Consider the following 55,103-nt stretch of genomic DNA (forward strand, 5'->3'; position numbering starts at 1 on the left):
CCCTTAAAGTCAGTCACTGCTTCTGCACCTCGGTGTCCCCACCTGTAAGGACCCAGTTAGAATTCTGTTAGCAAGAACAAAGGAGAATTTGGAATGATTCCTTTAATATATCATCTATTGCTTTCCCCCATACTCAAGGCCACAGGTCCCATTTCAAAAGCACCACAGTTACTCTATAAACGACAGTGCAGTTCCACTCCCACTCTACTCTTGGTTTCAATCACAGATTATCCCTGTCCACACAACCCATTTTTGCAGTGGGGTCTGGGGTGGGCAGCTTACCTGGGTTTCTCCCAAGAAGCTGCCTCACTCATTACTACGCAGGCATTCAACCTGGGAGCTCCCGGGCAAGTGATGTCCCACCCCGGCTTCTAGGATTGGGTTCCCCACCCTGGCCCTGCTACCCCACAGCCCTTGCTCACGTGGAAGGGAAACCAAACAGCTCTGCACAGGACCTGTGGCTGAGAGGTGGCAGTGGTGCCAGGACCTGAGTTAGTCCCTCATCAGGTGGTCACCAGCTGGTTATCATGCTGATAGAGCTGGGGATGGCAACCCTGGCAGCTGAGCGTGCCTCCTGCCCGCTGTGGCCTGGCAGACATTACCGATCAGTCACGCACTTCCACACTGAGTCAGCCCAAAGCTGCAGACATGATCAGGCAGAGCTGGTACCTGGGTGAAGGGCAGGGCAGGGGCAGGGCGGAGCAGGTGGACCAAGCAGGAAGAAGCTGCTGACGCACACTCGTGCAGGACTCAATGCCCAGGACTCTTGAGGTGGAAATTACTGCCATGTCACAGGTGAGGACTTGGAGGCCAGGGAAGCATTTTCACCTGGTGTCACCAGTGTGACAGCTGCCGTTTTGGTCCACTTGGCGGCCGCACTTCCTCTGAGGTATGGGTGGGTGTCTTGGGAACACAGGTAAGCACAGGACAGGAGATCAGATTCTCTCTCCTGAAAATGTATTCTGGAGCTGAGACCCACTGGGAGGGAGGTAACCATGGTGGTATGTGGTGTGGTGGAAGCTGGGGCCTGGGACCAGGGATGGGGAGTCCTGATTTGCAGTGGTTGCTGATTCCTGGGGGGTGTCCTAACTCAAGCTACCAGCGTGTCACCACTGAAGAGACAGCAGGAGCCAGCTCCAGTTTACATGGCAGCCCCAGAGAGGGGCACTAGGCTGTGGCATCTTGGCCTGGTTGTAGCACCCCCTGCAGTCTGTGGGCCACGCAGGCTCTCCCCTGCCTGAGTGGGAGTTTGTTTCTGTTGCCTGTAAAGGCCTGCAAACCCCCACTCACCCACCAAATCGGTCTCAGGGCCTGTGCTCTAGCTTCCAGCTCCTGGTCTTTCCTCCCCACCTCGCAGCTCCCTCCAGTGACACAGCAGGCACGTGGGAGGAACCCCAAGACCTGAGACAGTCAGGAGCCATGGGGGAGGAGTGAAGATGGGAGGCATTCACCTTCCCAAGACACCTGCCCAGGAGCCCCTTTCCTCCCCGTGGGGGCCCCACAAACAGGGCTGAGTGGTGGCTGCCTCTTGCTGTGGACAGATGATGTTTGCTTTGCAGGAGTGGCCAGGGGCCAGTGGAACTGGGAAGGTCCTCTAGGAACCAGGAGTGTATACAGGGTGCAGGCCACCTGCCTTCGTCCGTCACTAGACCCTCTGCACCTCGTTCTGAGTCACAGCACGGAACCTGGAAGTGACAGCACTCATTTTGCAGATGTGCAGACGTGGCCCCGGGAAGGGCAGAAGCTGCTGGCTATGCAGGAGTCGGGCATGCCCTGTCCAGCCCACCAACACCAGCCCCAGCTGGCCTGTGAACCAGGGACACTGCATGGACGACCTGGCAATGACGCCAGTTTGCCTTGCAGTCCTGTCTGCAAGCCCTCGGAGTGTTCTCGCAGTGACACCCTTGGAGTCCTTAGCTTAGGAAACTGGCCTTTGCCCACCCATGACAACAACGAACAAGGGCTGCCGCCCGGTGTCTCAGCAGCCCAGGACTGGCTTGTTGAGTGGAAACGCCCCAGCCCACAGGAGACTGGGTGGCCTGGCAGGGCTGGGCCTGCCAGGGTAGGGAAAAGGGGGGGTGAATAGGCGGATACACCCTGTTCAAGGGGCAGCAGCCACTTCTCAGCTCCTGGTGGTGGTCTCACATGGCCATCAATTCTCACCATCACCATCAACAACGGCTCGAACAGCACAGATGGTTTTAAAGGGGTCCTTTACACCCCAAATGTAGTCCTGCTGGTTGGTGGATACCCAGGGCAGTCAGGGAATGTCAGGACCTAGCAGGTAACACAGGAGCGCAGATGGAAAGCAAGCCGACCTGGAGCACCCCTGCCCACAGAGGGCAGCGGTGCCCAGAGGCACGTGCAGGCTGCCCTTCCAGTAGCCAGGCTCCCTCCTGCTCAGCCTGGCCTGGAGCTGAACGTCCAGGTCTCAGAGCTCCTTCTCCATTTGTAAATGGGCAGTCACTTCCCCAGGAACTGTGAGGAGTGAGAAATTGTGCAAAGCCGGCACAGCGGATCTGCAGGGCACAGCGCACACAGGCTTTCGAGGAAGCATGCCCACAGTGAGCCCTGGCATTTGTGGATCCCAAGCAGGGACCTCAGCGTCCTGACCACGGACTAACTCAGCACACTGACGCCCCATGTGGACTGGTGTACTCCCCAGAGCAGCCTCCAGAGGGTGCCACCACCACAGCTCTCAGCAGCCAGTCAGTGCCCAACCATGTCCCGCCACCGAGCAGACCTGGCTACCTGGGTGCCAGGCAAGGCTGCTGCTGTGGCTTTGCTGATGAAAGGGACCACAGCTGCCCTATCTCAGGCAGGACCCCACACACACATGGCCTTCACTCCCCTTACCCAGGGGATCTGACTCTGATGACCTGCAGCCCAGCACCCTGGGCACTTGCAGGGAGGGTGGCAGAACACGTCCTCACCCCTCTGTCAACCACTGAGACTTTAGAGGTGGGTAGCACATGGGTGCCTATGGGAGCCGGAGCTCAGGGCTGGAGGCCACACAGCTCCTTGCATCCGCTTGGGTCAGCATCTGGCAGCTCCCAGGAGGGGTAGGGTGGGGAATTGAAAGATACTGCACCCAACCCCCCCCCCCGCCATGAGTGTGACAGTTTCCCAACAGCAGTGACCACCACTCTGATTTCCCCCATCACTGGCCCCAGGTCGGAGGGTAGCTACCTCACATGTGCCTACCTGAGCTCCTCCAGCTGGAGGCTGGAGAGGATGCCCTTCAACCCTGGCAGCCCCACACCCTGGTGCTAGACGTATGTGACCTGGTCTGGGTTCTGTCATCCTCAGAGGTGGCCTTGGGTAAGCAAGATGTCTCTGGCCTCGGCCTGCTCACCTGTTGTTTGTGTGTGTGTTGGGGGGAGGTAACACTAATTGCCCCTTGCATGCCTGAGGTCATGAGCATCCCAGAGGACAGGGTGAGTTCCAGTGGCCCCACACCTGCCACCCAGCATCCACCTGGCCAATTAGTGGCGCTGCCTTTCCAGAAATGTGTGCAGCTCCACAGGTGGCTGTGCCCGGCTTCTGGGAACAGCCAGCCTGGCAGGGGGTGGGGAGTGATGCCTCTGAAAGGCGCCCTGACTCCCTCCCTCTCACTGAGACAGGGGCCCCCACTCCTCCCCCGAGTCCCAGGAAGGGGATTTTAGGCTGCGGGGTATGCAGGAGCCCCTGGGGCACCCAGACCTGGAGCAGCACAGATGCCCAGGCTGATTCTAGCCCCTTTACCCCCTTCCCTCCAGGTGCCCCCCCCCCCAAGCAGGAATCTCCTGGCCAACGAGTTGGCAGGCAAGTGAGGGCGGTTGGGGGGCTCAAGGAGGACTCAGCCACATCACTTCCAGGACAGGCTGATTCAGGCTTCCCACTGGCACCTCAGACCCCAGAGCGCTAACAGCTACCGGCGTATCCCTCTGCCCGGGTCCTGTGGCTTAGCTCCCAGTGCTGCAGTCACCCCTCTGCTCTGCCACTTACCTGCTGGGGAAACCTGGGTGTCACTGGACCTCTCTGAACCTCAGGCCCACAATGAGGAAAAGTAACAGGCAGTTGTCTGAAGACTCCACCTGGAAAATGGACTGAAGGCACAGGACGGACGTCACAACCGCAAGCAGGAGCAAAGGCTGTTCTGCATTGTGTCCCGCTCTTCAGTGGGCGGGGGGAGGGCACCATTCCGGATCCGAGTGGGTGCTGGGCAGTCCCTCTCCTTGACGCCCAGGGCTACCCCACTGGTAGTCCCACCCACAAGCATGTCCACGCCTGGCCGGCCCTCATAGTCACACCATCACACCTCAGGGCTGAGTGGGTTCACACATTTTATTGGGTTTTTCTGTGGACACCTGGATGCCTCAAGCTGCTGTCCAGCTTCTCTCGTCCCTGGCCCCAGTTCAGGGCCCTAGCTGCGAGCCCTGCCCCCTCCCAAGGCCTTCCGACCAGGCCCCCAACCCCCAGGCGCAGGCTGCTACCTTGAGACAAACCCCGTCTTCCCGCAGCCTCCCTGTCAGGCTGCCCGGCAGGGCCCATTCCTGTGTCGGGCACAGCCAAGCTCTCCTGTGGAACGGGCTCAGGCGCAGAGCCCCCTGGCAGTGCCCCCACCTCGGGCCACACGAGACCCTCCAGAACGCAGCACAGCACAGCAGTGCTGTAGGCTCCAACCTACAGCTTGGTGTTGAGGTGGAAAGAGAAGCGGGGTGCTGTATAGGTGGTGGCAGGTGGCACATGCCATGCTGACGAGGCCGGGCAGAGTCTGTGGCGGAGGGCACTGTCGAAGGATGCTGGGGGCAAGTGCATCAGGCCAGCGGCCATGGGCGAGGGGGCTGTGGTGGCCAGGAAGTGAGCCGGGAAGGCTGGGATGATTAGGGGGCTGAAGGGGAGTGAGGCCTGGCCCTTTAAGGGGTCCGGGGTGCCGGCAAAGTTCAGTGGGCAGCGCAGCATGGTGCCCCTGTAGGCGTCCGGGAAGCCAGGCCCCAGGGCCTGGCCCAGCAGGCAGGAGACAGCCAAGCCGGGCCCCACTGATTTGGCCCCACACTCCTTGGTGTCCATCTCCTTGCGAAAGGGAGACACTGCGCGCATTTTTTTGCCACCAGGGGCAAAGCCCTCTTCCTCCCGGCCGCGCTTGCTGAGGCCCGAGCTGCTAGGGAAGGTGGGCAGGGGCATGGGGCTCTCGGCAGGGACCTTGGCCATGGGGGTCACCCAGCAGGCTTTGGGCTTGGGGTAGAGGCTGCCCTTTCTGGAGCCACCTTTGTGGAACGCAGAGGGGCGGTTTACGTCCCCACCCCACACCAGCGGTGGCTCTTTGACTGGCAGCCCCTCCGCTTGGCCAGGGGGCCCCAAGAGCATCCCATCTTTGAGATGAGGGAAGAAGTCCCGGGGGTGCTGGCTGATGGGCTTCAGCACCTTGGTGGGGTAGGCGTGGAAACAGCCCGTGAAGATGGGGGCCGGTGGGTGGGAGCTTGCCTGAGCCTCCTCCCTGAGGCTGCCACCAGGGGCCTGGGATCCCTCCTGAGGGGCCAGCCGGTGCCTGGGGTTCTCGGGCGGCCCTCCTGGGCTGTGAGGACTCTCCAGGAAGCAAGCAGCTGGGGACACCTGGGGCTCCCCATTAGGGCTGCCTGCCCCGTGGCGACAGCCCTCCTCCTGGCATCGCAAGGCCTCTGCCTTGCTCACCTGGGCCAGGAGCTTCTTTTTGGCCAGTGGTGACATGATGCCATGTGTCCCTTTGCAGTAGAAGCTAGACAGGAGCCGCTTGTAGGCCTCAGGACAGCCGCTGGCACCCACGAAGGGCAAAGAGGACCCAGGGGATGGGCCCAGCTGCTCCATGCCGTCGGGGGGGGGATCCTGGCTCGGGGGCCTCGCCAGCTCAACATCTGTCTTCACCTTTCCTGGTATCATCTAGAATGAGAAAAGGCCAGGCCTCAGGTCTGGGCATGAGGCATGCATTCTAACCAGGGGACCTGGTGACAGCAGGGCCAGGTCGGTACCCAGGAGCCTCTGCTAGCCCTTCCAGTGCCTTTGTGCAAAATTTTCAAAAGGTCCTCTGAATGAACGCAGCCTGGTGTCAGGACACAGGGCCTAGAGAATGGGGTGCAGCCTGGCATTCAGACCCCACGTGGGCCCTCAAATAGTAGACAATTTGCGCAATAGGTTCTGAGTGCTCTGGGCAGGGAGCTCTGTGGCCATGCTGCGGTGACAACAGGCGGGGGCAGCTATGAGCGGCAGGGGATGGAGGCCCAGGGTCAGCTGGCGGCCTGGCTGGGCTTGGCACTTACCTGGCCCACCGGCTTCTCCTCCTTGGCCTTCTTTGGCCTCTCAGCAGCCCTGTCATCTCCCCGAGGCTCCTTGGCCATCTTGTATTGCTTCCTAGGCTTGGAGGGGGGCAGCGGCTTGTCATCCTCGCCCTTCAGGTGCCGCACATACGGGAGGACCAGCCTGAGGAGGAGCCGCATGTCCACAGGAGGCCCAGCTGGCAGGCACAGCTGCCCCTCACGCCTCCTCCCTGCAGGCACAGCTGCCCCTCCCGCCTCCTCCCTGCAACCATGGATACCCTGTGGACAGGGCACGACAGTCCACAGCCAGGGCCACGCTCATCTCGTCCAGGAGGCCTGCAGCCTGGCCGCCCCACCAGCGCTCTGGCCACGGTAAGCATCGTGCTCGGCCGCACCCCATCGCTCATCCCGCCCCACCCCTGTACACTCATGTATATTCTCCCACAAACTACTCCCAGCCCCTTTGCAGCTCTGCCCACCCCTGGGAGGTGAGGGTCGAGGTGTCCTGTAACCTGGCCCCTAGCCGCACCTCTCGTAGTGGCGGCGCGTGCACGTGGCCGCACTGGTGCTGCCCGGGCTGCCCCCCAGCTCGTCGTACACGTTCTTCCAGAGGCGGCGGCCGGTCACCTGCAACGGCACCACGTGAGGGCGCACCCCCTAGCGGCAGGGTCCCTGCTCAGCAGGGCTGGCAGTTTTACAGCTGTTTCTCCAGCAGTGGGGCCGGGGAGGTTGGAGGGGGCTCATCTGGCAGTGGGCCAGTTCTCCCTCTCCACGGCCACCGGACTGCTGGCCCAAGCAGCTTTCCCAATCCAGGGCAGGCAGAACAGATGGGGAAGAGAGGAAAACTTGCTTTGAGCAGCAAAGTACCAGCGGGCAAGGCCGGCCCCTCCCCCACCTCCTGTCTGGAGGCCAGGGCAGCCCCATTGGGCTCATTCTCTTCCCCAGCCTCCCTGGGCCCAGTGGGGATGCACAGGGAAACGCAGCACAGTGCAGACTCAGCTGCCTTCCTTACCATCTCATAGGCCCCCAGCTTCTCCACTGCCTTGTAGATCTTCCACAGGTTAACTGCAAAAGAGAGGGCAGGTCCGCTGTCAGTCTGTGGGAGGACGGTGCAGCCAGCAAGCAGCCTGTTTCCATGGTCCTGTCAGGTGCGCTCAGAACCAGGGCCACTGCAATGGATGGCAGGCTGGGCCCCATGCACTGGTGGCCCAGGGACCGGTGAGGATGGAAATCCAGCCCCGCCCGCTGCCAGCCCAGTACCTGGAAGGGGATACCGTTTCTATGTGCAACCCCTGTGGGCTGGTGTCAGGGTCACCCAGAGCATAGGTGCCTGCCCCAGTACCCTGCTTGGTGGGGTCCCCTGCTGGGCCCCCCTCCCTGCCTGCACCCCAGGGACGCACTCTGCTTGAAGCCAAGATGGGGCACCCTCTCGATGGGCGTGTGTCGCTCCTTCATGAACTTGTAGAGGCTGACCAGGAAGGCCTGTTCCTCCTCCCGCTCCCCGCCTGCCTCAGGGGGGTCCTGGGGAAAGAACAGGAGGCATTGGGAGCAGCCCCCAGCTGCTGGGTGGCAGGGGGCAGGCAGTGCCACTGGCTGGGGAGGCATGAGGTGTATGACCCTCCACCCCAGGCTCCCCAGGAGGGAGCAGGTCTCCAGCACCCAGTCTACTGCTCTGGCCTAGAGTGTTGTCCTGGCATCAGAAAGACACAGTTGTCACCTGTTAGTGCCCAGGACCCCAGGTCGGGTCCACAGCGGCCTGGCCCCAGAGACGGCCATAGGAGCAGCCCCGCGCCTTCCCCGGGCCTCTCCAGGCGCAGATCACTTCTTTATCGTGCTCTACATCTGTGACACCTGTGTCTCAACTCCCCCACCAGACTGTGAGTCCTGGTGGCAGGCTCGGTGTACCCTGTGCTCAAAGCTGAAGGAACAAAAGTGCTCGGTGCTTCCTGGCACTGGGGGGCCGCTCGGCCGGGCCTGCGCCCACCGAACCTTTGACATGGCAGCCTGCCTCCCTGACCCGCCCATCTGAGTGCTGAACTCAGGGAGCTGAGCGTGTCCTGGGCTCCTGGTCCACTTGCCGGACACACGGGGCTTCGGTTTCTGCTACCAGACAGGCAGTTTTATGGATGCTGCTCATCTGGCTGGGGGTTCAGGGCAGAGGGGGTGGTCGGGCTGGGGCTGAGGGCTCGGGGGACAGACAGCTCCCAGGCCCTGGCTGGGAGGCCCCAAACACCAGAAGGATGGAACCATCTGGGCCAAGAACAGCTCAGAGAGCCCTGGGTTCCCTAAATAGTCTACTCAAGTGCCGTGTCAGCAATTTTTTGACTTATCCAACCTCTGCTGACAATAAACACGCACGCTCACGTTCCCTACGACACTGTAACATACTGGAGACTGAGGCCCTGGGCTGGGGCCGGCCTCAGAAGTAAGGCGACAACTGCCGCTCTTCACATGAACTTGCACTTTTGTTCCTCTTCTCTGACCTCCACGCAGGCCCTTAAGCACTGTGACCGCCTGCGACTACTTGTCTACATAAAGTGGGATTGTGACTCCAGACTGTGCCACCCAAGCAAACGGCCAAAATGACACTGCTCTGCCGTGTCACCCATGGCTCCTCTTCGGACTGTGCTCAGCCCAGCGGCCTCGTGGGCCTCACAGAGTGACTTTCCTGTCCACAGGCGGCTGGCTGTGTGCAGTTCTGCATCACAGAACGGTGCTTCTATTGGTCTCATCTGATCAGGCTTCCTGGTAATCTTTGTTTGATAAAAGGCTCAGCCATGAAAGTGAAGTCTGCCAGCCCTGCCCTGGGGAGGGCAGGCCCTCCTGCCTGTGGTTCCCACGACTCCCACACCTCCCAGCAGGACGCAGGACGCGGCCAGGACCCTCTCCTGGCACTGCAGGATGCGGGAGGGAACAAACCTCCCTCCTGAGAGCTTGGGGTCTCCAAGTTCACCAGGAGCGATCCCTGGGGGATTGCCCAACTCACCTCCAGCTGGATGGGGCTCTGGCTGCTGCTGTCCTCACCATCAGGTTGAGGGGACACAGGTGGGTCTAGGGTGTCACCCCCCTCTGACTGCTTCCTTTTCCCTTTGACAGGAGGTGCTGCGAGGAGGAAGAAGAGGGAGAGGAGGCAGAGGACACATGAGACCACAGGCACGGAAAGGCTCCCTGGAGAGGCGGTAGGTCTGAATGGTGTCCTCTGTCCAGGCGGGAGGCCCTGTAAACACACATGTGGGCGCCCCCTGGAGAGCTGACCCTCTGCTCTCCCCACGTCACTCCCACCAGGCCCGCCTGTGTCACGCCTGCCACCTCTGTCTTCCTCTGTTCCAGCCATCTCCCCACGTCTCTGAAGGGAACCCTAAACAAGCTTGGGGTCAAGTCAGAGAAGGCTGGAGTTGGGGCCGTGGCGCTCAGGGAAATCCTGTCTCCAAAAGCTGCCCACATTCACACAGGAAGTCTTCACAGCAGCTCAGCCAAACTGGGAAAGCTGCTGAGGTTGCCATGCTTGTGGGCCCCCTCGCACCGCAGTGGGGCTTGGACCTTAGGTCCTCCAGGGATAACTGAGCATACTTTCTATATGGGACCTCGCCGACCTTTCCCTGAGTACCTACACAGTCCGCGCTGCCCCTTGCTCCCCTCGCTTGCAAGGATCCTGGTGACTCTTCAGGTCCCACCTGACAAGTCGCTTCTTCTGGGTGGCCCTCCCCAGTCCCCAGCTAAGCACAGCGCTCCTGCCTCTCTGTCTGGTCTCCTCATGGCCCTTCTGACATGCTTGTTGCTCATCTGCCTGGTAAGTGTGAATGCAGGGAGGAGCCAGGGGCCACACTTCACCCAGGGCAGGACAAGAGCTGATGCTTGCAAAAACGCAACACCCCTGTCACTGACAAAAACACAGCCACAGAAGGTGCCTCGGGCCTGCGGCAGGCTGGCAGCAGATCCCAGACCAGGAAGCTTGGTCATTTGAGCACCTTTTCTTTTTCTTTTTTTCTCCCCCCGCCTTTTTTTATTTTTATTGATCTATTATGAAGTGCCCCATAGTGCTGGTTCACTCCAGCTCAGGAAATCCTTACTGCTGGGAACCTGTGAGGTTCCCCACCCCATGCCAGACAGAAAAAGAATCTCCTTAAGGGTAACATACCCATGAGGCCAGTGGCACCCAGAAGCACGTGCTGTTAGAACTTGCTGTCCCCTTTGGTAGCTGTTAACATAAGCGCCACTAAGCCTCCAATAATTCACCCTGCACGGGCCTCAGCTCTCTCGTGCATGCATGTTAACGAGGGGGAAACTGAAGCCAGAGAGGAGACGTTCTTGCCTCCCTGGGGGACCAGGATTCAGAACAAGGTGTGTCTGACCCCCAGTCCAGTGGCCTGGCCTCACCACCACTGTGGCCACTGTGGTTACCGCCAACATTTGCAAAGCCTGGAGGAAAAGTCTAAATACACCTGGAAGACAAACCAGTCCTAATGCTTGTCACAGAAGAGACTCGGCCACCCTATCAGGCTGACTCCTGACCATCCACCAAAGACACGGCTGAGCTCCAAAAACAACTGGGCACTGAAAAATGAACCCCCAAACTCTGCTCAGTCTTCCTTTCTGTGAAATGGGAGAGAAAACCCTGGTGTCCTCTACTAACTGTCCAAGAAGTGCTGAAGCCTTCTGGGTCATGGGGGCACCCACTGCCACCAGCTGTTCTCCTTCTCCTGCTGTCACATCCCTCCCTTTTTTCCTGCTGGCTCAGATCCTCAGCTTCGAAGGACTCTCTCCATTTGTTCTGTGACCTGGGCTTCTCACTGGAGCCCTCCTGCAAATTTGCTATGTGACCCTGGCAAGTCGCTGCCCTTGGGCCTCAGACAAAGGTGCTTGGACTAGGGCCCATTAGAATTACATGGGGAGCATTTTAAAGACTGATAATTGTCTCCCCACCACCACCTGAGTTGGAGTCAAGGGGCATCTGAGATTGAAGCTCCCCAGGGGATCCCAAAAGGCAGCCACGTTGAAAGCCACCGAGCCACAGGACCAATAGTGCCTTCTGCTGGGTCCTAGAGCTGGCATGCTCTACTTGGGCCACACTCAGGGAAGGTCTCCTGGAGTCAGGCGCTCTGCTTACCTGGAAAGGAGGTCACCAGTCTGAGCTGTTTAACCCCAGACAGCGCTTGCTGAGAGCCACAAAGGGATACCCTCTCTTTACCTCTGTGTCCAGCTGAGTCCCCACATGAACTTGGCCTCCATTCTCTCCGGACCAGGGCCAGCGTGCTGGGTGTCCTGGAAGGGCCTTCCAAGCCCCGCTGCCACAGCCTTAGGTGATGGCGGGCTGGGAGACTCCTGGCCCTCCTTCCCCAGGGTGCCCTCAGGCCTGGCCGCTGCCCTAATCCCTCCCTTCCCCATTCATTTGTAGATCAGAGTTCTAGGGAAATAAATCTGCATTTGGAAAAAGGGTTCTGCCATGAAAAATGTTTGAAACCGCCTGCCTTCAGTGATAGAGGAGCCCTCCTGCCTGCCCAGCTTCCATGCAGGGCCTGAGACAGGGGCCTGGCCCCTCTTCTGACTCCACAGGGGAGGGAAGAGGCTTGTGGCCCAGCTGTCCCAGTTTCCCAGCCACACCCAGCCCTCAGAGGCAGGACAGACCCACCGCCCTGAGTGACTGCCATGAGCCACGGCCTCACTGTCTTGCTCCACGGTACAGAGCCCCTCTGAGCACAAAGCCCAGATGCCCTATTGTAACAGAGGAGGCAGATTCAATTATAAAAACCTCTGCTCGCCAAAGGAATGTCATTCAGACATTACTTTTTCCATCCAGGAAGCAGTAATGATAATAATGGCAATTGCTGTTCCATTGTTTACTTGGAATCCGTCTGGAATCTATAAGGTATGAGATAAGGACCTAACCCCCCCCCACACACACACACACACACTGGTTAGGTGGTTCCAGTACTGACTGAGTGACCCCTGCCCCAATAATTTGAAATGCTACTTTTCCCCAATCTAAAGGCTTTTAAGGAGGACATCTGGGACGGGTTTGGACTTTCACTTGTGTTCCATTCATGTGGAATGCTGGGGCTTCTGTAATTTTTGTGGCTTTCTAAAAGCTTACTCTCCAGAGGGCATGTCCCCATCGTTACTCTTATGTTTAAAAAATTCCATCTGAATGTTAGGATAAGTCTGTCAGATTCCCTTGAAAAATAAAAAACCACTGGGGTTTTGACTGAATTGCGTTTAAATCTAGAAATTACTCTGAGGAGAAATAACACCTTTCTGTGTGGCATCTCCCCTTCCAGGACCATGTGTCTACACAGGCTCAGGTGTCCCTCTGCGATCCACACACGGCCCTGACAGGTCCCGGGTCCTTCCTGTGGAGCCGATTCCGCACGTTTCACACCGCGAGATAACAGTGCGAGAAAAGCCTTGATTATCCCCAGTAGGCCTTGGCTCCACAGACCCTGACATGCCCTCACTTCACAGTCCCTGACAAGACAGAGGAAGGCTGCTGGCTGGGCCACATGAACCCAGTCCCTCCTGGGCAGCGAGTGGCGTGGCGGGTGCTGGGCGGCGGACTGCTCAAGGCCCTTCCTGTGTTAGGCTCTGATTTCTGTTCACCTCTGTGGCGTGTCCAAGTCAAGCTTAGCCCCAGACCCTAAAACCAGAGCCACGAAGAGGTTAGTTTCAGTCCCTAACTCCAAAAGAGGGTGCTCCCTGCCACCTACTCGTCCTGCGGCCGTCCCCTTGACCCCTTTCCACACTATACACCCCACTAACTCAAGGCACTGCCTTGCAGGCCTCGGATGAGGCATTCCTGCACACGGCCTCAGCCAGTCTTCCCAGCAACCCAGTGGGTGCCATTTTTCTTTTACAGACACACTGCCTGAGGCTCTGAGAGGCTCAGTAACTTGCCTGAGGTCACAGCTGGGATTCAGAACCAGAGCAGTGAGACTGGCCCAGCACACAGAACCCTAAGGTCTAGAGGTTCTCTTTGCAGGAGCAGGGAGACTCAGGAATGCTCGGGGGCACGGGTCTCCGCCTCCCAGCGCGTCCCTCCCGTGAACCTGCTAACAAGAGCCGGCCCTGCCTCCAGATGACAGGCTGCAATCAGGAGCGGTGGGGAGGGGGCTCTGACACCACATAGGTCACGTTCCCTTAAAGCCAGTCACTGCTTCTGCACCTCGGCGTCCCCACCTGTATGTAAGGTGACTACACTCCACGAGCCCAATGTGCTGAGCAGAACCAAGTAAGAAGTAAGGTTTCCCCCACAAACCACAGCTGTGTGTATGTGGGTGTGTGTGTGTGAGTGTGTGACTGTATGAGTGTATGTGTGACAGTGTGAGTGCATGAGTGTGTGTGTGTGTGCAAGTATATGTATGAGTGGAAGTATGTTGTGAGACTGTGTGTGCTGTACGACTGAGTGTGAGTGCATGTGTGTGACAGTGTGTATATTGTGTGTGTTGTGAGTGTGAGTGTGCGAGTGAGTGAGCGTGACTGTGAGTGTGTGCGTGTGCGTAGGCAGTTGGTGAGGGCTGAGGCCCACCTGTCCTGCTGGCTGCCCCATGGCCCACTGCCCAGAGCAGCGTACGGCAGGAGCAGTGCTCCATAAACATTTGCCCCACTTGATCTCAGACATTCCTGATGCCCAGACAAGGGCTTGGGCTGTGACTAGTTCAAGGCTACTCAGCTGGTCAGTGACCCAGTGCCAAGCTGCACCACCTCTCTCTCTCTCTCTCTCTCTCTCTCTCTCTCTCTCTCTCTGCCCACTGCACCCCATTCACTCTTGGTGCAATGAGAAGGAAGTGACACTTCCTTTCATGAAAAGTCACCCACTAGGAACACTGTGTCAATTGCCACATTAATGGTAACAGCAGCCTCAATAACAACCAGCAGGCCGGCCCCACCCCCTCGCCTGAGGTGGTGTTTGGCTTAAGTTGCTCTTAACTTCAGCTGGAGCCCAAACAAAGGCAGGCTTTGAAGCAGCCTGTGGCCCAGGAGCAGCTGCCTGATGTGGAGCCTGCTCTGATGGGCGGTTCTGGGGTGGCTGCACTCCAGCCAACACTGAGGACACATGAGCTGGACATGGGACCCCTGAAGGCTCAGGGTGCCACTCCTGCTACAGCCCTGCATCAGTATATCAGCTGGGGCGTGGGGGGACAGGGTCTGTGAGCACCTGGGCCAGGATGACAGCCTGACAGTACAGAAAGGTGGGTTATGAGGCATCCAATGTGAGACCGCCCACTCTCAGGCCTCTCTGCGACTCCAGCCCCTCCTAGGGGCTCTGGCATGTCCTCAGACACCCTACTCCAGGATGGGGGCGCATCCCCACACCCCTCCGCGCTAAGTCTGGGTGACATCTGATAACATGTAGCAGTTCCAGCCCTGTCCTGTTTCCTGTGCTCCCAGGAACTATGCTTTGTGTTCCCATTGCACCTGAAGAAGCCATGCTCAGGGGCTTGTCCAAGGCGGGCCCAACAGGAGAGGCACAGCCTGACCCCTGCAGGGACACTCAAGTGCCTATGCGCCTTCCACCCTTCTCCCAGCAACCCCCGCCCCACGGTGTCTCTCCAAGGAGTGTGGACTATCCCAGCCACTTTCTCACCAAGACACCGGAACGTAGGGACGGAGAGAGGCGGGGTCTGGGAGGCCTGCCCTCCCCCTGGGTCGGACCCTGGTGGTCTCCCCGCCAGTTTCTCAGACTGTAAATCAAAGGAAGGACTGAGTCTTTGAGGCCTTTCTACCTCTGCCACTCCCAAGTTCTCGGGACTGACGGGTTCCCGGGATCGTATGGACTTTGGAACTCCACTCGGCCCGATCCTCTAGCAGCCACCTCCCATCCCTCCCCTGCTCTGCAGGAGCAGAGGCCTCGACGCCCGCAACGGCGGTGCTCCGATGGGGCAACAAGTGCCGGTTATCCTCCCCTCGGCCCGGGGACCCTCCTCGCCCGCCCATGACCCCGCAAAAGGACGCTGGTGGCCCGGCGGGGCGGCGCCCCTGGATGCTGCGGAGGGACCGCGAAGGGCGCTCGCCGCCCGCGCTTCTCCCTATCACTCCCGGCCGCCTTTCCCCTGAGAGGTGGGGGAGAGGAAAGATGAGAGGACAGGAGAGAGGAGGGCGGCGACCCCCTTGTGCCGCGGGGCAGAGGAGGGTGGGCAGGAGACACGAGGAGAGGCCCGGGAAGAAAAAGTGAAAAGCGAGAGGAAAGAGGACGAGAAGCGGGTGAGCGTCGAGAACCAGCACGACCCCGGCGGAAAGAGGAACCGGCGATTCTTCAAAGTGCGTCGAGCAAGTTCTTCAAAACCGGCGCAGCGTCACTTTCAGGAAACGGCGGGTGCGGTAGGGAGCGCGCCCCAGACCGGCGCCTCTTCCCGGCGGCGCGGCGGGTTCTGAGAACCCGGGGCAGATGGGGGCGGGGGCAGATAGAGGCGGGGGTCAGACGTGGGTGGAGGGCAGACAGAGGGCAGATGGAGGTTGGGGGCAGTCGGGGGCGGGGGCAACAGGGGGCCGGAGATGGGGGGCAGATAGGGGCGGGGGGTCAGACAGGGGTGGAGCACAGATGCGGGGGTAGATGGAGGTGGGGGAGATGGGGGCAGGGGGCAGATGAGGGGGCCGACGGGGGCAGGGAGACGGCCGCGGACAGCTGTCACAACAAATTAGCTGAGGCCAGCTCGAGATTGAAACCACAGCAGGAAGTGGGATGACAGAGCGCGCAGGACTCGGTACATCTCGGTCAGGAGACAGCGAGAAGAGTTTCGATATAAACGCCCGGGAAGCCCCTGGCCGCCAGAACTTTTTGTCTTTCCTTTTTCGAAGAGTGCGCGCCGACACCCGGCCTCCCCTCACGCGCGGGTGGAGGCGCTGGCGCCCCGGGCCGGCTGGGTCCCCGGGCCGGCTGGGTCCCCGGTCCGCGTACCGGAGTGCGCCCCGGCCCCGCTCCGCCCCCCGAAGCGGCGCTGACGGCCGCAAAGTCGGGGGAGACCCAGCGCCGCAGCCTCGCGCTCCCCGGGGACTGCCCGTCCCCGCCGGCTGTGAGCTGCTTACCCATGGCCCGGCGAGGTCCCGCCGCACGCCGAGCCCTCCGCACGCGCGGCTCCAGGACCCCGCGCTCTCCGCGCACTGGTCGCCGCGCCGCCCCGCGCCTCCCCGGCCCCGCCCCACCCAGGAACCGCCCCCGCACCTCTCAAGCTTCGGTTGGTGCGTCCAAGTCTCCGCGAGGGGCAGGAGCCGCCCCCTGGACCCCGAGGGCCTCTGGGAGTTGTAGTATGTTCTCCCTTCCTCAGGCTCTGGGGCCGTAAAACAGGCTCCTTACCTAGTAGTAGGGCTGAGGCAGGACATCCAGGAATCTCCGCTGCCTTGTGCTCTACAGGCACAGCTCGAGTCTTGGGGAAATCCTCCTTGCTTATCAGCAGGCTCCTGGGGGCTCGGTGGGGTAAGCAAAGTGCTTCTGACTTTGGCTTGAACTGGGTTTTGGGCATTTCCCAACTCCCAGCTCAACACTGAAGTAGATAGAGATGGCTGGTATTAAAAGACCCCAGTCCTCGGCCGAAGCTCTGTGGGATCCCAGAAATCCTGGAACAGGAAGCCTGCCCTTGGTGGCCAATGTCCACATATATCATGAAGACAGAAAGTGGCAGCTACAAAGTAAGCAGTCGAAAGAGGGGTATGACCCCTCCTTTGAGAGATGAGGGTGAGGTTTGGGGTAGAGTGGAGATGCTGAGCCATCTGAGGGGGGTTTCCACGGGAGTGGGGAGTAACTGGCCCCACCGTGTGCTCGCCGTACAGGAAGAAACTGAGGCTGGGGTCTGAGAGCCCAAGGTCTTGCAGTGTCATTCACAATAGCCAAAAGGTGGGAGTAATCCAGTGTCCACCGAGAGATGAATGGATAAATTGGGGTATAGACATGCAATGGAATATTATTCAGCCTTAAAAAGGAAGAAAATTCTAACACATGATAGAATGTGGACGAACCTTGAGGACATTATGCTGAATGAAATAAACCAGGCACAAAAGGACAAATACTATATGATTCCACTTATGAGGGCTGACAATTAAGTTTGCGAACTTGTTGCAGTGATGTCGCTAACCTTTTTTGATATCAGAGGGATTATTCATTATGCATTGTACCAACTGGATAAACAGTTAACCAAGTTTACTATTTGGAAGTGCTGAAAGGGCTGCGTGAAAAAGTTAGATGAAAACGACCTGAACTTTTTGCCAACAATTCATGGCTCTTGCATCACGACAATGCACCAGCTCACACAGCACTGTCTGTGAGGGAGCTTTTAGCCAGTAAACAAATAAACGCATTGGAACACCCTCCCTGGCCCCCAATGACTTCTTTCTTTACCCAGAGATAAAGGAAATATTGAAAGGAAGACATTTTGATGACATTCAGGACATCAAGGGTAATACGACCACAGCTCTGATGGCCATTCCAGAAAAAGGAGTTCCAATATTGCTTTGAAGGGTGGACTAGGCACTGGCATCAGTGCATAGCTTCCCAAGGGGAGTACTTCGAAGGTGACTCTAGTGGTATGCAGCAATGAGGTCTGTAGAACTTTTTCTAGGATGTGTTTGCAAACTTAATTGTCAGACCTCATATATGAGGTAGTATAGTCAAATTCATAGAGACAAATTATAGAATGGTGATTGCCAGGGGCTGATGGTGGGTGGGGGGATGGGGAGTTAGTGTTTAATTAGTATAGAGTTTTAGTTTTGACAGATGAAAAAGTTCAGGAGATAGATGGTTGCACAACACTGTGAATGTACTTAATGCTACTGAACTGTACACTTAAAAATGGTTAAAATGGGGCCGGCCTGGTGGCTCAGGTGGTTAGAGCTCCGTGCTCCTAACTCCGAAGGCTGCCAGCAGTGGGCTCTCAACCACAAGGTTGCCAGTTCAATTCCTCGAGTCCCGCAAGGGATGGTGGGCTCTGCCCCCTGCAACTAAGATTGAACACGGCACCTTGAGCTGAGCTGCCGCTGAGCTCCCAGATGGCTCAGTTGGTTGGAGCGTGTCCTCTCAACCACAAGGTTGCCGGTTCGACTCCCGCAAGGGATGGTGGGCTGTGCCCCCTGCAACTAGCAACAGCAACTGGACCTGGAGCTGAGCTGCGCCCTCCACAACTAAGACTGAAAGAACAACAACTTGAAGCTGAACAGAACCCTCCACAACTAAGATTGAAAGGACAACAACTTGACTTGGAGAAAGGTCCTGGAAGTGCACACTGTTTCCCAATAAAGTCCTGTTCCCCTTCCCCAGTAAAATCTAAAAAAAAAAAAAATGGTTGAAATGGTAAATTTCATGTTAGATACTAGGTGTGATCAAACAATATGGTGAATGTTTAAATAAAAACCCTATTACAGTAAAAGACACCTTGCCATTAGTACCCCTCAAAATACTCCCCCTCACTTTGAACACACTTATCCCATCGTTCTTGCCACTTTCTGAAGCAGTTCTGGACGTCCTCTTTCATGAGTGGCTTTAGATGTGCTGTCATGGCTGCCTCGATGTCCTGAATCATTTTGACTTTAGGAAAGAGCCAGAAGTCACATGGTGCCAGATCCAGTGAATAGGTGGATGAGGACACACTGTAATGTTTTTATTTGACAGAAATTGCCATATACCAGAAGCAATGTGTGACACGAAGCGTTGTCATGATGGAGGATGATTTACGGCACACTTTAAAACAGACTTTCTCTCAACTGTAGCTCACAGGGGACTGACTGCACTGAACAAGTTGAAACTTGTTACACAGTGTTACTAAGTTTCGACGTACTGCTTCCTTTCTTCTGGATGGCACTCAGCAGCAGTATTCACCATATTTTATGATCACAATGGAAAGGCTCTGCCGTGTCACACATCCCTTCTGGTATACTCGTATGGCAATTTCGGTCAAATAAAAACATTACGGTGTGTCCTCATCCACCTTATTCACCAGATCTGACACCATGTGACTTCTGGCTCTTCCCCAAAGTTAAAATGATTCAGGACATTGAGGCAGCCACGACAGCACATCTAAAGACGCTCACAAAAGAGGACTTCCAGAACTGCTTCAGAAAGTGGCAAGAACTACGGTATAAGTGTGTTCAAAGTGAGGGGGGTATTTTGAGGGGGACTAATGGCAATGTATGTTTTATTGTAATTTTTTTTTAAATTTAAACCTTCACCATAATTTTTGACCACACCTCACATTCTTTACCACAATTTGGAAAAAGAACCTAGGATCTCAGCATGTGGCTAGCTAGGACTTGAACCCTGTTCCTAACACATAGTAGGTACTCACAATTGTTTTGTTGATCAGTTTTGATACAACATCTCTATGCATTTCATACCATCATTATCCTCATTTTATAAGGTAAAACTGAGGTTCTGGGAGGTTCATTAGCTCCAGTAACACAGCTGGTAACTGGTGGAGCCTGAGCTAAACCCAGCCATTGGGGTCCCAGAACAGGCCTTCTTAACCATTTGCCTCAGCCATCTCTTGGCAGTGCCGTTAACAGAATCAGGGACCACGGCCTGAGGAGGAGAGCATAAGGGGGAAGACCTGGTGAGGAAGTGGGGGGCCAGCGAGATGTCCAGCTAGCAGCTGGAACTGAGGCCTGGTATCCAGGAGCAAGGTGCAGACTGGAAATACAGATGGCTAAGGAGCCCTCATACCTAGGCACACACCAAACCTGTTTGCACCCATTTGCGCCCAGCCATCACCCTAAACAAATTGGCCAGGGCTGCAGGTTGGTGACCCTGAAATCCTGGCCTTACGCTCTGGTCCTGGGGTGGAAGACCTCTCCAGGCTCAGCCCAGAGCAGACAACGATGTGGGCTCGCTTCTCTGTCTCATCATGGGTTGGTTTATAAGAGCTAGTGCCTGTCGATTTGGCAACAGACGCCTCATGGAAGGTATTTAGTAACTGCCCCAAACAATCGTTATAGTGGTGATCACAGTAGTGCACCTCACTTCCCAGTTTACAAGCTGTCCAGGAGAGCTGAGGCTGTGGGACAGACACAACAGTGGATGCCATCAGGAAGCCTAACAGGCTTCTAGTCCCACCTTCGCCCATTCTATAAGGATCCATTGCCCAAGGTTCGTGATGGAGACCTGGCCATTGCTTTCAGGGTCTCAATCTAGGCCAACTCCTCCCTCCTGGATTGGATACCCCCCTCTGATGAGGAACTCACTATCTTACAAAACAGTAGCTCCTCCCATATGGGATAGTTATTCTGCCATCCAGGCAGCCTGGCACACTCTCACAGTCAGTAGCTGTTATGCAATGCCTCAGCGAGTCAACACCTGCCTGTGTCAACCTGGGAACAATATGATCTAAATTTAATTGCCTCCTGAGGCAACTATTTGCAATTGAAAGTAATTTACAACAGCCAATAAATCTTGCCTAGAAACATCTCCATTTGCTTCCCTGAAAGCATAAACACTTGCATTGCTCAAGCCACTGTCTCACACATCCCCATTTCCCACCCAAGGCCATTCTCCAACCACAAAACCCCTGCCCAGGATGGCCTGAGAGAAGTCGCCTTGGCCCACATGTTGGTGTGTCTCAATTAAAAAGAAAAACACCACTAATAAATGCATTCTTTCTGTCAAAATGTTAAATAAATCAGCGCTCTCTGACACCACTCCAAATTCAGTTCCCTCCTTGCCCCAGAGATAAGGACTATTATCAGATTGGGTAAAGCCTTCCAGAAGTTTCCCTACGTATTTTCATAAATGTATGTATTCATAATGTAGAAAAAGATATAACTGTTTTATGTGTGTTTTAAAATAAATGATGCAATTCTAATTGTTTCTTTCTGCAACTTGCTTTTCCGCCCAACAGTAGGTTTTAGAGAGCCCTCCATGTCAGAACACTGATCTCTCTCTCTCTCTCTCTCTCTCTCTCTCTCTCTCTCTCTCTCTCTCTCTCAACCACTAGGCTGCATGAGTTGGTGTGGAGCTATTGCAATGTCTATTTAATCCCCTCTGGATGGTGGTTGACCTTTTTATAATGACATGAATCCTCTGAGAACACTCTGGACCCCCTTAGAACACTGTTAAGGCTCGGGATGTTGCTTTCTCCCAACTCCTGCCTCCATGTCCTAATACCCCTCACTGGCCCAGTTCTAAAGAAAACCTGGCCTTGGAGCTCTCAGAACTGGAGGGATAACTCAAGGTTACCTTTCCATCTGGCCTCATTTTAGAGAGGAGGCCACTAGACCCAGAAATGTTAAGCTAGTTGCCTATGGTCACACAGCAAATCAGTGTCGTGGCTTCTTCTGGGACCCAGTGCACAGTTTCCCATCCTGCCAGTTTTCTGCCCTGGGAAGCTCAGTTCCCAGGCTCAGCAGTTGCAAAGGGCCCCCTGGGCTTTATTTTCAAAGGAGAAATGAAGTGGGAAGTATTTGTAACCACTGGCCCCGCCTTGCTCCTGCCCAGCTCCCTCCAGCTAGCTGTCCAGGAAAGGCCAGCTTCACAGTGGCGTTCACAACTCATGGAAAACAACAAATGCCCAAAATAGACGATACCGAAGCTCAGGAATGGAAAAATTGGCTCATGGCTTCAAATGCCTCTTTTAGAAAAAGCCAAGAATAGCTGTAGGCCTTTGGGGAACTGGTGGGGGTGAGGGATTAGGGAGGTGTGGTGCTGGGGTAGGAACCCAGCCCAAATCGCCAAGTTTTGGCCCCTTTTCCCCATGGCACGTGAAAACTCGCTTTCCCAGCTTTGTCTACACTGGGCGCCAGTCCACACCTGGCTGCCTGTTCCCTCCACCCCACAACCCCCTCAGCCCTGCCCTTCCACTGAATCTGGAACAATTTCCTTCGTTGGGCTGGGCCTGGGCGGGGAGCACCCCCTTCCACCAAGGTCCCAGCAGACTGGAAACCAAGATTCTGCCCTTCCTAAGCATGAAGGGTGAAAGTCCAATTCCCCTGTGTGTGTTTGGTAGGGGCAGGTGACAAGGAGAGACAATTTGGGTTTTCATTCCCCCTACTCAGACAGCCCAGCTGTGTGGCCGTGGGCCAGTCACTTGACCAAGTTGGAGCGTCAGGTCTCTCATCTGGAAAGCAGGGATAATGCTTCATTTGTTCATTCATCCGACATATGTTGTGGTCCTACTATGTGCCAGCACTGGCGTATCGCCACGACCAGTCTTGCCTTTGTGGACCAGACGGTGCAGCCCTTGCCAGCCTCGCAGGCTGTGGACACCCAGCTATTCTTTCTCCAGACAGTTGCTGAGCCATGGCCCAGTGCTGAGGACGGTGGGGAGGAGGGCGTCCAGCAAATGCCTTGCCCAGTGTTTCCTCTATCAGCACCGCACCAAGCATCTTACAGGATTTTCATTTAGTGTCACCCCAGCCCTAGGAAATGGGCATCATAGTATTTATCCCCAGGTTCCAGTTGAGGACACGAGAGTAAGTGCTGGATACGTTTCTAGGTTCATCCACAAACAGTAGGAATTGGAAAGGCCACCATATGCCACGTCCCTGTTAAGTCCTGGGGACCCTGATAACTAAAGCCTGGTCTATGCATCACTTTATGACAATAGTGATAAGTCTAGACTGGAGGTCACTACAAATGCTCCGGACAAAGATTTTTTTAAAACGTGGGGTCTGTGTAGTGCTTTTACTTAAAAGCTGACCCTTCATTCCTGTCCTCTATGATTGTCTCCCATTTCACAAGTAAGTAAACCAAGGCATGCAGAGATCAGTGACTTGCCCAGGAACCACCAGGGTTTCTGCTGTCGGGTTTCTCATCATAGGGAGAGATGCCCCGGGCAGGAGGGTGGAGAACTACGTCTCCCAGCATGCCGCGCGCGGGCGTGGGGGCGGGGCCGCCGGCGGCACCAAGCTGTCATTTCTTGGTATTAAAAAGAATAGAGAGAAAGAATCAAAGCCTTGAGCGTCACGTCTAGGAATAGCCTCGGAGTCAGGCCAAGTCATTATAGACGATGAGTAATCCGGTTAAGTCATTTCTCTAAACACCATTCCTTGTAAGAAAATTAAAATATCAACTTACATCAGAGGGGCAGAGGCGGCTCAGGCTGGAGCTCAGCCAGCAGGGGCGGGATGCCAGGGCCCTGCCAGCTGGGCCTCCGACTCGTGGGCAACAGCCTCTAGGCTTCAGTTTATCTCGTTGTTAAGGGCTTCGGAAAATCTGGGGCTAACTTCTCTGGGTGCCTCGTGGGGGTGGCCCTGCAACCTGAATGAGATGAAGGGGACTAGGCCAGAGGAGGCTGGGGGTCCCATTTCTTCAGTGTCCCCTCTTTCTCCAGGCCCGCTGTTGGAGCACAGGGCTGGGCTGGCCTGGGGACACTTAGTGAGGAGGGGTGACCCAAATCTCCGGGGACGTACCGATTTCCCTGTAGACTTGCAGGAAAGTCCTCGGGGCTGGGTGACCACCAGGACAGCTTTTGGCATCCTGAGGGCAGGACTGTAAGGCACTGGGGAGGGCCAGCGGATCGAGAAGCTGCCTCTTGGCTGCTAGAGCCTGTCCCCTAAGCCCCCTCCAGGGCCAACAACATGCGTTGGGTTGCAGCTGTGAGCTGGACACATCCTCGGTGGCCCTACCCTGGACTCTTGGCTGACAAGGCCACTGGGGCCCAGAGACTTCCCTCTGGCTTCCCACGCCAGTGCTTCCCAAGGCAGCATAGAATGACTCAAGCTTACAGCCACTGAACACTTGAGACAGCCAGGCCCAGCTCTAAGTTCTTACACACACTCACTCTTGCAATGAATTAGGCACTTTTAAAATTCCCGCCCTTTCGGTCTCAGCTGCCACCATGGCTCCCGTGAAAAAGCTTGTGGCTAAGGGAGAGAAAAAAAAGAAGCAGGTTCTGAAGTTTACCCTTGACTGCACCCATCCAGTAGAAGATGGAATCATGGATGCTGCCAATTTTGAGCAATTTCTTCAGGAGCGAATCGAAGTGAATGGAAAAGCTGGGAATCTTGGTGGAGGGGTTGTAACTATTGAAACGAGCAAGAGCAAGATCATGGTCACTTCTGAGGTGCCTTTTTCCAAAAGGTATTTGAAATATCTCACCAAAAAGTATTTGAAGAAGAACAATCTACATGATTGGTTGCGCGTAGTTGCTAACAGCAAAGAAAGTTACGAATTGCGTTACTTCCAGATTAACCAGGACGAAGAAGAGGAGGAAGATGAGGATTAAAACTCCTTACTCTGGAATGTTTTGTATGAGTTCTTGAATAAAACTTAGGAACCCCCCCCCCCCAAAAAAAAATTCCCTTTTCCCTGAAGGACAGAGGGAGGCACAGGGATGCTGACAACTTCCCGGGAGGCTGTAGTCGCTCTCAGTGTGTCCACTGGTTCAGGCCGTCCCAGGCTCTGAAGCCTGGCCCACAGTTGTCCATCCTGGTGCCCTAACTTGCAGGTGACCTTGGATGAGTTACCCGGCATCTCTAATCGTCAATTTCCCACATGTAAAAAGGGGTTAGCAATAGCTACCTTGAAAGATTATGAGGGTTAGAAATAACATAGGCCTTCAACAAATGGCCATTCTATTGTGTCACTGGTATTATGTGAAGACAGCCTCTGACTGGGCAGATTCTGTTTGCTTCCGAGCTTGTGGGAGAAATCCTACCTGAAGGCCAGGTCTCTGTTTTCATCATCTTGGCATTATCTGCCCTGCAACTGCCACAGGGAGGGGGCTGCCCTCCCTTCCTGACGTCCCAGTAACATTTGTTTGAAACAGCACCAGGCAGGGCGAGCCCAAGGGGACCTCAGGTCTAAATGGTCCTAACACCAGGCCTGCCTGCCTTCCCACTCTGCCAACCAAGAGCTCGAATTCTCCCCACACCCGCCATCTATCCTGTCTGCTCCTGCATACCAAGAGCATGTGTGCAAACCTGTGGATACACACCTGTGTGTTTGCACATACATCCACACACAGAAGCACCCACAGCTCAGACATAGAAACACACATGTGTACACACTCTAGTAGAATTCCCCGAGGCTTCCTTCTCCATACCTGGGGCATCACTTTAGGCTGCCTTGGGCACCCTGAAGTAGACAGAGATTGAAGAGCCCCTGTGCCTCTCCCCAGCTGCCTAGCTGTGCCTTGGTGTTTTCCGCCATGGGGATGGCCTACTTTGTTACAACTGCCTTCCCTCCCAGCCCTGGCCTTAGCAGGCCCTTCCAGACTTGCCTGTGTGGTCCCAGCCACAGCTGAAGGCAGGGGGCTGCATGGAGGTGTTCTCCCTGAGGTAAGGACAGCTCTTGGGCATGGCTGTGGCTTGGCAAACCTGGCAATACTGGGGGGATTGTCCTCTCAAGGCCCCAAGCTCTGTTCCCGACAAGCGTTTACATGTGCTGTTCCCTCTGTGCCTGAGTGCCCTTCCCCGCTCAGTAGGTCCCACTAGGTCCACCTAGTCAACTTCTATTCATCCTACAAGGCTCCACCCAAAGCAGGCATCCATAGCTCCTCTGTTAAGTTCTTCATGCTCAGTTTCCTCATCTATTAAAGGGGGTTGAGTGAGGGGGCATAATACTAGCCCTCTCACCTCCTGGCACGGTATGTGCACTAGATGAGCTATTTCTTACAAAGGGTTTCGCACCTGCCTACCAGGAGGAAACTCTCTGTAAAGACCAGCTCTTATCTACAGCTCAGGGCAAAGCAGACGGCGTGGGGTGAGCCAGGGCACAGGGAAGGAGACAGGACACCCGGGTTCCAGGTCCAGAGCCAACACCATAGATGGGCCATTTGGTCCTGGAAAGTGCTGCTCACCCCACCTCCCCTCCTTCTCTTCTTATGCGTCATATATTGTTGGTTTGGGGGGCTTTTTAAAAAAATAAACAAGGGCTGCCTGAAACCCCTAATATTCTGGTTAAGTTTTGAAATAGCTTAGAAATCCCCTGCTCCCATGTGAGTCAGTGGCAAGAGTAATAAGCAGAACTGCTGTGGATGCTGCGAGAGAAATTCTGCAAAATAACAGCTGGGTTGCCCTGTGGCCCCAGGGATTTGAAGAGGAGACTTGCAGATGTTGGGGTGGGCTAGAGAGGCACCCAGGCCTGAGGGCCCTGGGACAGGGTGGGGGAGGACACAACCCTGAAAAAGATTATGATGCCCATGCCTCGCGTATTCCGAAATAAAAACAAGGCTGAACGGTTAAATTAGTGTAAGGAAGTCCCACAAGACTGACTTTTCCCGACATGGCGATTTCATGCTCGTTTGGAAATAGCAAATTCTTTCCAAGCATTTTTCTTTTTCTATTTTGGTGCCTGAAGCACGCGCTTTGCGGGCCAAGTCGCACCCAGGTCCTCAGCGACACCCCAGGGCGCCCCGCGGAGAAGCCGCCCCTTCCTCCACCCCACCCCGGGGGAGGGAGATGCCCCGCCGCGCCCCCACCAATCCCGCGGGGGGCACGCGCGCTTGGCCTGGACCGGGAATGCGCTGGGGCGTCTCCCAGCAGCGCTCTGCACCCCTCTACCCGGTGGGCTCGCTGAGCCGAGGAAGCGCTTTCCTTGCTCCGCCGGATCTGAGTCAAAAGGGGGAGCTGGTTCAAACCGAAAGAATAATTCGGTTAGCCAAAGCAGCCAATATTTCTCTGGGGCCCAGGTGACTGCCAGGCAGGGAGCCCCAGGGCCAGAGTATTGCTGGTCTTGCGGGCCTGGTTGAAACCCCCGCGCCCCCACATAGTTCCTCTTTTCCCCAGAAAAGGGGCCAGGAGGGACTAAGGGCAGAAAGGCTGACTGGGATGGTGCCTCCTCCAGGCCACAGGCTCTGTTGGGTGCCCAGGCTGGGCCCTGACCCTCCTTGAGGCCCATATCATGAGACCTCCCTCTACTTGCCCCAGGAGGCCCTGCTCTGTCCCCATCCTCCTCTCCCTACGTGCCTCTGTGCGTTTGCACCCCTGTTCCCTCTACTGTTCCCTCTCCACTAGCTTGCAGATTCCTGCCTACCCTCTGGGGTAGAGATGTGAAACTTTTCAGAAAGTTTTCTGGAACTCTCATATTGACACTCCTGGAGGTTTCTGCCCCTCTTAGAACAGACCTGGCTTCCCATCATAGGGAACAGCTTAAAACAAACTTCAGGGCTGTCCTGGTGGCTCAGGTGGTTGGAGCTCCTCCGTGCTCCTAACGCTGAAGGCTGCCGGTTCAATTCCCGCATGGGCCAGTGGGCTCTCAGCCACAAGGTTGCCGGTTCGACTCCCTGACTCCCGCAAGTCACAAGTCTGCGTCCCCTGCAACTAAGATTGAACACAGCACCTTGAGCTGAGCTGCCGCTGAGCTCCTGGATGGCTCAGTTGGTTGGAGCACATCCTCTCAGCCACAAGGTTGCCGGTTCAACTCCCACAAGGAATGGTGGGCTGCACCCCCTGCAACTAGCAACGGCAACTGGACCTGGAGCTGAGCTGCACCCTTCACAACTAAGACTGAAAAGACAACAACTTGACTTGGAAAAAGTCCTAGAAGTACACACTGTTCCCCAATAAAGTCCTGTTCTGCTTCGCCAATAATAAAAATCTTTAAAAAAAAAAAAGCTTGTTTGTGACATATGATGTCCACCAAGACACTTGGCAGAAGCCAAGCCTATTATGTCAAAATGACAAAAAAACCAACTTGAAAAGAACCACTCCAGTTGGTTCAACAGCCCAATACCAGACCCTACCGGCAAGTTCATTTCCAGGACCCAAGCTCAGCAGGGCTTGCCCTCTGGCCAGCATCCTACACAGTGAGACCCAAATTAACAAGGTATTTTGGGCTGACATTAATTCAGAGAAACAGTGATCTATAGATAGTAGCTAATCATTGTTTTTAGCGGGACTGCCAGGGTAGAGTAGGCCAGGTGGGACCCGGGGGCTCCCTCACCAACTTTTCCAGCCTGACACCTGTGTGGATTCTGAACCCTCCAGACCCAGCGTCTACTGTCACAGAAACTCTCTGGCTCAGGGACCCTGCTGGACTCAAGTTTGTTCTGACCTCAAGACAGGTGTGGGAAGTGGATGCTGATGGTCCATCTTCCTGGGCCCCCAGAACACCTGGCCTGTGCCCGCTGTACCGCTGCCCGCCTCAGCCCCTCTCACCAACTCAGCACAAAATGTGCCCTGTAAGCAGGACCATCGTGAGCTCACGGGCAGGGTCAGGCACACAGCTGCTCAGGCAGGAGTGTCCTATGGACAGCGAGACAGCTCTGGCATGGAGGACCTGGCTTTACAAGGACAAGTACAGGGCACAGCCAAGGCCAGGGGTATGCAGGATCAGCTGAGTGTGTGAGGAGAACACAGACGCCTACGTACACACACACTCACACTCACACACACACTTTACAGGGCAGTGCTAGTGGGTGGGGTTGCTAGGGCTAGGTCAGCATGGCCACTGACCTACCAGGACCCCTGGCATTACACCCCTATAGTTGCCATATTGTGGGGAAATCTGGGGAGTCGGGGAGGTACCAAAGTGGCCTCCTAGTACGGACCACTGTAGGAGCCTGGCACAGCAGGTAATATGGATGTTGAAGTCTGTCGATATTATAATAAATGGTTTAGAGCAGGGGTACGCCTATGAACCCTTGCAGTGAAGGGAGCCCCCTGGCACCTGGAAGAAAGCTGGCAGCATCTCCATTTTTAAGAAGCTGAATGAGAACTTGGAGGTAGGATGCGGAGCAGACGGGGTTCTGCCTTATTCTGGTACATTCTGTCCTAGTGTCATACAGGATCTCAGCTCCCGCTCCCCACACCAGACCGCAGGAAGGATATGGTGAGGCCAAAAAGGAACACCAATGGAACCATAGATAGGGGAGTCATACTACTATATTCTTGATGGCAGCTGGTCGAGGCACAAAAGAAAACATCCACCAGTACCCCAGCGAGGGGTCTTCCTGCACCCCAGTCTCGTTGGCTGGGTGAGACACAGGAAGTAGGAGCAACACGATCTGCAATCCACAATCCGCTCGCTAACCGCACTTGCTAGCCGCAATCCGCCGTCCGTTTCTCTGCCAACCAACTCCCTAGCGTAGCCACAGCAGTTATATTAGTGCCTAATGGCTAACCGGAAACAGCTGATGGCCACTCAGCCACAGCGGATGGCCATCTGATTACAGCTGATGGCTAATAACCGAGCCAGCACTTTTCCACGTGAGGCCGAGAGCCTGGAAACTGCTCTCTGGGACTCTGTCCCCACACCTGGTTCCAGTTTTACAGTGTTTTACTTTTTTAAAGGTTTGTTTTAAAAAGCACACACACACACACACACACACACACACACACACACACACACACACACACGACTGAGACTTTAAGCCCCAAATATTCACTATCTGGCCCTTTACATAAAAAGTTTGCTGACTTCTGATTTTATACATGGAAAAACTAAGCACCAGAGAAGGGAGGTGGGTGACCTGCTCAAGGCCACACTGCTGATTGGTGCCTGAGCACTGACTTGCACCTGCCAGTCCCCTGTTTTTTCTTCCGCATTGCGGTGAGTACAGGGAGGTGGCCTGCCAACCGGGGTCAGCTGCTCATGAGAGCAAGGAGTTGGAGAGGGAACCCAAATGGATGCTTGTGCCCCCCACAGTGGCAGAGGTTGCCTATGCCTTTCCTGCCAGTTGCTTGAACAAGGTATGTTTGCTACCTTTTACCTGGGGATCTCCAAGCACACGACTGAATTCAGAGAATATAGCCACTGGTTCCTGTACATTCCCCTCTGTGGTCGGGCCTGTTTGTGAAGAGCTCTGTTCATGAGAACCCTGAGTGCGTGCGGGCACACACATGCACACATGTGTAGGGCCTTCTGGAGAAATGGCTGTTCTGGGTAACTGAGGGTTAACTGGAAACCCTTGTTCTTAGGCCTTGGCGAAAATTTTTCTACAAATGATGAGCATTTCCCCAACTTTGTAGTTTGAGAAGTTCCACCACTTTCTAAATATGTGACCTTGGTCAGGTTACTTAACCTCAGTAACCTCAGTTTCCTTATCTGTAAAAGCGCAGAGCAATTTCTGTCTGGGGTGTGAAAGGTTCTAGAAAGAGGAGCTGTGTGTTGTAGAAACAGCCACTGTCGGTGTCATGGCTGTTGTGAGCTCATCTGTGGAAGGATGCCCTGTGGGGCTTAGGGTGAGGGTTTGGATGCTCACTGACAAGGAGATGGGTCAGAACCAGCGTCAGTCTACACTTCTGCCCCAGTCAAACCCTCCCGAGGAGCCAGTTTCCTTATGCTGTGCTGCTCAGCTGCCAGGGCAGTCAGGGCTGCCCACACCACGAAGTCAGGGCTGCCCGCTCCACGAAGCCAGAACCCTTGGTCCCTGGAGCCTGAATGGTCTCTTTGTTTGAGTTTTTTGTGCCTCCTCTAGACCTGGACAAGGGTCAGCAGACAAAGGGCAAGTCTTGGACGCAGTCTTGCCATCATCTCATCCCACTCCTTCCCATCCTATGTTCCCTGCACGTAAGCCAGGACCCACCACCATGCTACAGCGCCAGACAAGAAAGAGACGGGTAGGCAGGACCGCCTGGGGTGAAGGGCACCCGGGTCTGAGGAGAAGGATGAGCAGGTTCTAGATTCCCAGCAGATGTAGGGGGACAGGAAGGGGAGGGACTAGTGACCTGGTGCTTTCTGGGAATGCATTCTGGGAAGCGTTTTCAGACTGGGCCCAGATTTGGGAGTGGAGGGGCTGCCCTAAAGTGGGGAGCCCATGGGAGCCCGAGTTCCATGGCATTGCTCTTGTCAGCTGTGGAGGGGATCGGTGGCAATCAGGCACCCCACCCTGCAGGGTCCTGTTTCCTCTGCTGACCCCTGCTGCTTCAACCATTCAACCCCAGGCCCCAGACTTGTACTTTGAAGAAAATGAACTTCTATGGATAGACTGAGCCATTTTGTGCCTCTGTCACTTACAGCTACCGTCACTCACAGGCACTCACTTCTCCAGCAGCTGGTCCTGGCTCCTGCCTCCACCCCTCCTCTGGTCCTGTCCTCCAACCACTGACCTCCTCCTGGACCAACCCAATGGCCATTTCCCAACGTTGTCCCCACACACACTGGGGTCAAGCTTAGCCTGGTCACCTCTTGTCCCTCTCGGTCCTCTGGGATGCCGGGCTCCTGGCACCTGCCTTGTCTCTGACATCCCTTTCCAGTGTCCACAGAGGCCCTTTCTCTTCAACCATTCAACCCCTGTGCTTGTCCCTCTCATGTTGGTTTCAGTCTGGAACCATCATAGGGATAAGGGCTTGACTGGCCTCGGAAGCAAAGGGGTGCTGGGCTTCTAGGCTGAGGTGGGGGTACTATCTACCCAGACTCCAAGCTGGGCCTTTCCTTCTGGTTGACATTGGCCATGCCCCACGGCAGGGCTCATGTGGACATGTGTGGGCCCCTGCTCTGCTCGTGGACTGGCTGGGTTCTCTCCCTCTGCCCCAGCAATTGTTCTTTCTCAGTTTCCAAAACAGCCTGCGTCTCCCAGGAATCATCTCTGTGGAGCCCGTGGCGGGTGCTGGAGCACCCCATGGCAAACGCGTAATGCCCTCCCAAGACCTCATCCAGGGCTGCTGGCGCCCCTGCCTGGGGACCTGGCTGTGCTGGGTCGGAGGGCCTCAGGGCCCTGCAAGTGCACTGTGCTCGCTGGCTCCCCAGCCAGCCCATACAGGGCTCCAGTGGGAAAGCTGTAGGGCACACCCATGGCCCCAAGAAAGGTACTGGTGGCCCCTCCAGGAAGGGGAGGGTGGTTGGCCCCTTTGATGGTAAGAGCTGTTGTTGCTGATGAGTGCATTTCCCTGGGCTAATCACTCACCCACTCAGTTCTCCTATCAGTCCTCATGTGGGCTTCTTCGTTCCCATTTGACAGATGAGAAAACTAAGGCTTAGTAAGGGCAACCAGCTAGCCCAGGGGTTCACGGCTATTAAGTGGTGAAGTTAGGATTCGAACCCAGCTGTCTGACTCCAAAATTTGTGCACTTACCCACTTCGTTGTCCTCCTGGCCTGGTAACTCCAGGGTCCCTCAGATCCCTCCAGCTCAACAGTGGGGCGCCCCTGTGGGCTCACTGCATCCACCTCAGCACGGCTGGTGACTCCCACATGTCTCCCCAGCCCTGTCTTCTCCCCGTAGCTTTGGCTGGATCCTCAGGTGCTCTTGAGCCACCTGACGGATGGTTTGCAGCTGCCCCAGACTCAGATATCCTGAACTCGCTGGGTTCCTCCCAGGCTTGCTCTCAGCAGCTCTGGGTCCCTCCCCTGAGACTGGCATCCCCTCCACTGTCACTAGGGCTTAACTTTGGCTCTTTATAACGCACCGATTCAAGCGTGATTCCCTGTTTTCTACAGAATAAAGTCCAAACTCTCCTTAGCATGGCCTTTGTGGTCTAGTCCTTTGCCGTCACCTCTCTCCATGCCCTGGAAGACCACTGCTCTACTCTAGCACTGGGCTAGACACTGCTAGCTGCCCATCCAATATCCATTTGCTTCTTCTTTCTTAATAACAAAACCCCAGTTTTAAGCTGCTCCCTCAATAAAGACTACATTTCTCAGCTTCCCTTGCACCTGACAAAATTCTGGCCAGAGATGCCAATGGAAGTGTTGCATAAGCCCTCCAATAAGTCCACTTAATAGGGAGCTGACTTGGCTGAGGGAATGCATTTTTGGGTCTTTCTCCTTCTAGCTACCTGGAATGCTGATGTGCTGGCTGGAGCTTCAGCAGCCCTTTTGGTCCATAGGGTGACTTTGAGTATGATGGTCAGTGCTAAAATGGTGTTTCTTAGGGCCACAAAGCTGTCACGGTTACCCTGGACTGCATATTTTCAACTTATTTCATGTGAAAAAGAAAGAGACAGCTCTCGTTTAAGCCACTATTCTTTTGGATATTCTGTTATATGCAGACAATCCTAATCTTAACTGATACAAGTAGACAGCACTGTGCATGACTACATTTCTGTGCCTTTGCATATGCGGTCCCTTCTCCCTGGAATGCCTTTCTTTCCTGTCTTGTTGTTGAAAGCCTCATTATCTTTCAGGGATCCACTGTAGTATCTGCTGCTCCACAAAACATTCACCATTTCCTGGGCATAACAACACCCTTCTGCACCCAGCCCTCAGATTGGCCCTCTTGTAGTACTTACCTAAGTAGCGGGGCAAACATGAATTGGCAGAGGGACAAGGATTGAGTTTTCTTCGATCTCTGTCTACCCAGAAACTGGACAGTACTTGGCACAGAGTAGGTACTCAATAAATTTCTGTTGAACACACACACACACACACACACACACACACACATGGCAGATGCCACAGTCTTCCCAGGACAGATACCCTGACAGATGTGTGTGGAATGAGTGGGGCACAGGGAGAAGGAAAACAGGAAACCCAAAGAGGAGAGGACATGACTCTCTGCTTCCCCTCCCCTCACCTCTGAGCAGCTACGCTGGCCCCGCATCATGCCTCCTTCCCCCAGCTCCCCTCTCTGGCAGGCTCCACTCTCACACTGCGGGGTGCTCTGGTGCTAGCAGGGGAGGAACCACAGGATTCAGGGCAGTGGAGGTACAGAGAGGAACTAGGGCCCAAGAAGATCTGGATGGGCCAGCAGGGTGGGAGTTAGCGGCACAGACCCAACTAGGGGTGATTTTGCTGGCATACCCTGGCCTCCCTCTCCTGCACTTTGGCCCATAAGGCTCAGGGTAGCGGTCCAGCTACTGATCCAGAGGATTTGATGGACCCCAGAGTTGTTAAGGGCTCATGTGCAGGAAGCGATTGGCAAAAAAATGAGCAAGTGGCTGGGGTTTCCCTCCAGGGCATGGGACACATGGTCAGTTCTGTTTTTCTCCACCAGGTGGCAGTGCTGGCCAAGCGCTCTGGCTTCCAGGACAGGTTTCCCACCATTCACCAGTTCACTCAGAATCAGTTTTAGGGTTGGAAGGGAATTTAGCCAATATACCATCAGGGTGCAGTTGACATGCGATTTGAGGGTCCAGCTGGATGGCTTTTTCCATGTGTATACACTCCACCTGATCCAGATGAAGGACACTGCCAGCACCCCAGAAGCTCCACATGCCCCTCCCAAAGGTGAGCACTAGCCTGACTTCTAACAGCACAGATTCATTTAGCCTGGTTTTGAACTTCATATAAATGGAAGCATGCGGTGGGTGCTGCTTGGATTGCTCTGGGATTAACCACGTCTTTGCGGATAATAGTAATTTGCTTTTATTGCCATGGTGTGACTACGTGGTGATTTCCTTTTCCAGTCTCCTGTTGATGGAGGTGGGAGGTTGGGTGCCCCAGGGAGCAGCCCTGAGACAGAGATGGGACTTATTAGGGACGGTTCTGGGGAACCACACCTGTGGACATAGGACAGGACAGAGGAAGGAGCCAGGACTGTGGTGCATTTCTGACATAAACCACTTGAGGGCAGCACTCCAACCTCTGAGGGACAGAGCCCTTCATTCCTGAAGAGGGATATGAGCAGTGTTATCACAGCGCCCAGCACGATAGACATTTGTGTTGTTTCTAGTCTGGGGTGTCACAAACAGAGCTGCTCTGAACAGTCCTGTACCAGTCTCTGTAGACATAGGCACCTGAGTCTGTTGGGTATTCACCCAGGAGTGGAATCACTGGGTTATTAGGTAGGAGGGCAGGCAACTGTTAAAGAAACTGCCACTGCGCTGTTTGGCACTGACAAATCCTTACCGACCACCTACTGTTCTAGGGGCTGGTTTCCAGGCATGGCAGCCCCCTGCCTTCCAAGATTTCAGGCCAGTGGGGAACAGTTGAGCACAGCAAGTATAATAAGCTAGGGGTCTCAGGGCCCCTGATGGCAGGAGAGACGGGCTGGGCTGCACATGTCCCAGACTGAGCTGGTACCCATGACTTTCCACTTCTGTTTGGCCTCAGGCTGGCATGAACCCTGGGCCAGCCCTCAGCTTCCTCAGCTGTATGGTGGGGACCGAAGCAGCTGTCCAGCCACTTGTTAGAGACCTGGAGGCATCTTAGGGGATGAACTGTGAAAGCCCTTTGAAATGATGGGGTCCTGGACAAACTCAGGGCAAAGCCAGCGAGGGGGCCGTCAGGAGGGAGGCTGGGATGTAGGGAGCTTCAGGGCTGGTGAGGAGGTACAGAGGCATGAGAAGCCTCAGCTGTTGTGACCTCCTCTCCTGCGGGCGCCCCTCCTAGCTTTGAGGGTGTGTAGAGCATAGTTGGATTGAGGTTTGCAAAACAAGTTGTTTACTAGTAGGGACAGGACTATGGTCACACATGTGTGAGACTGTAAAGAGTGAAGTAAAAAACATGTTTTTGTGTGAAATTGAGCATAACAGAATTGAGTGATAAACACATTCACCAAACAACTTCTGGTTCTCACCTAAGAGGTAAACAAGTCCAAGGAAAAGAGGGTAAAAGCAGAACTCCAGAGCAATGCCGTGAGTGGTCCAATTGGGCGCTCCAGCTAAGACCCTCTGTGAGGCTCCGAGCCAGACACTCTGGAATCATCTCCAGGATGTTTGTCTGGGTGACCCGACAGAGTCCCCTGCGGGGTGCAAGCCGTGATAGTCCGGGACTCCGAAGTTCTTCCTTGCAAGACCAGCTCGCCTCAGACCCGTCGGGGGCCCAGTCGCCTCTCCCGGACCAGGGACCTTCTCCATCCCGATTGACTTGGTTCCTTATTAAGTCCTATTCTATTCTGTATAACCCTCTGTGCTGACCAGAGCATTGGCCTCTGGAGGGACATTGGCTCCCAAATAAAGCTGTGCTACTCACTCTATCTGAACCTGTGTGCCGGGACTTTGTTCCTCACTCGCGTCACGAGTACCACGTAGGGACGTAGGGCCCTGCCGAGGGGTTAACGTCCCCTTGACTTTCAGGAAGAGACTGAAATGTAGCGACTGCCCTTACAGGTGCTCACAACAGAGGGCACAGCGCATCGTGCAGTAGTGATCGCAGCCACAGGGGGGCGCGTCAATCGCTGTCCGAAGGCTGCCCTCCTGCTGAGGGCCGGCCACTGCCTTCTTGGAACATTTAGGACAGCCTTGTGGCGCTGGTGGCTTTGAGGGGAGGGAAGGATGCAGCCTCCATCGTGGGGCAGCCTCCGTCTCACACTCAGGTGACAGTCAGCAACTACCCTTAAGCTCCCACTGTGTCAGCACAGTGGAATGGCGCAGACCTTAATAAGAACTAAGTGCTCAGAGGGTGCAGAGTGGCCTTAGTGGGGAGGCAGTGAGGAGCGCAGCACAGTGGTTGACACACCGGTTTCCAGCCAGAACCCCTGGGCCAAGTTCTGCCTTGTCACTTACTGCCTTATGCTTGTGAACAGGTTGCTTCACCTCATCATGCCTCAGTTTCCCCATTTGTAAAATGGGGGTGATTACAAGAAATAGAATCTTTTTGAGGCATTGCCATGAGCATTAGAAGGCTAACACAGAACTGGACTCAGGACAGTAGTGTTTGTTAACTACACACGTGGGAGTGTGTGGTGGGGTTCTGCCTGTCCTCCTGGATGTCAAGCCAGGGCCGGGATATCAGCTTCTCAGAAGACCTATTCCCACTGAGGTCCTAAAGACGGATCCATACCTCCTCAGGATCTGACAGCCTGATGTCTATAGCTTGTCCAGTAATTTTCCACACAGGCTGAGTTCAAGGCCTGATTTCCCTGATAAGATTCTGTAATTACCTGTTTTGTAGGAATGTGGTTTTATCAGCAAGGTGCTCTTGGCTCCAGCACTCTGGACACTGCCCAAGGCAGCCGGTGGTACAGGTAGAGCCAGGATGGGGGGTGGGGAGGAGGGAGAAGGCAGGATCTCTGGACCCTGGCGCTGCCCAGAGACAAGGGGAGGCCCTGCACCTGGAACCCCAGGCCTCACCAGCAGGACCGTGGCCCTCACCTCAGTCTGACCTGCTGGAACCATCAACCTTGGACTCATGCTCATTGCTGCTGGCCTGTCACCAGTTTGCCTTTGGCCTTTGCTTCTATAGGAGGAACCAAGAGAGCCTGGCAGGGAGCATGGTGTGGCAAAGAAGGCCCAGGGTGGCAGCAGCATCTTCTGAAGTTACCTGGGTCCAGGCTGCAGTCGCCTCTCCATCACCAAGACCAAAGTCATGGCACATCGGGACTGGAAGGGACCCATGGACCAGCTTATCTTGGCTTCCTGTTTTACACGTGGGGACACCAGGGCCCAGAGAGGGCCAGGGAGGGCAAGGAAACACAGGAGCCAGAGCCTGGGGCTCCAAACCCACATCTTTTCCCACCCACAACCTCCCAGACCTGTCACCTGCACCACTACTCCCAGCTGCTCCAGGGAACTGCATGGGGTACCTGTCCCTTTAGCGAGGTTCAGAGTAGCATGATCATGGCCTTGACGCGGGGTCCTGGGAAGGGCTTAGCTTGGGGGTGGAGGTACTCACAAGCCTCCAGACTCGCCTGCCTAGTCTCTAAAATGGGGTCCCCAGAGCCCCTCTGTTAGAAAGCAGGATCCCAGGTATGCCCAGACCTGAACCTATCCCCGTTTAATAAGCTCCCCAGTCGTGTCATATGTGTCAGGATGTGAGAAGCGCTAGGTTAGACCCAGCCACCTGTCCCCCCAAACCTCAGTGTCCCTGTGGAAATGGAGGGGCAGAGGTTCTGTGGCTTCTTGGCCACAGCTGACACCAAGCCTTTCGTGGGACCTCCTGGGGACCACTGGTGCTTTGGAGGGGTTTTGGAAGGTGGAACTCCAGCTCCAGCAAGGCTGGGGAGCAACCACACCCTCCCATTCCACCTGCCTTGCCTTCTCTCTGCACAGACCCTCAGTTCATAGGCCCTGGGATGAGTGAATTCAATTAGCCCACTTCAGCAACATTGATTACACCTTCTGTGTGCTGGGTGACTCTCCACCCTGTTTGTACATTAGAATCACTCAGGGTGCTTTCAAAACTGACTGATGCTGGCCCCACCCCAGGCGCTGGAATCAGAGCCTCTGGGGGCAGGTGTGGGACCAGGTACTTTTTAGCGTGCCTCAGGCAACTATAACACACAGGCAGTTGGCAGGGACTGCTCAGGACTGGGAGAGGAGGACACCGTAAATCCCACCCAGACCATCTCAGTCCCTGCTTCCCTGAGGCCGGCCATCTGGGCAGGCCATCTGGGCAGGCCCGCTGCGGCCTGGGGACATCGTCAGGAAATTCCCTGGATATGGTAACTCGTGACAGCAATGTTTGATTAATCATCAACCCTGTAGCGTGATCCCGGCCCATAAAGGGGACTGGCAGAGACTCTGGAAACCTGTTCACCGGCCTCTCCAGACAATTCCTCTCAGACCCAGGGACCCCGGGCCCGAGGACCCCAGGCCAATGGGGGCTCAGCTCTGCTCCCAGGCTGGTAAGTGGCAGCCCTGAGCTTGGTTCTTGGACTGAGGATGCAAGAAGCAGGGTGGGCTCTGGGCCATTGTTGGGGGAGAAGTTCCAGGAGACAGAGGTGTGGTCGGCGTAGACATTGCTCAGAAAGTTTGATACAGGCTGGGTTGCCCTGACTGGTGAGCGATGTTAGTGAGCTTCTTGCCCCTGCAAGAATCTAACAGAGGCCAGTAACTCAGGTCCAGCATCCCTGTAGTGACCGGATGACCCACATGACCTGGCTGCAAGGAGAAGACTGGCTGGCTGGGAAACGGTAGTTTGAGGGGTCCCAGCTGTGAAAGTTGAGCTTTGGGACCTGGGGCAGGTGGCTTTTCCCTAGGACCTGTTTCCTCATCCACTGGTCCAACCAATGCAACCCACCTGCTGACTTACGGGGCAGCCAGGGCACAGAACAAAATGTCACCCACCGTATCTCACCTGCGGCCACAGCGATCCTTCAGTGTGCGGGGCGGGGGTGGGGGACCTGGGTTTTTACCTCTGGAGATCTGACCGTACCTCTCTGGACCCTGGCAAAGAGCCCCAGCCTCTGCCCCTGTCCCCTAGCAGCACTAAGGGCTCGCACAGCAACACTGGGGGACACCCAGAGTCTGGGGGCAGGGAAAGACCAAACCACCACTGATGCAGCAGCTATATTTGGATCTAGGCACTGATGGTGCCACGAAGGGGGCAGTGTAGGGGTGCAGGGAGCAGGGGCTGGGCCTGGGCTCCCCGACTTCTGGCTGCCAGACGCCAAGCAACTTGCATACCTCCCCAGGCTCATTTTGGTCTGAGTGCTTCCCTGAGGGGATGTGGAGGAGGAAAAGGGCTGCAAAGTGCTTAGTAGGCGCCTGGCACCCAGAGAGGATGGCTGGCTGAAGGGCCATGATGAAGACAACAGTGATGTGGGGTCCTCGCTGAGCAGGGGCTGACTCACATTCACATACATTCCAAGAGCTTTGCTGCAAAGGTTCTCTGATTGGAGTCCACCTGTGTGTGTTTGGGTGGGGGGACATCCAAAAGGCCATGACTTGTGTTCCCTGAACTCCCTGGCAGTCGGCTGATGTGGGTCATCTTTGTCATCCCTGGGGCAGGGTCTGTCCCCTGCAGCAATGGAGAGCTAAGGAGGGAGGTGGGGCAACTGGGGAGGTCAAGTCACTCCACTTATGCAGCCTCAGGACCTACCTGAAAATGTGGCTGAAAATAAGAACAGCCACCCTGTGGGCATGAGGGTGCTCGGGCCCCTGCGTGCTCTGAACCCCATGCCAGCCCAGGGCTGGGCACAGGCCTACTGGGAGAACCATACTGGACCTGTGCCTACCTCTGCCACTCCCCACCCCAGGGAGGATGGGAGGGGCCCTGTGTGAGGGGTGTTCATGGGGTGGGGTGGGCGCCCACCACTTCCACGCCACTGTGAGTCAGCTCCAAACTCAGGCCGCCAAGCCCATTCAGCACAGAAGGAAGGGCCCCCGTGGGCCATGCGCCCTGGAGGCTCTCTAGAAAGACGCGCGCCTGCCCAGGGAGCCCTCCCAGCAGGGCCTTGCGGGGGCCACACTCAGAAGCTCGGGAGGGGCGGTGTGGAGCCTGGGCATGCAGCCGGGAGCAGGGTACTCCAGCCCCCTGGCTGCCTGTCACCTGTGCAGCTGGGTGTCCTCTCAGCCTCCCTCCTCTAACCATGGTGACATGAGGACATAGTCCCCACGGGCTGCTGGGAAGCTTCCGAGGCAGGGATGGGTGAGCTTTGCAGACTGTCAAGGTCCTGTCTAGGATGAAGCCTGCTTCTCCTGAGGTCCCCAGGGCCCCTCTGCCCTGCCGAAGAACTCACTGTGCCCACCAAGGCCACCCCAGGGCCAGTCCTCCTCCCTACACTGCCTTCCAGTCAGCCAGCTCCCTGGCTCCTCCTGTCCCAGTGACAATCCTGCCTGAGTCAGCCTCTGTCCAGGGCAGCTGGGCAGGGGACTGGGTGGAAACTCCATCCGCTGAGCCTTCCCAAGAGAGGGGAGACAGCTTCCAGCCAGGCCGGGCTCATCTCTGCAGGTTACTGTCCCCATCCAAGGAGCTGAGCATGAGGGGTCTCTGTTCCCCCAACCCAAGGGGGGTCCCTTCCCCTATAGGGGCTGTACTGGGCAAGGCTGAGGCAACCTCTTTGAATCCCAGCTCTGCCCTGCTTGCTGTGTGCCCACTCTCAGGAGGGGTCTTTCTGCTTGGCAGGGTGGTGGCAGGAATGGACGTGGTGTGTGTCGACAAGGCTCAGATGCCGCTCACCACCCTGACCAAGCCCCTTCCAGGGCTCATCTCCAATCCCCACCTCGGGGAGGGGCAGTGATCCAGCCAAGTGAGGGGGGGTGGCCTCCACCCACCCAGGTAGTTTTGGTTGGTTACCCCAGGAGTCCCTACCTGCCCCCACCTCAGATGGACACTTAACTCCTCACATTCGGGACCCCAGGCAGGCACCTTGGGACTCTCTGGGCTGGGGTCTGGCTCAGGTTCAATTGAACTCAGCTCTTACTTTCAGCCTCCCTCCTCCAACCCAGAATGAGCAGGGCCAGGAGGGGAGGAGGGAGGAGAGGAGGGTGAGGGAAGAGGCCAGGGCAGTGCTAGGCCGGAAGCTCCTCCAGCTTCCTCCAGCCTCCCACCCCCCAGGCCTGCCCCAAGCTGCTGGGGTTGAGAGGAAGGGCTGCTGCTGTAAGCGCCTTTCCCTTCCTGGCTGCCTAGTACTCAGTCAGGATGTCTCTGGATTTCAAAGCTCACCCCAGGCCTTGAGGGGATGACTTGGGACCTTCCTCTCCAGCCAGCAAACCCCACCCTGAGGGGAGCTGTGGGAACCCCGTCTCTCTCGCAGGGCAGGGAAGTCACCCTCACTGGGGGCCACGGCCATCACAAGTGGCGCAGGTTCTCTATTGGAAAATCAGAAAGTCAGACAAATTAAAGGAACACAGCTGCATCTGGAACCATGGGCCAGAGCTGAGCACAATTACCGGCCTAGCTCCTTCAGGTTGTTTCTAGATACAGACAGAACATAGATGTACACCCTACACGAGAATATCTATAGAACAAAGCCAGGACCATGTTACGTGCACTGTTCTCAGACCTGCTCCTTCTATGTAATGACAATAACTATTACCGGGTATTAACAGCCCTGCTGGCACCAGTACCCTTAAATTTTACAACCATCTTAGGGAGGGGGATTGAGGCTTGGGGAGTTTCAGGGTGGGAAGCCAGGTCCCAGTAGGCAAAGTAGGCTCTTCAGGACTCTAAGCAGGTCTGGGGGAGGTCCCTTGGGTGGGAGGGGTGTGGCCCTGGGGAACAGGGGATGGTGGAAAAGTCCCACCCCCTGCCAAGGGTCAAGGTGGCCCCAGGATGCTGAGGGAGGGGGTAGAGGGTCGAGATGGCCCTGGAACTCAGGGGGTTCCGGCCAGGCCGCACTGACATCCCCCCCCCACCCCGCCAACCGCAGATGCCAAGGTGCCCCCCGAGACCCTTCGCTTCCACCCTGAGGCCAAAGGCGCGCAGGTGCATCTGGACAGGCAGCGGAGCACTGCATGCCGGCGCGCCACCTTCCACGACGGCATCGTGTTCAGCCAGCGGCCTGTGCGGCCCGGGGAGCGCGTGGCACTGCGCGTGCTGGGGCACCAGGGCGGCTGGTATGGCGGCCTTCGCGTGGGCTTCACGCGCTTGGACCCCGCACACGTGTCCGCGCCGAGCCTGCCTCCCTTCGTGTGCCCCGACCTGGAGCAGCAGAGCCCGACGTGGGCGGCCATGCTGCCCAACGGCTGCGCGCTGGCAGGGGACATGGTCTGCTTCTGGGTGAACCGCCGTGGCTGGCTCTGGGCCCAGGTCAATGCGGGCCCCCGGCTTCTGCTGCGCAAGGGTGTGCGCATGGGCGCCCCGCTCTGGGCTGTGATGGACGTGTATGGGACCACCAAGGCCATCGAGTTGCTGGGTGAGGCCTCCCGCAGGGACTGGGTACCGCCCCTGGGGGGGAGTGGGGCTCAGGTGGCGCTCCACCTACAGCCAGAGTCCCCGGAGGAACCGTTCATTCACATTCAGTTTTCCCCTCAGCTCCTGCCAGTGTCAGGTATAAAGACCTGATAGGGAGGGCAACCTTGTCCTTCAAGAATGATGAAGTATGACCAGCACCCCAAATATCCGTCAAAGAGCTGATCACCTTTCACAAAGGAAGAAATTTGGGGGTGGGGTTTTGCAATCTAAGTAGGAGTTTACAGGAGACATGGCTGGTAAGCCAACTAAGTGTGAGGGGTAGAGGTAAGCAAGAAGACAGCCTTTGGAGCAAGGGTGAGATATGGTCAGTGGGTGGAAACAAGACCATCCCTCTAGCCGCCTGCAAGGAGAGTGGATTTCAGGGCAGTGAGTTGATACAGGAACACCCATCGGAAGAAATATTGGCATTTCTGGGCTTCTGGTTCCAGGGCCCTGCACAGCATGGCTTGTCACAGATGCTGGAGCACCTGGTTCCGTAGGTGTGCCACGGGGCCCAAGCACCCGTTTTCCTCGCCTTCCGTGGGATTTGGACGCACATCGGGTTTGGGACTGTGGGTGATGCTGAATGTCTCCACACAGGCAGTGTCAGTAAGGAAAGAGGAAGTGTCTAAATGAAGGGAAGTTTAGGAAAGGGATCCACAGCCTCAAGAATTCTCTGCTGCGTGGGGCTGTACATCCACTGGGAGCTCCCGAACGGCAACCCTGAAAAGAAAGGCCATGGGCACTGCCTCAGGGGTTGGGGGACAGGGGCTCCCTGGCTTTGCTTTCCACAGGCCTGAGTCTCACTCTCTGCCTTAGACCCTGCAGCCAGTGCCTTCCCCACAGCTGCTCCCTGGGCCCTCCGGGAGGACACGTGGCTGTCTGAGCCTGAAGGTGAGTGGCTTCCTGGAGCACCAGGGTCTGCCCAGGTTCCAGCCCCAGGGGAGCCCGGGAGGCCCCGCCCTGGAAGTGCTGGAAAATCTTTCACATCCCGTCAAATCTTTCACAGGCTTTTATGCCAAATGATTTGGCTCTGCCTACTGGAAGCTAAATGCAGCCTAACAGCTCTGCCTTCTACAACATTGGCTAATTTTATAAGTTACAAGAACACACTCATGAGCAGATAATGGTATTTTGTCTCTGCTTTAGAAAAGCAATCCGCCATTCATAGTAAATGCTTTACCAAACAGGAATAAAACAGATATTAAGGGATAAAGAAGGAAGTAAAAATTTTAAATATCACCCATTATCTCTTAGGTGGATTTCTTCTCAGCCATATATATATATATTTTTTTCATATATATATATATATATATATATATATATATATATATATACACACATATATATATGTATATATATGTATATATTTGTTTACATTTTGTTTTCCTTTTTTCTAAGTTGGAATTTTATGATTTAGATGTTTTCCTACCAATTTTTTTCACTTGATTATGTCATGAACATTTTCTCAGGAGAACATATAGTCTTCCAAACACAACTGCCTGGTTCTCTGTGCTGTGGCTATGTCATGAGTAGGCTGCCCACCCACTGGCCTGATGTGCCCCCGACCTACGAGCTACTTTGTCCCCTTTCCCAGCCACAGCAGGAGAGGAGTGTGTCATCTGCCTTCACCGAGCCACCAACACCTGCTTTGTCCCCTGCGGCCACATGCACTTCTGTAGCTACTGCGCCTGGCGGGTCTTTGCGGAAGTGGCCAAGTGTCCCTTGTGTCGCTGGGAGATTAAGGCGGTGGTCCCAGCACCGGGTCCTCCTGCCATGAAGACTGGAGAAGGCCTCCCAGCGTGGGTGGCAGATTGGGCCTAGCTCTGAGCTGGACCCTGCACAGAGAGAAGGTGCAGCCCACTCTTTTTCTGGAGAAAAGTCGGAAAGCCTGGTTGGTAATAAGCACAGCAGAGAGCAGGAGGTCGGACGCCATGGCTCTTCCTTTTCCCCAACGAGATGGGGCCAGTGGCACCAGGAGAAGCCGCTCTTTCAGCCCACACTGGAACTAGCTCCCTGATGGGGGGCCTGACTGTAGACAGGGGTTCAGCAGTGACCAGCGGGCTTCTGGTCCCGCTGCTTATCTCCACGTTCCTTTGTGTCCAGGGCTTGCCAGAACTTCTGAGCCACCTGGCATAGACACCAACCTAGCAATCCCTGTCACACACAAGTGCCAGGGTTCTTGGGCTCCAAGAGCCCATGTGTGCCAATGAGGAGGACCTTTGTTCAGAGATGGGTGGCCTGACCCCTGCTTTTATAGCTGAGGATGTCAAGGTACCTGTGTGCACCTGGGGCAGGCCTGCCCACCTGGTGGAGAGGAGCCGGACTGGACACACGAGGCCTCCAGGAGCAGTGTTTACAGTCCCGTGTGGGAGCTGGGTCACTGCCACCAAGTCCTCGGTAAAGTTGATCTGCAGTCACCCACCTTGCAGCGTGGTTGTGAGGTCCCGGTGAGATCACACATCTGAAGATGACTCAGCACGAGGGATGGAGGGCACTGTTGTCATTGTGCTATCTCCTTGCTGGTTTCTGAGATACTGAAATAAAGCTTGTCTTTTATGAATGGCTGTGTAGTGAATATGCCCCTTTGTTGCAGTCAGTGGGAGTGGGTGGAGCCGTGGGCTGGTCAGGATGCTGGGGCATTGGGTACATACCCTCCTGTCCTGCACAGACACAACCTGGGCTTACAGTGAACTGGGCAGGGCTCTGCGCACTCAGACCTGTGGACTCGATTTTTCTGAGCATGTGAAGGGCACCGTCTTACAGTCACAACCAGGTTTTGCCCTTGCCACTCTTGATTTGGGGGGACTGCCTGGAGGCTCTGGCTCCTGAATGAAGGGAGGAGTTGACCTAGGAGCCCCCCCAACAGGTGTTTGTGGCAGGGGGCAAGCCATACCTATGATTTTGCTGTTGTTCCCTGCTCCATGACTGGTGGGGAGGCATCTCCTGGGGGAGAGGGCTAAAAAGGGGCTCCAACCCCTTTGCTCCAAATTGCAACAATGGGACCCCCACAAACTGCCTCCCTGCCCACGCTATAGCCAGCCAGAGGGTCAGGACACTGGGTTTGATGACACTGCAGTAGTTTTCGCTCTGGAGTGACAGGCCCTCCCTGCCACCCATGAGTGCTCTAAGCTTGGACATGTGACGTGACTTCTGTGAGCCTCCGTTTCTTGATCTGTAAAATGGAAATAAGATTATTTTCTTTGCTGGTAAGTTGTGAAGATGATGAGCATGAAATTTGTAGCTTAGAGGAAGTACTCAGAACATGGCAGCTCCCGTCCCTGTACAAGGCATCTTCCAGGGGAAGCAGCCAAGAGGTCATTGGCCTGGGTGTAATTTCTGGCAGCCCGGTGACTTTTACCAAGGGCCCCCACATCACCTCAATATTTTGGAGTGATTCCTATGGCTCCTAAAACAATATTTTATCCTTTAAGTGTCTTTTTTTTTAAACCCAGATACCTCCAGGGTGAGACATTACTTTAATCCTATTTCCAGTGAGTATCTCCTTATTAATTAATGCCTAGCCTATCTTAGAACTGATCCCTAACCAGAGGGGGGACTTTTGGAGTGGTGAGGTAAGGACTTCTGCAAATCCGTTCCTCCCCAAAAGCAACAAAATTGGCAAGATTATAAAAATCATCTTTTCCAGATCTCTGGATATTAACCAAAAGCTAATAACAATATGAAGAGGGTTTATCCAAACGAAACTGAACATAAGGACAGTGGGGTGTGTGGGGTTCGAACTCAGCCTACTCCCAGTTCTGTAACTCCACTCCACAGTAGCCTTGAAAACCAGCAGCCTTGCAGCCACCCAAGGGGACAGACTGGGTCAGGAGCTCATCAGAAACCTTCATCAGAGCTTCATCACAGGGACCTGTACTGCAGTTCCCCGGAAAAGCTTCACTTACAGGGTATTGTCATTATTTGACCCTACTTGAAATTCTCTCCATGGGAAAACCCCTACTCCCAAGGCATTATTTCCCTACTTAGGGCTCTGTCCATGGGAAAACCCCAATTCCCAGGGTGTTTGTCAAACATAATCATCTTCAATTGTTAACACTGCAGCTACCTAAAACTGTGATACCAGTTGGGACAAACAAAAGCTCAGCCAAAAATGTAAAAGGCAGATCTGAGAAATGAGATGTTCACAGGGGAGACTGAAAAGCTGTGGGGATCTGAAAAACTGTGTACATGCTCGGAGAAGACCTGAAGGGTCCCCAGTCTCTGAGTTCTAGCTGACATTTAGGCCTGGCGCAAGCAGAAAGTGATGGCTAAGACAGAGCTGTAAACTGCCTGAGAATTGAAGGCATACGTCAACCCACACACACAGCTCCTTGGCAAAGGGTGGCTTAAGGCATTTAAGGAAATCTCTGTCTGATCATTAGCTGACCACTAAGGTAACTGAGCAGAGGGTTCAGTGGTTGCGCACTATAGGGAATATATAGCTGACAGAATTAGTCCAGGAAAGTTAGTAAACAAAGAGCAGCGACAACAACCCTGGTGTGTGTGTGTGTGTGTGTGTGTGTGTGTGTGTGTGTGTGTGTGTGAAAGAGAGAGAGATTCAGAGTTGACACACTGCATTATCTTAAAAAAAACAGTTTAAAAAAATACCAAGGGTGCCAAAAAATATGTATACACACTTTAAGAGACGTTATCTATGTGTTACTTTTCGAAGTTGAATTGAATTATGGTAGCAATGTGTAGTATGACGTTCACTCAAAAGATGGCATTAATCAAATGAACCCTAGCAAAACCATGTGACAGGCAGGACAGTCAAAGAAAATGTGGAAGCATAGGTGTCGTTTGAGGAGTGCAAGACCATTTTGAAGTGGTATTTGAAATTCGAGAATGTTCTGGAAGTACAACAACAATGGAGACCTGAGTATGCAACAGAACCTTCAACATGCCTAACAATTGTATGCTTTTGTGATAAGTTTGAGACGCATGGTGCTGTGTGAAGAAATTGAAATGGCATGTGCAGCGATACAAGTGGACACTTTGGTCAACGTTGTTCAAGCAGTAGTTCTCTGAAGTGTCTGGACACTGATGGTAACCACTTTGAGCACCTCTTGTAATTGCAGAAGTCAGATGTGACTTGTATTCATCTTTTGTTATTGATATATATATATATATATATATATATATATATATATATATATATATAATTTTAATGCAGTTTTTTCCTTTCTTTAAATGTGTATACATTTTTTGGCACCCTCTGTGAGTGTGTGTGTGTGTGTGTGTGTGTGTGTGTGTGTGTGTGTGTATCCTGGAAAGCAAAAGGAAAGTGTGGCCTATGTACAGGAAAAATAATCAGCCACTAGAAACTGTCCCTGATGGAGGCTGAATGTTGAACTTTCTAGACAAAGACTTCACATCAGCTGTTATAAATGTCTTCAAAGAACTGAAGGAAACCATGTCTAACAAATTAGAAGAAAGTATGTCATTGGTGGCTCACCAAATTGAGATTATCAATAGAGAGAAATTATAAAACAACCAAATAGAAATTATAGAGTTGATAAGCATGATACTTGAAATGAAAATTTTACTAATGGAGTTTAACACAGATTTGAGCTGCAAGAGAAAGGATGACTGAAATTTAAGATAAATTCACAGAGATTTTCTAGTCCAAGAAACGGGGGGAAATGAACAAAGCCTTAGAGACCTGGGGGACATCATTAAGTGCTCTAAAATGCACATAATGGGAAAACCAGAAGGAGGAGAGAGAAAAGGGAAGAAAAAAATATTTGTATAAGTAAAGTTTAAAAAGTTTCTAAATTCGATGAAAAATATGAATCTATACATCCAAGATGAACAAACTCCAACTCCAAGTAGCATAAATTCAAAAAATGTATACTAAAACATATCATAGTTAAATTGTCAAAAACCAAAGACAAAGAGAATCTCAATGGCAAACACAAAACAAAACAAAAGCAACAACAAAGAAAACCCCACAACACATATAAGGGGTCCTCAATAACAACTGACTTCTCATCAGAAATCAAAGCAGCCGAAGGATAGTGGGATGATATATTGAAAATGCTGAGAGAGAAAAGACTGTCAAGAATTCTATATCCAGCAAAACTGTCCTTCAAAAGTGAAGAAGAAATTAAGACATTCTCAAGTAAATAAAAACAGAGTTTTCATTGCTAGCTGACCTGGCCTACAAAAACTACTAAAGGAATTCCTTCAGATTGAAATGAAAAGATTGTTCTCTCCTTTCCTCCAATTGTATACATAGGAAAACTGTGGCCCAGATAGGAGGAATGGTTTTTACAAGTGATGGGACAAAAATTAGAATCCTCATTATAACCACTCTGACTCAATCATTTCTCTGTTCTTTCATCAAATTAATTCCAAAAAATATTAAGCATCAGGCAATGGAAGCCATCCTAGTGTGAGTACAGCCTTGTCTGTATCTTTGGGACTCACACTGGGGAATAAACAATTATAGTACAAGGTGGTGGGTGTTACAATAGTCTGTACAAAGAGCTTTTCAACTTCTTCTTCAAGATAGCAGACTGAGCACATGTAGTTGTTTCTTTTTCAATTCTCTATAAACTGCTCATAAAATATCTGAAGAAATTCATATCCTCACTAGAAAACAATACAGGGAACACCTAGTGAACCAAAAACCATTATAAAAGATTAAAAACAGATGGGATCAGACTGAAGATGGAAATCATGAGCTAAAGCTTCACAGAGGAGAGGACAGAAGCAAAAGGTGGGAGTAGCCCAGAACAGGAGCAGGAGAGGGCCCATGCGTGACTGGCCATGAATGGCTGGGGCATCACAGGATGCATAGCCAGGAATATTCCTCTGAGGCCGGGAAGTGAGCCAGAGAGTAACCGGCCTATGGGCAGGAGCAGGGGTGGGATGTCTGGGTCAGAGAGACGAGGTAAAACCCCAGACACAAACCCCAGCACATCCCATCCATTTCTCTTTATCTTTGTAGACAGGCACAGTGCAATTCACTACGCATTCTACTCCTTGCAAGCCAGACCCTCAGGCTAACAAGGAATCCCAGTTCGAAGGGAAGCTCGGATCCAAGAAAATCCAAGTATTTCAGGAAATCTAATATCATGGGGGAAAAGGCACCCAACTCAACAAAAGGAAGAGATCATCCCGAAAAAGATAGAGTTAATAGAGCAGACAGACCTGGGCATTAGAATAAATATAATTAGATGCCAAAGGATATTGTGTCAAAAAAATATATAGGTAACTTGTAAATTAAAAACTTAATCATTGAAATAAAATTAGATCATTAGACGGACTGAGAAGCAGAGAGATTATAGCTGAAAATAAACTCATGATCTGGAATCAAACAGAATGCACTGCAAAATTACAAAGAGATGAAATGTATGGAAGGAAAGAGAATAGATGCAGAAGTTCAAATATCTGAAATTGCAGAAAGAGCAGATAGAAACAGCAGAAGGAAGAGAATACTTAAAGGAAGAATAGAGAAAAATTTATACTGAAGAAAGACATGACTGTTCAGATTGAGAACACCCACCAGTTGCCAAGCAGATTATGTAAAAAGAGAGATCTTCATCTTGACATATATTGATGAAATTTCAGAACATGGGGATGAAGAGAAGACCCAAAAAGAAAAAACTAGATTGCATACAAAAAAATGTGAATCACATTAACAGTAGACTTCCTCAACAATAGTGGATGCTGAAAGACAAAGAAAGAATATCTTCAAAGTTCAGGAGGATTCTGTTATTTTATTGAGGTATAATTTACATATAGTTAAAATGCACAGATCTTAAGTATCCATTTTAATGTGAGAATAACTTTGAAATCTAAAATTCTACTGCAGCTACTTACTCTCTATTCAAATGTGGAAGCAAAATGTAATTTTCAGATATAAAAAAGACTCAGTTTTTTATTCATAGATACTTTAAGAAAGAATTATTTGAGGAAACGCTTCATAAAGAAGAAAAATTAATGCAATGTTGATCAATGAAAGCCAAAAAGTTGAATCTACATAAATGTCAATTACAAAAAAAATTCAATAATAATCTGGAATGAAAACCACAGAAGATATCATCATAGGTGGAGTGGGGGGAAGCAAACGATGCTAAGTTTCTTTTCTCATTAAGAAGAGGTAATTATTAACAATGAAAATGAGAAAAATATAAGTTTAATTGGTATGCTGAAGAACATACAAACAGAATATATAATTTCCAAACCACCGAAAGAAAAATACACTTCCAATTCCAGCAATCCAACAAAGTCAGGAAAGGAGATAAAATAATAAAAATAAAGTAGCTAAGAATAGGTCCAAACAGAGCAGTACCAATAGTAAAAGTGAATGCATTTAAATTCACCTATTGATTGAGAGGGATTTTCAGTCTGGGCCAGTAAAATAATAAAACCAGGAAATGTAATCTAGTTACATCCTGTCTCTAAGAGATGCCCTGAAAACAAAATTCAAAAAGATGGAAAATAAAGGAAAAGAAGAAGATACCAGCAAGTGCAAACAGCAAGCAAACAGGTTGTGGCAGTCCATAATGAGACTTGCCTTGGAGATCCCTCAGGGTCATGTACAAATCCCTGAGCCTTGCAGCCCAGGTGCCCATAGGAGGCAATTGGCCAGTGCTGACTGAGCAGGGAGCCATGCCCCCATGGGTTGAGTTTCTGTGTACGTGTGGTATGGGTTGTTTCTGGTGCTACAGTGAGACCACGATCCTACACTTCTGACATATCTTACTCCCTCCAGGACCACCAAAATTTGGGCATATCTCTGTGAGACGTAAGAGGGCAACCAAGAGTCACCTCCACACCCTGCAACTTTATCTTATGAGAATCCTTTGATCTACTAGTTTGTAAGCCAAACTAAAACTTACCTTAAACTAGGTCCAAATCACTGTTCTTGTTTATCACATAAGCCAGATCAGGCTCCTTGGTCTTACCTACCACTCAGGTGTAACTGTATTAACTTCAGACAAACTAGAATTTAAGGGAGAAACGGATTGTAAGGGATAAAGAGGGAATTTATATTAATGGGAGGAATAATCTGCTAAGAAGACATATAGTTGCAAATGTTCATGCACCCAACAACGTACCTTCCTAATAAAAAAAGCAAAAAGTGAGATGAATAGAAGGAAAAATTTAAAAAGGGACTGTCACTTTAACATAACTCAGAAACGGAGAGATCAAGAAGCCAAAAAATCAATAAGGCTACGAATGATTTGAAGAATGTAGTTCATGTTCATCTAGTACGTGTTCCCCCGAAAATAAGACCGGATCTTATGTTAAGTTTTGCTCCAAAAGACACATTAGGGCTTATGTTCAGGGGATGTCATCCTGAAAAATCATGCTAGGGCTTATTTTCCAGTCAGGTCTTATTTTCTGGGAAACACGGTAGGTGTATACAATGTTTCAATCCCCAGACCAAAGAACATATTCGTATATTTTTTTCAAATGTATCTAACATTCCTAAAAATGTTCTATGTGTTAGGCCACAGATTTTAAAAAGAAAAAGAAAATCACATAAGCTATATTCACTGAGTGCAATGCGATAGAGAATCAGAACTAACGTACCAACAAAAAGGGGAATACATTGAACAATACAGAGACTGAGCAAGAAAATATAATGTGCATCAATAAACTTATACCAATACATCTGAAAACCTAGATGAAATGAAGGATTTGCTTGAAAAATATCAATTATCCAAATTGGCTCAAGAAATAGAAAACCCTAATAGTTCAAAAACTCTAGAAGAGTAGGTAGTCAATTTTTAGGTAGTCAATTCCCTAAAAAGCTTACAAGATAACACCCAAATATTAATAGGCTTTGGTTAATAACAGTGATAACAAGTAGATGAAAATAGTCAAGAATATTAAATTAGCAATGACAATAACCTTGTAAAATACCTGGGAATCAAGGTAATAGAATAATCAAGTCACTATGTAATAATATGAAAAAGACCAAAAATTAAAAGATCTATATATCATGGTCATGGATGAAAGCCTCGGTGTGGTAAAGATATCACTTCTTTCCAAAATCCATATGTTTTTAAATTCAGTGCAGCCCCATTCATAAAGCTCAAGGGGATTTTCTCCGGGCCTTGGGAAGCTGTTTCTAAAATTAATATAAATGTTTAAATGTACACAAATAGCCAAGATCACTTTGAAATGAGAATAAGATATTATAAAGTAATAGTAATTTAAGCAATACTTTGATTTTTGTGGATTTGTTGAGGAAAGACAAATCAACAGATTAGAAGAGTGCAGGAGGCAAAAAGAACTATCAGTCTAGAGTTCCATGTTCAGAGAACTAATCCTTCAGGAATGAAGAGGAAATCAAGATCTTCTCACATGGAGGATGATAAAAGTGAACTGGCATCTTAAGATGCTTAACCATAGATCTGGGAGGACTATGGGTGGAGCTGGTCCCCTTGTTAACTCTCTAGTTCTGACTTCCTGTTAAAACTTTGTGGTAACTTCTGGGGGAGGGATGCTAATAAATAGAATAGCCACCTTGGAATTGGGGCCTTTCTTCTTCACGTGGGCAGCCGGTTGAAGTGCCCGTGGGAAGTGTGCATTCGCACACTCCTGGGGTGACCTCGTTTCTTTTCCTTTTCCTAAATAAACTGTTCTTTTGGTGGATTTGCTGGAGAGTTATTTTTGCCAGTTGACAAGGAAAACCTAAAGATTTGTCACCAGCAAACCTAAAAGAATGGCTAATGGAGGTTCTCCAAGCAGAAAAGCAATAGTAAAGAGGGACTCTTGGGACATCAGAAAGGAACAAAGATGGGGAAAGGATACAAGTATAGTTTGGTCCAGCAGAACAATGGTGCATGCAGTGAAAGGAGATGTGTGTGTTATATGTGACCACCACCCCCGGCTGCTCTGTTGTCATACAGTGTCCCGTGCCCATGATGTCGAATGCCTTGGACCCACAAAGCATGGGTTTTTAGCAAGACTCCAAGCGAGAACAAATACAGAGAGCTGTTGCTGGGAGGCAGCTGCCCAGCCTGGGACTACATTCTAAACCTTCTCCAAGGGAATTGTCCCGAATGGGGGTGCCCTGTGCCTTCTACTTTGAGATTTAAACCTCTGATGTAATTTGATTTGACAGTGGTTTGGCTTTGGGGACTTTTTGAAAGCCTTTTTGTTTCTTCTTTTCTTTGCCTCCCTCCTGCCAAACCTTGATGTCTCTCTTTACTGTGCATTTACTGTGCACACCCACCAGTTTCAATGGGAGTTTACTTCGGAGTCCAGTGCTTACCCGGCCCAGTGATTTGGGAGTCTTTGCATCTGTATGGGATCCACTCCTGACCCTGAGGCACACCAGCCTCTGGGAAGTGTTTTTTTCCTGGAGTTGTCTGCCAATGTCTCCTTTTTTTTTCCTCTTTGTTCTGCCTCAACGGCCTGCCTATATATAAAATGTTTTGGTGATATTAAGAGTGGGAAGGCAGTCTTTGTGACAGGGAGTCCACTGTCTTCCCTTAAGGCTGGCATTTTGGAATAAACCTGCTTTTCTTTCTTTTTTTTCTTTTAATTAAAATTTATTGGGGTGACAATGGTTAGTAAAATTACATAGCTTTCAAGTGTACAATTCTGTAATATATTATCTACATATCACATTGTGTGTTCACCACCCAGAGTTAGTTCTCCTTCCATCACCACATATTTGACCCCCTTTACCCTCATCTACCACCCCACCTCTCCCCTTACCCTCTGCTAACTACTAAACTACTGTCTGTGTCTATGAGTTTTTGTTTCTTTATTTGTTTGTCTTGTTCCTTTGTTGCTTTCAGTTTTATATCCCACATATCAGTGAAATCATATGGAACTATATGAAACTAAAAAACTTCTGCACAGCAAAAGAAACCGTCGACAAAATAAAGAGGCAACCAACCGAATGGGAGAAGATATTTGCAAACAATGCCTCTTATAAGGGGCTAATATCCAAAATATATAAGGAACTCATACAACTCAACAACAAAAAAACAAACAATCCAATAAAAAAAATGGGCAGAGGACCTGCAGAGACATTTCTCCAAAGAAGACATACAGATGGCCAATAGACATAGGAAAAGATGCTCAACATCACTAATCATCAGAGAAATGCAAATAAAAACCACAATGAGATATCACCTCACCCCAGTCAGAATGGCTATCATCAACAAGACAAATAGTAACAAGTGTTGGAGAGGCTGTGGGGAAAAAGGAACCCTCATACACTGTTGGTGGGAATGCAGACTGGTGCAGCCGTTATGGAAGGCAGTGTGGAGGTTCCTTTAAAAATTAAGAATTACCATATGACTCAGCAATCCCTCTCCTGGGTATCTAATCAAAAAATCTGAAAACATTTATCCATAAAGATATATGAGGTCTGACAATTAAGTTCACGAACTCATCCTAGAAAAGGTGCCACATACCCCATTGCTGAGTACTTTGAGTCACATTCAAAGTACTCCCCTTGGGAAGCTATGCACTGACACCAACTTCCCGTCAAAGCAATTCTGGAACTCTTTTTCTGGAATGGCCATCAGAGCTGTTGTCGTATTACCCTTGATGCCCTGAATCTCATCAAAATGTCTTCCTTTCAATATTTCCTTTATCTTCGGGTAAAGAAAGAAGTCACTGGGGA

At 52.8% G+C, this 55,103-nt stretch overlaps 2 protein-coding genes, 1 long non-coding RNA gene and 1 pseudogene across 9 annotated transcripts; 3 read left to right on the forward strand and 1 right to left on the reverse strand.

The window, feature by feature from the left end:
• Window positions 1–4,308: 4,308 nt before the first annotated feature.
• ARID5A (AT-rich interaction domain 5A) lies at window positions 4,309–16,395 on the reverse strand. 6 transcript variants are annotated; one of them, XM_074332536.2, is made up of 7 exons: window positions 16,290–16,395; window positions 9,259–9,374; window positions 7,673–7,793; window positions 7,285–7,337; window positions 6,802–6,899; window positions 6,276–6,435; window positions 4,309–5,898 (listed from the first exon to the last, which is right to left on the reverse strand). In XM_074332536.2, the coding sequence occupies exons 1-7, from the start codon at window positions 16,291–16,293 to the stop codon at window positions 4,666–4,668; spliced, it is 1,785 nt and encodes a 594-aa protein (XP_074188637.1). In that variant the 5' UTR covers window positions 16,294–16,395; the 3' UTR covers window positions 4,309–4,665. The 6 variants fall into 6 exon arrangements, with proteins under 6 accessions (XP_074188637.1, XP_074188640.1, XP_074188638.1 ...); XM_074332539.2 differs by having other exon boundaries at window positions 9,259–9,489; window positions 16,290–16,388; XM_074332537.2 differs by having other exon boundaries at window positions 7,285–7,472; window positions 16,290–16,366.
• A 7,621-nt stretch (window positions 16,396–24,016) lies between these two features.
• On the forward strand, window positions 24,017–24,451 carry LOC109444548 (large ribosomal subunit protein eL22 pseudogene; annotated as a pseudogene).
• A 9,420-nt stretch (window positions 24,452–33,871) lies between these two features.
• On the forward strand, window positions 33,872–35,915 carry LOC141571852 (uncharacterized). Its single transcript, XR_012496909.2, has 2 exons — window positions 33,872–34,225; window positions 35,522–35,915. It is a non-coding gene; the product is annotated as an uncharacterized LOC141571852 (long non-coding RNA).
• Window positions 35,916–38,185: 2,270 nt separating this feature from the next.
• NEURL3 (neuralized E3 ubiquitin protein ligase 3) lies at window positions 38,186–45,059 on the forward strand. Of its 2 annotated transcripts, none has more exons than XM_019725888.3 (4): window positions 38,186–38,504; window positions 41,973–42,458; window positions 43,316–43,390; window positions 43,969–45,059. In XM_019725888.3, exons 1-4 carry the CDS (start codon window positions 38,477–38,479, stop codon window positions 44,274–44,276), a joined length of 897 nt encoding a protein of 298 aa, XP_019581447.3. In that variant the 5' UTR covers window positions 38,186–38,476; the 3' UTR covers window positions 44,277–45,059. The 2 variants fall into 2 exon arrangements, with proteins under 2 accessions (XP_019581447.3, XP_019581448.1); XM_019725889.3 differs by having other exon boundaries at window positions 38,202–38,504; window positions 44,094–45,059.
• The last annotated feature ends 10,044 nt before the right edge of the window (window positions 45,060–55,103 follow it).

The sequence above is a fragment of the Rhinolophus sinicus genome, chromosome 2 (assembly GCF_057876585.1).
Source record: "Rhinolophus sinicus isolate RSI-liver-muscle chromosome 2, RSI-T2T, whole genome shotgun sequence".
Taxonomy (NCBI): Eukaryota; Metazoa; Chordata; class Mammalia; order Chiroptera; family Rhinolophidae; genus Rhinolophus; species Rhinolophus sinicus.

Coding starts and splice junctions, on each gene's coding strand:
- NEURL3 (XM_019725888.3), top strand. CDS start 38,477: ATGGGGGCTCAGCTCTGCTCCCAGGCTG. Junction 42,459..43,315: donor CAAGGCCATCGAGTTGCTGG/GTGAGGCCTCCC, acceptor TCTCTGCCTTAG/ACCCTGCAGCCAGTGCCTTC. Junction 43,391..43,968: donor GTGGCTGTCTGAGCCTGAAG/GTGAGTGGCTTC, acceptor ACATTTTCTCAG/GAGAACATATAGTCTTCCAA.
- ARID5A (XM_074332536.2), bottom strand. Junction 7,794..9,258: donor AGAGCCCCATCCAGCTGGAG/GTGAGTTGGGCA, acceptor TTCTTTCCCCAG/GACCCCCCTGAGGCAGGCGG. Junction 7,338..7,672: donor CCATCTTGGCTTCAAGCAGA/GTGCGTCCCTGG, acceptor TCTCTTTTGCAG/TTAACCTGTGGAAGATCTAC.